At 52.4% G+C, this 72,089-nt stretch overlaps 2 protein-coding genes across 2 annotated transcripts in view; one reads left to right on the forward strand and one right to left on the reverse strand.

Annotated features, from left to right (window-relative positions):
- Positions 1-7,465: 7,465 nt before the first annotated feature.
- WSCD2 (WSC domain containing 2) lies at positions 7,466-58,709 on the reverse strand. Its single transcript, XM_061561865.1, has 10 exons — positions 58,556-58,709; positions 56,228-57,700; positions 54,433-54,720; positions 45,299-45,413; positions 38,005-38,189; positions 22,324-22,445; positions 18,916-19,099; positions 10,165-10,329; positions 9,021-9,221; positions 7,466-8,322 (listed from the first exon to the last, which is right to left on the reverse strand). Exons 2-10 carry the CDS (start codon positions 56,652-56,654, stop codon positions 7,547-7,549), a joined length of 2,463 nt encoding a protein of 820 aa, XP_061417849.1. The 5' UTR covers positions 56,655-57,700; positions 58,556-58,709; the 3' UTR covers positions 7,466-7,546.
- A 6,620-nt stretch (positions 58,710-65,329) lies between these two features.
- Positions 65,330-72,089, forward strand: part of LOC133348719 (antifreeze protein Maxi-like) — a gene marked incomplete at its 5' end in the record, with an annotated part of 11,582 nt that continues 4,822 nt past the window's right edge. Inside the window, one exon of the mRNA XM_061561656.1 lies at positions 65,330-65,830. Coding sequence (XP_061417640.1) covers positions 65,330-65,830 — 501 coding nt within the window. The remainder of the gene's footprint in view (positions 65,831-72,089) is intronic.

Raw genomic sequence — 72,089 nt, forward strand, 5'->3', positions numbered from 1 at the left:
ACTCAGCCTCAAATGAGTACCTGGTGCGGTGTGTAAACATCGCCACTGGGGAGACAAAGGCGGTTGGGCGTGGTGCTGGCCACCTACCCCCTCGTGTACCGTTCCGGCCTTCATAGGTGCTCGCTAACAGCACTTGCTCCTACAGTCTGTCAAGGCTATACGGGGAATATTTTGTCTCTATGTATGCCTCTCGTTGTGCTTATATCTATTGATCTAACTCTCTCTGTCTTTGTTTTTTTCGGTAAAGTCAAGTCGGTAAAAAATAAAATAAATGAAAACAACTCAATTAAATCACGACTACAGTGATTTTGGCTCTAACGGTTCCACCTGAAGACGGAAGCTTGTGTTGCCTCCGAGAAGGTCGTGATTTAATTGAGTTGTTTTCATCTATTTTATTTTTTACCCACGTGACTTTACCGAAAAAAAGCAAAGCGTATGAATCCTTGCAGTCACGAAAGCTTCAAATCTCGAATCTCTCTGTCTTGCTTGAGATGTATCTGCTTCTCTCCATGCCTCTCTGTCACTGCTTCTTTCTCTCTCCACTCTCTTCATATCAATTGCTGCATTTGTTTCTTTACGTCTCACGGGCTCGCTCGATATTTCTAAATCTCTGTCTCTCCATCTTTCTCCATCTCTCTCCAAACTCCAGTCCTCACTACCCCAACCACCTCCACCACGCTCCGTCGTGTCGCGTTTGCTCCTCCCCATTCACATTGACTCGTTCCACGCTGCACGCGACCGATGATTGTTCAACACGCCCTGCCCGTGACGCACTTAACCAGTTACGCTGTCTGCGTAAATAGAGCTGAGATGCATATTACGCTCTCAGTGCGTGCGTGTGTGCGTGTTCCGTGTGTCCGTGTGTGTGCACGTGTTCCGCGCGTGTGTGTGCGTGTTCCGTGCGTGTGTGTGTGCGTGTTCCGTGTGTGTTTGTGTTCACGTGTTCTGTGTGTGCGTGTTCCGTGTGTGTGTGTGTTCACGTGTTCTGTGTGTGTGCGTGTTCCGTGTGTGTGTGTTCACGTGTTCTGTGTGTGTGTTCACGTGTTCCGTGTGTGTGTGTGTGCGTGTTCCGTGTGTGTGTGTGCACGTGTTCCGTGTGTGTGTGTGTTCCGTGTGTCCGTGTGTGGGTACACGTCTGTATGAGGAGCGGTGGCGCAGCGGTTAGCGCGCTGCGATACGAACCCGACGACCCGAGTTCGATTCCCGCTCACTGCCAACACCGGTGACGATTATCTGAACCGGTCATGGGACTCTCCTAGATTCATTCAAATGAGTACCTGGTGCGGTGTGTAAACATCGCCATTGGGGAGACAAAGGCGGCCGGGCGTGGTGCTGGCCACCCGCCCCTTCGTGTGCCGTGCCGGCCTTCATAGGTGCTCACTAACAGCACTTGCCCCAACAGTCTGTTGAGGCTACACGGGGGATCTTTTTTTGTGTCTCTATACGGTGGTGCAATGCTCACTGCACGGTGCTTTCGCGGACCGAGAGAATGACAACATTACCAATGACAGATATAAGAATAATAATCATCATTTATTCAACCGAACTTAAGTTATTTATTTTATTTCTCTCTCTCTCTCAAAGAACCCGTTGAGTCCGATCCATCAATACCCAACGTCCTTGGTAAACAGAAGTGCGTTTCGCAACACTTTGACAAACTATTTGTCAGATATTAATATTAATGGGTCTGTAGCGAGCATTTCCACTTCGGAGTACAACGATAATGTTTGAATCGGCTCGATAGCTGTCCTTTGATCGGATGCATCAGCCGCAGTTCGATGCGATATTGACTTTCCATCCTCTCCCCCCGTGTATATATATCTCTCTGCAACGATATGGAAATGCGGGCTTCAACTGATACATCGATACATGTTTTAAATAATACACACCCTTGCCCTAATCGTTTTTAAAAATATATATACTGCCCGATGAATTATATATATATCTGTCAAATTTGCCGATTGTAGTAGGAGTAACAGTAGCGGTGGTAATGATGAATGTGAATTATTTCGCTCGGCAAAAGCCTCGCGAAGTCTCGCTCGCTCGTCTGCTCGCTCTCTCTCTCTCTGTGTGGTTCTCTCGTGCGACTTCGGGCTCTGAAATCGGCGAGCAAAATGCACACGTGTGTGGCCTTCGCGTGGGGAGGACGATGCCACGGGAAAGCGTGGAGAACGCACACACAGGGGAACGAACCCTCGGCCCCTCTCTCCGGCACTGCGCGGAGATGGAGCGATGGAATCAGCGGATCGTCGCATCGCGGCGAACCCGGCAGGGCCGAGTTCTATTTATTGTCCCGCTCACGGCCACCACCGACACAGAGTAACGATTATTATCTCAGGTAGGATATATGGGCCCTCCCCTAGGTCGACTCGGCCTCAAGTGACTGCCCGGTGTAGGTGCGTCTGTAAACATCGCCACTGGGGGAGACAAAGGCGGTCGGGCGTGGTGCTGGTAGCCACCCAACCACTTAGTGCGCCGTGCCGGCAGCACTTGCCTCAAAAGTCGGTGAAGGCTCTAAAGAGGATATTTGTCTTTGTAACATCACAAGACCGGCTATGCTTTTTTTTTGGGGGGGGGGGGGGTGGTAATGGGGGACCTTATCGAGCAGTAGATAGATTGTAGATGCTGCTGCCGCTGCTGATGATGACGATGATGACTTATGAAACAGCACAAAATGAAAATGCGTGATGTGAAATCATCAAACAAACTGCCTGGACTGCTCCTGGCTCTGTAAGGGAGGGTCTGGGGTGTCCGAGTGGTTGATTACGCAACTGTCAGGATCGTGAATGTCACGGCGCGTCTGTGAAGGCCGCGAGTGGGAGCTGTCACGGTTCAGCACGTGTCGATGCGTTCACGGGACTTGGTATTTGCCTGAAGGGTAGTTTTAACAAGTTGTTTGACGCGATTTCGAGCCTCGAGTGAATTTTTTTTTTGACACCGACTCAGTTGAGAAGCTCAAGATGCCGGGGCAGAATCTCGTTTTGGTTTGCAAGGGGCGAGTGGCCGACGAGTCAGCGGGTGAATGAGTGAAATTAGTGGGTGGGTGAATGAATGAATGAGAGATTGCGCGTGCGTGAGTGAGTTTCACTTTGTAAGCTTATGTTGTGTAACCAGATGAGATCTAAAGAGACCAGAAAAAGCCTCATTTTCAGGTAGCGAGTTCCACGTGGTACCGTGATACACGTGGTTACGAATCCCACGTTTTAGCGAGTTCCACGTGGTACCGTAATCCAGGTGGCAGTGAGTTCCACGTGGTAACGAGTTTTAATTTGACAGCGAGAAACACACGGAGTGTGCGCACTGGATTGTCGACGGTACTTCGTGCGTCCGTGTCTGCGCAACTTTATTCAGAGTTGAAAGTTCTGCGCGTCGAGTGATCCTTGGACATCTCTGAAGTTGTGATCTTTCATCTTGTCAGTGTTAATGTTTCACTAGTTGACGGAAGCGTTCGAAGAGTCCAGTGATTGACAGGTAATGCTTTTGACGTTATTGTTGTCGTTGCATTACTGTCGTTCGGGACGAACACATGTGTAATTTGCTATTGAAATTAAACAAATTAAGTTAATGAATCACCATGACGATGATGATCATCATCCATCAGTCACAGTCATGCTGATTATAGCATCATGATCATCAATTATCATCACCAACATCATCATCACCATGCACCATCAGTCAACGTCAGCTTTCACCATCAATAATAAACATCTAGTTTAACACGTAGGCTTTCGCGACCGATATTATTCATAATAAACGTTTCTGGGTTAGATCGCGTTATTTATAAATGTGCCGTAACCCTCCACCACCCGACACGGCCAATCAGTAAAAAAAGTGTCACGTTGACAAAAGACAAATAGTTCACTACTTGAGTCCACCGGTGTGTTGAAGAGTGAATCCACAACATTATTAAATGTGACGTTATTGTTGTCGTTGCATTACTGTCATTCGGGATGAACAATTTTTTAATGTTGTGGATTCACTCTTCAACACACCGGTGGGCTCAAGTAGTGAACTATTTGTCTTTTGAGAACGTGACACTTTTTTACTGATTGGCCGTGTCGGGTGGTGGAGGGTTACGACACATGTATAAATAACGCGATCTAACCAAAACACGTTTATTATGAATAAACCATTTGATGCTCGATCACCATTACTCTAAGGTCGGTACAATCACACGGATGCCAACGACATCACTAACAACATAATACATTCAGAGAAGAGTTTAAATCCAACCCAGTTTAATATTTTCACCACCACCGCCACCACCCACGGGCATCATGAGAAAGTTCGCCCATCGATCATACCAACCAGCAGTCATCACCAATAATTTTTAGCAGCAAGCAAAAAAAACAATGATCATAACCATCGACCACATCTCCTCTGTTAAAAACCATACCCCCATCAGCAACATAGCACAAAGCGAATTCAGTATTAAAATACAATCCCGGCGTAGTTATTTAACCAACTCACACACACACACACCTGTGCGCATTCGTGATGGACTGGAGTGCGCGAGACCAACTGGTCTCAATGACTCGAACTGACTTACCACCACCACCTCCTCCATCATCACCACCACCACCTCCACCACCACCATTACTTCCACAACCACCTCCACCACCACCACCACCACCACCACCACCACCTCCACCACCTCCACCACCACCATCACTTCCAACATACTCTTAGTTCTTTCGGTAAAGACACGTAGGTAAAAAAAATGAAATTAAAATTAATAAAAATAAAATAATAGTGATTTTATTATTTAATTTTTATTTCATTTTTTTTACCTACATGACTTTACCGAAAGAACTAAGAGTATGAATCCTTGCAGTCAAGAAAGCTTGAAATCTAGAATCACTTCCACAACCAAAGGTAAACATCCTCCGTGTAGCTTTAAATAGTCTGTTGGGGGACAAGTGTTGTTAGCGAGTTTCACAACGACTGGAATGGGGGTGGCCAAAACCACGCACAGCCCCGGCCGCAGCAGGTACTCGCGTTGAAGGCTGAGTGGACCTAGTGGAGGCCCAGAGCCGGTTGAAATATTCGCCACTGTAATTGGCGGTGATCTGGAATAGAACTCGGGTCGCCGAGTTCATAGCGTAGTGCGCTAACTCACAACTTGCACCACCACCACCACCACCGTGATTAACATGATAACAATCATCATCATCAGCATGCATCAGTCACAGTCAGCATGATAATCATTATTATCATGCTTCGATCAAATCATCACCATATAATTACGAGCAGCCATCGAGAGAGAATTGAATCATCAGCATCATCATGATCAGCATCCTCAACCAAATATCTGTAAAAAAACAAACAAACTCGTATCCATCGGCAACATAGGGCAGTCATTTCAGTATTAAAATACAGCCCCAGAGAAATAGAACCTCCCAAAGACAAAGATGCCCCATACAAGCTTGACAGACTGTTGGGGCAAGTGCTGTTTGCGAGTAAGCACATATGAAGGCCCACACGGCGCACGAGGGGGTGGGTGGCCAACGCCACGCCCGGCCGCCTTTGTCTCCCCAGAGGCGATGTTTACACATGGCACAATGCTGAGTTGACATTGGGGAGGCCCAGGGTACCGGGTCAGACATTCGCCATTGGGTACCTTGAGCGGGAATCGAACTTGAGTGGACAAGGTCCATGGCGCAGCACGATGACTGTAACAGTTACCGCTCCCCACTCTGTGACCACTGCCAGTCATCATCATCATCATCCGTGAATCATATCACTACCAAGGATCATGAACGACACAGAGTGATCTTCTGCTCACAGCCCTGCAGAGCCAGTGGTGGAAATTCCACGTTGCTATGGCGAGAGCAAGTCGAGAATATCCATCCGTAGGTCAACCACACACAAGTGTTGTTCGCTCAACAACACAGCACAGTTAATTCCGCATTAAAATCCATCACCTGCACCACCACCACTACGACCTACACCACCACCATCATCACCTGCACCACCACCATCTACACCACTACGACCTGCACCACCACCTGTGCCATCACCACCTGCACCACCACTGATCCACGTCACATCCACAACGTGAATAACCAGACCAGATTCATGTCTGGGGGGTGGGGAGTAGGTTTGCATGTGTGGGTATCGGTATGGGTCTCGGTGTTTGGTTGTTGATGTAGGCGTCGGGGAGAGGGGTGGGGCGAGGGGCGGGGCCGGCGTTAGTGGGGGGCGCTGTGCATCATCACTGCCATGGCCCCCCCCTGCCCCCCACACGCCCTCCGCCCCCCATTCGAGAAGCGCCCAAGCCAGATCTGTGTGTGTGGGTTAGTGTGTGTGTGTTAGTGTGTGTGTTAGTGTGCGTGTGTTAGTGTGTGTGTTAGTGTAGCGCGCTACGAACCCGGCGACCCGAGTTCGATTCCCGCTCACGGCCAACACCGGTGACGATTATCTCAACCGGTCCTGGGCCTCCCCTAGGTCAACTCAGCCTTAAATGGGTACCTGATGCGGTGTGTTAACATCGCCACTGGGGAGACAAAGGCGGCCGGGCGTGGTGCTGGCCACCCACCCCCTCATGTGCCGTGCCGGCCTTCATTAGGTGCTCGCTAACAGCACTTGCCCCAAAACATTCCGTCAAGGCTATACGGGGGGATATGTGTCTTTGTGTAGGTGTTCGCAAACAGCACTTGCCCCAAGGAGCTGTCTATACGGGGGGACCTTTGTCTTTGCGTGGAGCGTCGGCACGGCGCTTGGCGCCCTGCGCCACGAACCCGCGAGCCCGAGGTTCGATATCGGCTCGCGGTGCGGCGAACATTTGAACCGGGTCCTGGGTCCCAAGAGACCACGCGGCGCTGACCGCCAACACGAAGCACCACCACCACGCCGCGTCGCCACGCGCCGTAGCGGCCTTCGCAGGCAATCCTCACTCACAGCACCTTGACCCCCCCCGCCTCTAGCAGTCTCTTAAAAGGCAACACGGGGGAGTGGGGGAGGGTAGTGGGGGGGGGGAATGGGGGGGGGAATGGGGGAGTGTGGGGGGGGGGAGTGGGGGAGAGTGGGGGGGGGGGAGTGGGGGGGGGAGTGGGGGGTGGAAGTGGGGGGGGGGTGGAGGGAGAGTGGGGGGGGGGAGTGGAGGGAGAGTGGGGGGGAGAGTGGGGGGGGGGAGAGTGGTTGGGGGAGAGTGGGGAGGGGGAGAGTGGGGGGGGGGAGAGCGGGGGGGGGGGAGAAGGGGGGGAGAGTGGGGGGGGAGTGGTGGGGAGAGTGTGGGGGGGTGAGAGTGGGGGGGGGGGTGAGAGTGGGGGGGGGGGGGGGTGAGAGTGTGGGGAGGGGAGAGTGGGGGGGGAGTGGTGGGGAGAGTGTGGGGGGGTGAGAGTGGGGGGGGGGTGAGAGTGGGGGGGGGGTGAGAGTGTGGGGGGGTGAGAGTGGGGGGGGGTGAGAGTGGGGGGGGGGTGAGAGTGGGGGGAGGGTGAGAGTGTGGGGGGGTGAGAGTGGGGGGGGAGGACGAAGTGGGGGGGGGGGGAAGTGGGGGGGGTGTGAGAATCTTTGCCTTCCTCTCCGTCCGTTCTCCTGCTTCGCATCATCTGGGGGGGCAGCAATACTCGCTGGGCAGGGGCCCGTGGCCCCCCGAGAGCAGAGCGTCATTGACCACGCGGATGTAGCCGTCGATGGCGGCCCGCATCGGCGCCGTGAAGGGGTCCCAGGCCAACTTGCGGCGTCCCGAGCGCTTGAAGCTGCCGTCCCTGTGCGCCTCCGTGCACAGCAGCCGCTCCTCCAGCAGCGCCGCCGCCGCCGCCGCTGACGACGACTCCGCGGACGAGGGCGTCGATGAGGATGACGAGGATGATGATGGAGGAGGAAGAGGCGACGGCGGCGCTGTTGGTGACGATTGAGACTGGGGTGAAGATGACGACGACGATGATGATGATGACGACGGTGTGGTGGAGTTGGAGTAGACAGCGGGCTGCTGCTGCTCCTGATGCTGCTGGTGCTGCTGGAGCTGCCGCTGCTGCTGATGGTGCTGGAGCTGGTGCTCCTGCTGCTGCTGCTGGAGCTGCTGCTGCTGGTGGTGCTGGTGGTTGAGCTGCTGGTTGTGTCGCTGCTGCCGCTGCTGCTGCCGCTGCTGCTGTTGCTGGCGGCGGTGGTGGTGGTGGTGATGCTGCGGCGTCTGCGGCGGCTGCGTGGCGAGAGGCGGCGCGCCCAGGAAGGCCACCATGCGCCGCATCTCGGCGTGGAGCTCCCCGCGCAGCCGCTCGTAGTGCACCACGAGGAGGCGGCGGCGGGGGCCGTAGCGCAGCCAGTCGAGGGCGTGGGACACCCACCAGGGCGCGTAGCTGTGCACGAAGTCCGGCCACTCTGCGCGCGGGGGGGCGGGGGGGCAGGAGAGGGGGGGGGAGGAGGGGGATAAAGGGGGGGAGGGGGGAGAAGGGGGATAGACGGGGGGGGGGTGACGAGTTGAAGAATTGAAGGGAGGAGGGGATTTGGAAGAGGGAGGAAAGATGTAGGGGGTGATGAGAGTGGGGGGAGGATGAAGAATGATAATGGGGGGGGGGGGGGGGGGCGTGGGGACAGGGGAGGGGGGAGGAGGGAGATAGACGGGGGGGTGACGAGTTGAATTGAAGGGAGGAGAGGATTTGGAAGAGGGAGGAAATATGTAGGGTGGGGGTGATGGGAATAGGGAGAGGATGAAGAATGATAATGGGGGGGGGGGGGCGGGGGGTAATGGGGAGGGGGTGGTGGGGGAGAGGGAGGGATGGTGGAGGCGGGGCAGTGATGAGTCGAAGAATTGAGGGGATGAGGGAATGGGAGAGTGGTTGGTGAGGAATGATGAGGGATGAGGTGAGGGAGTGAGTCACTCCAGGAGTTGATGGGATAGGGTGGAGGAGGGGGCAGGTAAGGGGTGGGTGAGCGGGGTAATGGAAGAGGTGAAAAGACAGGCGAGTGGGGGGAGGGGGTGGGGTGAGTGAAGTGAGGTCAGAATCAACGCCAATCGACAAATCGATGAATCTTCACAGCCCCCCCCCACCTCCACCACCATCTCTTCCACCACCCACCTTTCCCCCTCCACCTCTTCTCGGAGGCGTAGCCCAGGTGTCCCCCGTACTTGCGGTTGAACTCGGCGACGAGGGCTCGGTAGGGGTTGCGCACGAGCAGGATGGCCGAGTCGAACGCCTCGATCTCTCGCCGCCCGCTCTCGTGCGTCTTCACGCAGAGCGTGCGCCCGCTGCGCCAGTGATCCTTCTCTCCCTTGAAGCCTGGGGGGGTGGGTGGGGGGGGTGGGGGGGTGGGGGAGGTGGGGGGGGGCAGGGTAGCGGGGGAGGTGGGGGGGGATGGCGGGGGGAGGTGGGGGGGGTGGGCAGGGTAGCGGGGGAGGTGGGCGGGGGTGGGCAGGGTAGCGGGGGAGGTGGGGGGGGATGGCAGGGGGAGGTGGGGGGGTGGTGGGGCGGGGGAGGTGGGGGTGGGTAATGGGGAGGGGATGTTAGAGTTTAGGTGGCCGTGAGCGGGAATCGAACTCGGCTCTCTGGCGGGTTCGTAGCGCTCCACAGTGGCTCAGAGATGTTGACTACCTCGCCTGGTGTACAGGAGGTCGTGGGTTCGATCTCGACCCTGACGCCTGCTGCTGCTGTAGATTTGGAGATTGCGGTGTCTCTCTCCCCGTGGTCGCGTGGAATTTTTCTCCGGGTCCTCCGGGTTCTTCCCCTTCCCATTTGGAATCAACATCGCGCGTGGCTATGCATGTCCACACATGACGATAAGCCACTGCGTTGAGCTATCATTCGTGAAAGCCCCGTTGCTTGTCAAACAGAGCTAATTGGCAGCTTAGTGGGACCCTTACATGGCAAAATAAAAAAAAAACACTTTCGTTTTATATTCTTATTTTTTTCGGTAAAGTCACGTAGGTAAAACAATGAAATTAAAATTAATAAAAATAATAAAAATCACGACGTTTCGGAGGCAACACAAGTCTCCGTCATCAGGTGGGACCGTCACAGCCAGATTTGCAGCAAATCTGTCTGTGCCTCCGAAACGTCGTGATTTTTATTATTTTTATTAATTTTAATTTCATTGTTTTACCTACGTGACTTTACCGAAAAAACTGAGAGTATGAATCCTCGCAGTCACGAAAGCTTCAAATCTAGAATTTTGTATTATAGTTTTAATCCACGCTCCGGCTCCCCACCACTCGCCCCGACGCACCCTTGTTGTAGAGAGAGCCGTCGAAGTAGAAGCTGCCCGTGTAGTAGCCCGTGGCGAGCTCCAGCAGGTGACGGGTCCACGTGTTGCCGGCTCCGGGGAAGCTGGCGAGGGCCGTGAGTCTGCGGCCTCGCGCAGGCAGGAAGCGCTTCTCCACGCAGCGCTTGTCTGTGTGCGTACAACAGCCACCACCACCATAAACACCCACCACCACCATAAACACCCACCACCACCAACACACACCCACCACCACCACCATAACTACCATAACCACCCAAAACCACCACCACCCACCACCATACACACCCATCACCAACACCACCAACCATCATAAACACCCATCACCAGAAACACCCACCACGACCAATCACGTCACCACCACCCACCACCACGACCACCGTCACTGCCACCCACCACCACCAAACACGCTACCACCACCCACCACCACCAACCACGTAACCACCACCCACCACCACCACCACCACCCACCACCACCAACCATGCCACCACCCACCACCACCACTAACCACTAACCACGTAACCACCACCACCCACACGGACCCGCAGGCCACACGGCAGCAGCGCAGACACGTGGGTTCATCATCATCAACATCATCATCAACATCATCATCAACATCATCATCAACATCATCATCAACATCATCATCAACATCATCATCATCAACATCATCATCAACATCATCATCAACATCATCATCAACATCATCATCAACATCATCATCAACATCATCATCAACATCATCATCAACATCATCATCAACATCATCATCAACATCATCAATCATCATCAATCATCATCATCATCATCAATCATCATCATCAATCATCTTCATCATCGTTATCGTCATCATCATCATCAATCATCATCATCAATCATCATCATCAATCATCATCATCAACATCATCATCAACATCATCATCAACATCATCATCAACATCATCATCAACATCATCATCAACATCATCATCAACATCATCATCATCAACATCATCATCAATCATCATCATCAATCATCTTCATCATCGTTATCGTCATCATCATCATCAATCATCATCATCAATCATCATCATCACCATCATCACGATCATCATCATCATCGTCGTCGTTGTTGTTACTCGCAGCCCGCACGTTCCTTTCAACGTGACCATCCATCCGTGCTTCCCTCCCCACACTCCAGCCAGCCAGACAGCCTGCAACACTTTTATTTTCTCCAATAGATGATCAATAAAGAGCGCACAGCCGGTGCAGCAAGTCCACCTCCACCCACCCAGCAGTTCCGCAAAGGTAGCCCACCAACCCGGAGGAGTGCACTGGATTCTCCTGCCAATTCCTTGCACCAGAGCCAATGACCAATAGACTCACTCTGAGATCCATAGACTCGCATAGCGATCCATAGACTCACACAGAGACGCATAGACTCACACTGAGATCCATAGACTCACACATAGATCCATAGACTCACACAGAGATCCATAGACTCACAATGAGACCCATAGACTCACACTGATATCCATAGACTCACTCTGATATCCATAGACTCACTCTGAGATCCATAGACTCACTCTGAGATCCATAGACTCACTCTGGGATCCACAGACTCACACAGAGACCCATAGACTCACACAGAGACCCATATACTCACTCTGAGATCCATAGACTCACACTGAGATCCACAGACTCACACTGAGATCCATAGACTCACACAGAGATCCACAGACTCACACTGAGATCCACAGACTCACACTGACATCCATATACTGTACTCGCTGTGAGATCCATAGACTCGCGTAGGGATCCATAGAGACTCGCAGAAGCATATATTTATCGACGACATTACATGGAGATCGGTTCATATATAGTATTAGTTTATTGATATTGTTCGTTAGTGGGAATCGAACTTGGGAAGCTGGGTTGGTAGTGCATTGCGCTAACCACTGCACTATCCGTCACACACACACACATCACAATAAAGACAAATACCCTCCCCCCCACAGCTTTCCACAAACTGTCTGGGTAACAATAAAAAAAACAAGACGAAGAACCCCCGTATAGCCTTGATATACGTTTGGGGCAAGTGCGGTTAGCGAGCACCTATGAAGACTGGAACGGCACATGAGGGGGTGGGTGGCCAGCACCACGCCATACCGCTTTTGTCTCCCTGGTGGCGATGTTTACCACACACCGCAACAGGTACTCAATTTGAGGCTGAGTCTACCTAGGGGAGGCACAGGCCCGTTTCAGATAATCGTCGCCGGTGTTGTCCGTGAGCGGGAATAGAACCCGGTTGGCCAGGTTCGTAGCGCAGCGTAGCACTAACCACTACGCTACCGCTCCCCACAGACAAAGACAAAGATCCCCTGTATAGCCTTAACAGACTGTAGGGGCAAGTGCTGTTAGCGAGCACCTATGAAGGCCAGCACGGCACACGAGGGGGTGGGTGGCCAACACCACGCCCGGCCGCCTTTGTCTCCCCAGTGGCGATGTTTGCACATCGCACCAGGTACTCATTTGCGGCTGAGTCGACCTAGGGGAGGCCCAGGACCGGTTTAGATAATCGTCACTGGGTGTTGGCCATGAGCGGGAATCGAACCCGGGTCCCCACAGACACACGCACACAGACGAACACGTGCAGCTGTCCATCGCAATATATATTTGGGGGGGTGAAAAAAACTTCCCTTCACATTTCAAAACATGCGCCCGAATTTGCATACAAATTCAATAGCCCTCCCCCCTCCACCACCATCACCACCACCCCCTCCACAACCCCCCTCCCCAAAACGCCACCCAGTTGCACGAGTTCTGACCGCAAGAAAAACAACACGAGATCACACAGAGAGAGCGAGAATAATTTCTCTCGGTTTAACAGTGGCAAACATTTGCATATTTGCCAAACGGCGACTCCAACCCCGCGGTACATGATGCATATTCTCAGCCGATAAACAATATACAAAACGGCTACTTTTCTATATATTACCGTGACTTTCGTTTACCCAACAAAGACTTTAGTGAGTCTCAAGACTCTTTTCCAGGAGGGTCGAGATGTTTACTCCATCGCCTGGTATGCAGGAGGTCGTGGCTTCGATCCCGACCCTGACACCTGCTGCTGTATATTTGAAGTTTGCGTGTCTCTCTTTCATCATCATCACCACGGTGGCTTGGAGATGTTAACTACCTCGCCTGGTATGCAGGAGGTCGTGGGTTCGATCCCGACCCTGACGCCTGCTGCTGTATATTTGGAGTTTGCGTTTCTCTCTCTCTCATAATAATCATCACGGTGGCTTGGAGATGTTAACTACCTCGCCTGGTATACAGGAGGGCGTGGCTTCGATCCCGACCCTGACGCCTGCTGCTGTATATTTGGAGTTTGCGTGTCTCTCTCTCATCATCATCACGGTGGCTTGGAGATGTTAACTACCTCGCCTGGTATACAGGAGGTCGTGGCTTCTATCCCGACCCTGACGCCTGCTGCTGTATATTTGGAGTTTGTGTGTCTCTCTCACTCTCCCCGTGGACACGTCGAGTTTTCTCCCAGGCCAACCTGTTCCCCCCCCCCCCTCCACATTTAGAGTCAACATCACTCGTATCTGGCTGCTGCTGTACATGTCCACGTGTTGGCGAGCCACTTCTTTGAGCTATTATTTGCGATAGCCAGGTAGATTTCGATTTAAAGCTTTCGTGACTGCAGGGATTCATCTTCGTGGTTCTTTCGGTAAAGTCACGTAGAAGGGAAATAATAAAATAATACAAATAAAACATAATAAAATAATTCTCACGACGTTTCGGCCACAACGCAAGCAGTCGTCTTCAGGTGGAGAACAGGGCTGTCGAGAAGGCAGCCTCTGCTTGCGTTGTGGCCGAAACGTCGTGAGATTTATGTTATTATGTTTTATTTTTATTATTTTATTATTTTCCTTCTACGTGACTTTACCGAAAGAACCAAGAAGAAGGACAGTGCATATTATTATCATTATCAGAGTTGCTTCTTTTTGTTTGCTTTTTTGACTACTTGTGTTGTGGTTATTGCAAACATGATGCCTTGAATAAAGGTGTCAGTCTTGTACCAGTTTAAAAGGGTAAAACCCTACTACTAAACCAAGAAGATGATAGCCAGCTAGCTTCTGAACACGAGCTACATAGCTTCGTGGGGCTCTTACCTGGCAGAATACCAAAACAAATTGCTGCAGTTGAGAGTGGAGGGATGTTCAGCTTCTGTGCGGCTTATCCTAATTGAGTAATTTGCTGCTACTATTGTGTTTGAACACAGGCCACCCGAACTCGATTGCCCGCTCACGGTCAATACGAGTGTTTGAACGGGTTCTGGGCTTCCCCTAGGTCGACTCAGCCTCAACCGAGTACTTTGTGCGGTGTGTAAACATCGCCACTAGGGAGACAAAGGCTGCTGAACGTGGTTGCTGGCCATCCACCCCCTCGTGTGCCGTGCAGGCCTTCATTGGTCGGTCGCTAACAGCACTTGCCCCAACAGTCTGTTAAAGGCTATATGGAGGATCTTTGTCTGTATGTGTATACGTATGTGCGTCTGTCTGTGTGCACGTGTGTGTGTCTGTCTGTGTGCACGAGTGTGTCTGTCTGTGTGCATGTGTGTGTGTGTGTCTGTCTGTGTGCACGTGTGTGTCTGTCTGTGTGCACGTGTGTGTCTGTCTGTGTGCACGAATGTGTCTGTCTGTGTGCACAAGTCTGTCTGTCTGTGTGCACGTGTGTGTGTCTGTTTGTGTGCACGAGTGTGTCTGTCTGTGTGCATGTGCGTGTGTGTGTCTGTCTGTGTGCACGAGTGTGTCTGTCTATGTGCACGAGTCTGTCTGTCTGTGTTCACGTGTGTATATGTCTGTGTGCACGTGTGTGTGTGTCTGTCTGTGTGCACGTGTGTGTGTCTGTCTGTGTGCACGAGTGTGTCTGTCTGTGTGCATGTGTGTGTGTGTGTCTGTCTGTGTGCACGTGTGAGTCTGTCTGTGTGCACGTGTGTGTCTGTCTGTGTGCACGAATGTGTCTGTCTGTGTGCACAAGTCTGTCTGTCTGTGTGCACGTGTGTGTGTCTGTTTGTGTGCACGAGTGTGTCTGTCTGTGTGCATGTGCGTGTGTGTGTCTGTCTGTGTGCACGAGTGTGTCTGTCTATGTGCACGAGTCTGTCTGTCTGTGTTCACGTGTGTATATGTCTGTGTGCACGTGTGTGTGTGTCTGTCTGTGTGCACGTGTGTGTGTCTGTCTGTGTGCACGCGTGGATCTGTCTGTCCGTGTGCACGCGAGTCTCTGTGTCCCTGCGTCTATAAATAGAGGGGAGTATCGGTTAGTGTCGGCTAACGCCGCTGCGCATACAGATCCCTGAGTGTGTGAGAGCTGGGGGTGAATGCAGATCGTGGGGGGCGGTGTGGGGGAGGGAGTTGTGGGGGGCTCACTTCTGGATTAACTCTGGAGGCCACGAAGCATCAGCAGTGTCACAGCGAACGTGTCCCCGGCTAATGCGTGCACACTTCATGTCAACACAAACACGCGTTGCACACACACACACATACACAAGGACAAAGATTCCCCCGTATAGCCTTCCATCGACTGATGGGGCAAGTGCTGCTCCAAAGCGCGCACCTATACGGAGGTCGGCACGGCCACATGAAGGGGTCGGGGTAGCCAGCAGCACGCCCAGTGGCGGCGTCTTGGTTGGAACTCGGGTGACGCACACTCGCACACGCACGCACACACGCACACGCACGCACACACGCGCGCACGCGCACACAATCGCGCACGCAGACACACGCACGCACACGCACGCACATGGACGCACACGCACGCACGCACACGCACGCACGCACACACACACGCACGCACACACGCACGCACATGGACGCACACACGCACACACGCACGCACACACACACACACGCACACACACACACGCACACACACGCCAACATCCTTTCGTGATGGGAAGTTCATAATTTGTTTGATATTTAAATCAATAAATAAGACGAGGAGGCCACTCCCGCAGACGGGTGCGGTGTGTGTGTGCGTGTGTGGTGTGTGTGTGCGTGTGTGGTGTGTGTGTGCGTGTGTGTGCGTGTGTGTGTGTGCGTGTGTGTGCGTGTGTGCGCGTGTGTGCGGTGTGTGTGTGCGTGTGTGTACGCGTGTGTGCGTGCGTGTGTGCGCGTGTGTGTGTGCGTGTGTGCGTGTGTGTGCGTGTGTGCGCGTGTGTGCGTGTGTGGTGTGTGTGTGCGTGTGTGGTGTGTGTGTGCGTGTGTGGTGTGTGGTGTGTGTGTGCGTGTGTGGTGTGTGTGTGCGTGTGTGGTGTGTGTGTGCGTGTGTGTGCGCGTGTGTGCGTGTGTGCGTGCGTGTGTGCGCGTGTGTGTGCGTGTGTGCGTGTGTGCGCGTGTGTGTGCGTGTGTGCGTGTGTGCGTGTGTGCGTGTGTGCGTGTGTGTGTGTGTGCGTGTGTGGTGTGTGTGTGCGTGTGTGGTGTGTGGTGTGTGTGTGCGTGTGTGGTGTGTGTGTGCGTGTGTGGTGTGTGTGTGCGCGTGTGTGCGTGTGTGTGCGTGTGTGCGCGTGTGTGCGGTGTGTGTGTGCGCGCGTGTGTGCGCGTGTGTGTGCGTGTGTGCGCGTGTGTGCGTGTGTGTGCGCGTGTGTGCGCGCGTGTTTTTACGAGCCTGCCGAGCCGAGTTCGATTCCCGCTCACGGCCAACACCAAAAACGATTGTCTGAACCGGTCCTGTGCCTCCCCTAGGTCGACTCAGCCTTAAATGGGTCACCTGATTCGGTGTATAAATGAAGGCGGCTTGGCGTGGTGCTGGCTACCCATCCCCTCGTGTGCCGTGCCGGCCTTCATAGGTTGCTACTCGCTCACAGCACTTGCCCCGAAAAGTCTGTTCAAGGCTACACGGGGGATCTTTGTCTTGGGGAGTGGAGAGCCCTGATTTGTAATCAATCATTTGGTGTCTGTGGGTGGAAACGGCGAGGCCCTGACCCCTTCACACTCACGCACGCGCGAATGTAAACACGCGTGCACGCACGGACACGCGCACGCCATCACTCATGCACAGACAAAGATCCCCCAGCCACCCACCACCCCGCTGTGTAGACTTTAACAAGGCTGTTGACGCTTGGGCTGTTAGCGAGCACCTATGCAGCCACTACACACACACACACAAAGATCCCCCGTATAGCCTTAGCAGACTGTAGGGGCAAGTGCTGTTGGCAAGTAGCAACCTATGAAAGCCGGCACGGCACACGAGGGGATGGGTGGCCAGCACCACGCCCGACCGTCTTTGTCTTCCCAGTGGCGATGTTTACACACCGCACCAGGTACTCATTTGAGGCTGAGTCGAGCTTGGGGAGGCCCAGGACCGGTTCAGATAATCGTCACTGGTGTTGGCCGTAGCGCAGCGTAGCGCTAACCGCTACACTACCGCTTCCCACACACAGATACTCACACACACACAGAGACTCGCACACACACAGCGACTCTCACACACACAACCTCACAGCAACAACAACCGCGATTCGCCACTAAGTTGGCGTTGACGTCACCACGGCGCCTGTGCCAGGCCAGGTGCACTTTGAGGCCACGTTTATTGTCGAAGGTTGCTGGCAGGAGGTCACGGTACAAACCCAGGTGGTGCCATAGGTTGACGGACTGAAATGACTGGCCGATGTACCACCCGTGCCCCCTACTGTGCCAGCTGTTAGCGAGCACATATGATGGTCGGCACGGCACACGAGGGGTTGGGTGGCCAGCACCACGCCCGACCGCTTTTGTCTCCCTAGTGGCGATGTTTACACACCGGACCGGATACTTATTAGAGGCTGAGTCGAACTAGAGGAGGACCAGAACCGGTTCAGGTAATCGTCACCGGTGTTGGTCGTGAGCGGGAATCGAACTCGCGTCGCCGAGTTCGTAGCGCAGCGCGCTTACCACTTACACTACCGCTCCCCCACATACAGATACACACAGAATCACACACACAGACACACACAGACACACACACAGACAAACAAAAACTCACACACAGAGATACATACAGACTAACACACACACACAGACACATACAGACACACACAGACGCACACAGACTCACACACAGACAAACAAAGACTCACACACACAAACACACAAATACTCACACAGACACAAACACACGGACTCACACACACACAGACACACACACAGACTCACACACACAGAGACTCACACACACACAGAGACACACACACACAGACCCCACACAAACTCTCTCTCACACACACACAAAGACACACACAAACTCGCACAAACTCACACACACACAGACACACACAGAGACATACACACTCTCTCACACACACACAGAGACACACACACTCTCACACACACACACAGACCCCACACATACTCTCTCTCACATACGCACACAAAGACACACGCACAGACTCACAGACACGCACAGAGACTCGCACAGACTCACACACACACAGACACACACAGAGACACACACACACAGAGACACACACAGACTCACACACAGACTCTCACACACACAGACCCCCCACACACACAAAGACACACACACAGAGACTCGCACAGACTCACACACACACAGACACACACAGAGACACACACACACGCACACACTCACAGACACACACAGACACACACACACACACTCTCTCACACACACACAGACACACACAGAGGCACACACACACACGCACAAAGACACACACACACACGGCACCGAGACTCACACAGACTCACCGGACACCTGAGTCTGGTAGACGCTCACGTGCGAGTCGCTGCCGCACGCCTCGCTCGGCTCGCCGGGGCAGCGCGACGCGGCGCACAGTCGCTCGGCGCGCGGCTCCCGCAGCGCGAACCGCGGCGTCGCCACTCCGCAGCGGCACAGCAGCGGGCCCGCACCCACCACAGCCAGCACCGACTCCTGGGGGCACGCGGAGGAGGAGCACGGGGAGGGGGGGGGGTTGAGGAGGGGGGGGAGGATGAGGAGGGGGAGGAGGAGGAGGAGGGGGAGGATGAGGAGGATGAGGAGGGGGAGGGGATGAGGAGGAGGAGGAGGGGGAGGAGGAGGAGGAGGAGGAGGGGGAGGAGGAGGAGGGAGAGGGGATGAGGAGGATGAGGAGAAGTAGGAGGTTGAGGAGGAGGAGCACGGGGAGGGAGAGGGGGGTGAGGAGAGGGGGGGGATGAGGGGGAGGAGGAAGTTGAGGAGGAGGGGGAGGATGAGGAGGATGAGGAGGGGGAGGGAGAGGAGGAGGAGGAGGGGGAGGGGGAGGAGGAGGAGGAGGAGGAGGAGCACGGGGAGGGGGGTGAGGAGGGGGAGGAGGGGGAGGAAGAGGAGGATGGGGAGGAGGGGGAGGAGGAGGGGGAGGAGGGGCGGAGGATGAGGGGGAGGAGGTTGAGGATGATGAGTAGGGGGATGAGGAGGGGGAGGAGGTTGAGGATGGGGAGGATGGGGAGGAGGAGAGGGAGGATGAGGAGGGGGAGGATGAGGAGGGGGAGGATGAGGAGGGGGAGGAGGAAGTTGAGGAGGAGGAGGGGGAGGAGGGGGAGGAGGGGGAGGAGGAGGAGGATGATGAGTAGAGGTTGAGGAGAGGGAGGATGAGGAGGATGAGGAGGATGAGGAGGGGGAGGAGGAGGAGGGGGGGAGGAGGAGGGGGAGGAGAATGATGAAGAGTAAGAGGTTGAGGAGAATGAGGATGATGATGAATTGGAGGAGGAGCAGGAGGATGAGTAGGAGGGGGAGGAGGTTGAGGAGGTTGAGGAGGAGAGATGAGGAGGATAAGGAGGATGTTGAGGGGAACAACGACCACAGCGAGCGATGTCTGGCTTCGCCGGGTAGGCCGAGCGAGTTCGTCCCCCACCCCCCCCGGGTTCGAGTCGCGACTCGGGGTGCCGCGGCTGGGTCGTGGGTAGCATTGCACGTCCACTCCCGCACCGCACCCCACCACCTGCTCCAGCACAGGGGTCTGCGCCGTGCGGCTGCTGTCGGGGCTGCCTGTGCCGCGTTGTTTATGATTAAGGACCCAACGTCTCGTGTTCATCGCGCGCAATCACGGCTTTCTTGAAGTAGTGACGGGGTTTTTTTGTTGTTGTTTGACCGAGTTCAACAACAACAAAAATGGCTCTTCTTGTGATGTTGGTTGCCGAGCCCTCTGTTCTACAGGGTGTGTGGTGCATCAGAGTCACTGCACTCTGGTCAAAGGCTACACGGGGGATCTTTGTCTTTGCGTGTCCGGGGAAGCGATAGTGTAGCGGTTAGTGCGCTGCGCTCTGGACCCGGCGTCCCACGCAGGCCAACACCGGTGACGGTTATCATGAACCGGTCCTGGGCCTCGACTCATCCTCAAATTAATATCTGGTGGACATCGCCACTGGGGAGACAAAGGCGACCGGGCGTGGTGCGGTCAACCCCACCCACTCGTGTGCCATGCCGTGCTTCAGAGGTGCCGCTCGCTAACAGCACTTGTCCCACACAGAGTGCAAATGCTACACGGGGGATCTTTGTCTTTGTGTACGTGAATGTGCCGTTTGTACGAATTTTCTCCCCCTGTTCTGCGTAGATTTTCCGCCGGGTTCTCTTGACCCCCCCTCCCAAACCCCATAACAAACATTATAAGTCTGGGTGCTCGAATTATTAATAATGCTGTGGGTGTACATGCATTCACACGTACATATGTACTTCAATATTAAAACGAATCAACGTCATTATTTTACCCGGTGAGGCCCACTGAGCTGTAGAGCTCTTTTAGTCAAAATCGACCTCGCCACAAAATGAAAGTTCAACGAAGTGGCCTGTCATGTGGACATTTATAGCAGCCAAGTAATCTAGAAGCACGCTGAAACTAAACGTGGAAGCAAAGACCGGAGGACCCGGAGCAAAAACCACGCGACCACGGGTAATAATATTAATAGTTCAATTTGTAACGCGTGCAAATTTGCAGACGTAGTGGCCGCAACCCAGAGGCGTGGAGCCAAGCTCAGAGTCGCTCAAAAGCATGATTGTAGAGGTGAGTTTTTAAGTGTCTCTTGAAGGAGGCGATTGAGGTGATGCTGCGAATGTGCAGAGGGATATCGTTCCAGACTGTTGGGGCTGCCACCGAGAAGCGGCGCATAGACACAATGACCATCCTGGATCTTGGTATCAAGAGGAGGTCGTGAGTCGCGCTGCGCAGGCATCTGCCGTGTGCTGAGCTGCAAGTTGTCAATAATGAAGAGAGGTACGGCGGGCAGGCGGATATGAAGGCATTGTTGCAGAGGCAGGCGGTCTTGTGTGTGACCCTACTGGCGATGGGGAGCCAGTTGAGAGCACGGAGACAAGCTAGTGAGTCGAGACGGGGATGAGGGTAGAGAGACACCGCAATCTCTAAATATACAGCAGGCATTGTCAGGATCGGGATCGAACCCACGACCTCCTGCATACCAGACGAGGTAGTTAACATCACGACTCTAGGCGACAACCTCATCAGGCGTTCGTCTGATGAGGCTGGTTGTAATGACCAGGTAAGCTGAGCTGCTACACAGCCCTTTTCCAGAAGCGACTCTGGCTATCGCCAATGATAGCTCAACGAAGTGGTCTTATCATCACGTGGACATTGACAAGCAGCCAAATATTCTAAACGCGTGATGTTGAATCTAAGTGTGGATAGGACAAACCGGAGGACGCGGAGAAAAATCCATAGAGAGAGAGAGAGACATGGAAACTCAAAATATACAGCAGGCTTCGATTTAAAGCTTTCGTGACTGCAGGGATTCATCGTCTTGGTTCTTTCGGTAAAGTCACGTAGAAGGGAAGTAATGAAATAATAAAAATAAAACATAATAAAATAATTCTCACGATGTTTCGGCCACAACGCAAGCAGCCGTCCTCAGGTGAAGACCAGGTCTGTCGTCTTTCAGACGCTGTCTCCCCGACAGACCTGGTCTTCACCTGAGGACGGCTGCTTGCGTTGTGGCCGAAACGTCGTGAGAATTATTTTATTATGTTTTATTTTTATTATTGTATTACTTCCCTTCTATGTGACTTTACCGAAAGAACCAAGAAGATATACAGCAGAAGGCGTCAGTTTCGGGCTCGAACCCACGACCTCCTGTACACCTGGCGAGGTAGTAAACATCTCCTCACCACCGTCGCGTCCTCCGGCTCCTCACCTTCTGAGTGCAGAAGTCCACGCAGGCGCCCACAGTGAGGTTGTGGATGATTGCCACGATGGGAAGAGCCAGCGAGAGATTCTCCGGGGTTTGGAAACAGCCGCGGAAGACTGCACTCCCGTCTGCAACACAATTCAAGTTCAAGTTCATGTATTAGGTATAGAGCCCTGTGAGCCATTCGGCTCTTGAATCGGGTGCAATCGCAACAAACAAAAAACATGAACAAAAAAAACATCTTAAAGTGAATATGTGACAATTACACAATGGATATCTAGATTTGAAGTTTTCGTGACTGCAAGGATGTATGCTCTTTTGGGCTTTGTCGGTAAAGTCACGTAGGTGAAAATAAACATAAAAAAAATTAGTTGTTTGCATTTTTATTTTATTTAGATTTTCACCTACGTGACTTTTTCCAAAAATACCAAGGAGTACAAAGCTTACTCTTAGGTTTTTTCGGTAAAGTCACGTAGGTAAAAAATAAAATTTAAAGTTAATAAAAGTAATAATGGAAATATTTTTTTACCTACGTGACTTTACCAAAAAAACCTAAGAGTATGAATCCTTGCAGTCACGAAAGCTTCAAATCTAGAAGTACAAAGCATATCCCCCCCCCACTACCACGTATAGCCCTTTTAACAGATCGTTCGGGCAAGCGCCGTTAGCGAGCACCTATGAAGGCCGGCACGGCACACGAGGCGGTTGTGTGGTCAACACCACGCCCGGCCGCCTTTGTCTCCCTAGTAGCGATGTTGACAAATCACTTGAGGATGAGTCAACCTATCCGCGTCTGTTCATTTCGCGACCGTTCAACATCCAGGTATGCGAGGTGAACAACATCCCTCCAGGACCCCGCTGTGCTCATTCTCCGCGATGTTCACGGTGGGGTTTTTTTTCGTTTGCCCTCGTTTAGTCGCTACTGCTGGCCGCCGTGTAACATAGCCGTGCAATAGCTGTCTAAACGGCAGAATATTCATCATCATCCGTCTAACAACTACACGTGACACGTAAACAACAAACATGTGATGCTGTTATTCTTAGGTTTTTTCGGTAAAGTCACGTAGGTAAAAAATTAAAATTTATAAAAGTAAAATAAAAAAAAATCACGACGTTTCGGAGGCAACATAAGCTTCCGTCTTCAGGTGGAACCGTCACAGCACGATAGCTGTACCTACGTGACTTTACCGAAAAAAACCCTAAGAATATGAATCCTTGCAGTCACGAAAGCTTCAAATCTAGAATGTGATGCTGTTGTTGGATTAGCAGTAGCTTCTTACGGGACTAAATTCATAGGACCGGTCCTAGGGCCTCGATTCGACTACAAATTCACGTCTCGTGGACACGTGGTGAACACCGCCTCTCTGGGGAGACAAATGGCGTATCGGGCCTGGCACGCCTTCAACGGCACGCACCCGCATCCCCTGTCGAACTCAGGAGTTCAAAACATCGTGGGTGTGCGCACCTCCAGTGCAGGGCTTACTCGACTTCAACCGTTCACGGGCGAGAATGATTAGAGAAAAGGAAATTCGCCAAGACTCCCCCCGTTTTACGCGCGAACAGCTCCACAGAAGAGAGAGAGAGAGCGAGAGAGCGAGGCCGTTGCGACACGAGTGCTTTTCATCAAAAGGGGAGATACAAAAAAATAATAATCCAATGAAGAAAATAATCAAATATATATAGAGAGGAAAAAGGGAAAAAGCCGAGGAAATTGGAGAGATTGCTTAAGAGGGGTGAAAAAAAAAATGGAAAATATATTTATATATAGAGAGAGAGAGACAGGAGCGAGCACGCGAGCAGATTTCCAAATCGAATATTACGACGGCAAATTCATGAGCGCGATGTTCCTCGATGGATTTTTATGGCCAGTCCATTGGCCTTCGTAAAATAGCAGGGACGTGAGATGAGAGGAAAGGCGAGTGGGGGGGGAGGCGGTGGGGGGCGGGTTACCGTAATTTACTATAGCGAGGTGTGGGATGGGATGGGGGAAGAGAGAGGGGGGGAGGATGGGCGGGGGGGGAGCACCCGAAGCTAAGAAATTATATCGGTGATGCTGCTGCTGCTGCTCCTGCTGCTGCGTTGGCGGTGACGCGCAGGTAGAATTCACAGGAATAATTAATAGAACAAATCTCTTCCCACCCACCAAAAAAAAAACTAGTGAATAATAACACTGCATCTTCTTGCTTCTTTCGGTAAAGTCACGTAGAATAAAAATAAACAAATAATAAAAATAAAACATAATAAAATAATTCTCACGACGTTTCGGCCACAACGCAAGCAGCCGTCCTCAGGTGGAGAACAGGTCTGTCGAGAAGACAGACTTATTATTTTATTATGTTTTATTTTTATTATTTCATTATTTCCATTCGACGTGACTTTACCGAAAGAACCAAGAAGATAAATCCCTGCAGTCACGAAAGCTTTAAATCGAAAAAGAAAAATAACACTGCATTTGAGTTCACCTAGCCTGGCACGAGCGCCGTGGTGACGTCACCGCCACCACTCAGTGGTGAACGACGGTTGTTGTTGTTGTTGTGCGATGTTGTGTGTGTTTTGTGATGTTACACGTTTGTATGTGTGTATGTTGAACTTCTTTGGCACCGTACCGAGCCAACCGCACTAATCGGAGGTGCGGGGAAAGGACAACAATATTCTTAGGTTTTTTCGGTAAAGTCACGTAGGTAAAAAATAAAATTTAAATCAATAAAAGTAATAATAGAAATAAAGTAATACATCATTCATTATTAAATGATTTATTCTTTTATTTTATTTAAAATTTTATTTCTATTATTACTTTTATTAATTTTAATTTTATTTTTTACCTATGTGCCTTTACCGAAAAAACCTAAGAGTATGATTCCGTGCAGTCACGAAAGCTTCAAATCTAGAAAGGACAAGAAACTAAACACAAAAGCAGTCCTAAACAAAAATTCGTTTTCAATCGAGATTATTTGAAAGTGAATAGCTCCCAGTGACTTCCTAACATCGGAAGGAAGAGCGTTCCAGACGGCCGCAGGAGCGCATCTGAAAGCGCCCGATGCGGTGACCGCCTTTGTTCGATGGCTACACCGCCTCCTCGTGCCTTAAACAGGTGCTCGCTAACAGCCACGTGCCCCCAACAGTGCGCCCGAAGGCTACACGGGGGATCTTATCGTTGTGTGTGCCGGGTCTATCCCCAGAGGTCGCAACCGGGTGCCCGATACCCGTACCCTACCCGATACCCGGCTACCCGTACCGGGTACGGGTACGGGTACCCGTTTGCGACCCTGGTGCGGCTGGGTACGGGTACGGGTAGGCCGTGACTCACTGGTGACTAACTGTTTGTCACTCATTTCCAACGTCTTGTCTCTTCTCACAATTCAAGTTCCTAGAATAAACCCACCCGCGCCTGCAACATGGCTTCATCCCAGAGGTCGCAATCAGGTACCCGATACCCGTACCGTACCCGGCCGGGTACGGGTAGGGTACGGGTACGGCCGGGTACGGGTACCCGTTTGCGACCCTGGTGCGGCCGGGTACGGGTAAGGAATCAAAACCCGTTTGTGACCTCAGGTCTACCCTCAGCATTCTCACCGCGAGCTGCCCCCCCCCCCACCATCACCCCCCCCCCCCACCTTTTTTTCCGAACGACTAATTTATTCTTCGAGTCTCGGCGCATCAATTACGGTCGCATTAGACACTCCATTAATGATACGTCGAGACTCCGCCGAAAAGCCACGACCGGGTTTCCTCGCGTGATGAATGGGTGCTGATAGAACGGACGCATCGCTAACACAAAGATGAACGTGCCCCCGTATAGCCTCCTAAAAGACTGCTGAGAAGGCTGCAACAGAGCACCTGTTAGGGCCTACACGGCACACGAGAGCATCGGCTGGCCGCTACAGGTACTCAGTTGAGGTTGAGTCGACCTAAGGGGGAGGCCCAGGACCGGTTCAGATGATCCTCACCCGTGTTGGTTGGCCGTGAACGGGAATCGAACTCGGGTGGCCGGCTTCGTTACGCAGTGCGCTCACCACTGCGCCACCGCTCCACCATCACGCACGCGCGCGTTGTTGAACAAGCACAAGGCACCCGATTCGTCATTAAACACTGCCTTTTTTTACATAAATAACGCAACAAAAACTTCAATCGTTGAATACGTAAATACATGTTTTCTGAGAAGAAGGGCCGTTGCCCGAAACGTCGCATGTTGTATTGTTTTTATTTCCTGCTCGGGCCACAGTACTATGGACAAACGTGTTGATATATATCAACAAATTTGTCCATAGCACTATGTAACAAAATTTTAATTCCTGGGTAGTAAGTGTTATTTCGTAATTGCTTATGCCTAAAAAGTGTGGAAAATTGCAATTGTCCTCCCCACAAACGTTGCTTTTGTGACCAGGACAGTGATATTTTGAAGTTTACAATGAGAAAACGGGCGAATTTACGTCTTTTCGTTCACATAAAGTCAGAAAAAACCAACATGAATCAAAATTAACATGTATTTATACTAAATACAAAAATTACTACGAAAGATTTAGAAGCGAGGAGTTTTTCGAGATTTACGATTATACTGTAAATCACTTTCACAAATCAGCCGCCACATGTAGTTTCCCATCATGTTCTCGTTATACTGTCCTTGGTAGTGGCGTTCTAAGTCCACAGAGTACTTTTTCGTTCTTGTCTTGATAAATTGGCCGCAGACAGAGCAAAATGCGTCAGCCGGATGCTTGCAGCCTCTTGATGCCATCTCAGATATGTATCCACTTAGGCAGCTGGAACTAAACTGAACTGGTGGGCTTAAGGCCCCTGTATTTATACTACTATTTATATTACTGGAAAGTTCTAGAATGTTCTAGAAGTTACTCCAAGTTTACTCAGCACTGAATCTAGACTGATCTGAAAAATAGGTAAATTTCAAAATATCAATGTCCTGGTCACAAAAGCAAAGTTTGTGGGGAATAAAAGCTATTTTCTGTACTTTTGAGGCATACGCAATTATGAAATAACACTTACTACCTAGGAATATTTTTTTTGTTACACAGTGTATTTTTTGTTAGGTGTACCTGCATATCAAATCCTGATGCAGCAGCAGCAGCGTGAAATAATTAACAGCAGAAATAGTGTATGCATTCGGAGGTTGTGCTCCATATTTTGAGAATAATTTGAAAAATGTCAGGAAAATCTGAAAATAATCCCGAAAATCGGGGCCTGGATCCGACACGTTCGTAACGTTGCTTACTGTAATTCCGACAAAAACAATGACGTCACACAGAAACTCGACGCCAATTTGAACGTAAACAAAACAAAAAAAATCCGACGTTTCGGGCAACGGCCCTTCTCTTCATAGCACGCGGAGGAGGCTGCCTTTCCGGTCATGACTCAATGACGCTTAGCGAAGAGCGCGCAGTGAATAGCGTATAGTGAATACCGCGTTGTGCGGTGGAGGGGGAGGGGGAGCGGGGTAGGTGCTATTGAATCGCGCGTAACGAAAAAAACAAATAAATAATTTACGCGTGACGTTTAGACACCCCTCAAACTATTACCCCCACAGCCACCCCCTCGTATCCCCCCACCCCAACCCCCACCCCACCGCCGTCAATTCCCACCCTGGCTGTGTGAGATCCCCCTCCAGCCCCCAATCCAATTAACGGTAGCCCCTGGGTGACCCTGGACAACGGAGCCATTGAATCAGGTGATTACATCAATTAAGCGGAAAGTGTGAGGGTGTGGAGGGGGGGGGGGGCAGGGGGTGTGGGGGGACGACAGGTTGGTGGACATGGGGGGTGGGGTGAGGTGGTAGAGGTGGCGATGGTGTGGGGAGGGGTGGTGATGGTAGTGGTGGAGGGGTGGTGATGGTGGTGGGGGAGGGGTGGCGATGGTGGTGGGGGACGATGGCAGGCAGGAGGGAATTCCAGAGTGGAACGGTGCGAGAGAATTGAGGTTACCTGCAATGTGGTGAGTGGATGGGTGGTGAGTGGATGGGTGGGTGAGTGAGCTGGTAAGCGAGTGTGATGTTGTGACCTGTAGTGCGGTGGTTGAGTGGCTGAGTCAGTGAACGCTTGAGGGAGTGATAGAGTGGGTTAGTGAGTGGGTGGTTGAGTGGATGAGATGGTGATTGGTTGAGTGGCTGAGTGAGCGTGTCAGCGAGTGTTTGTAAGTGTGATGTTGTGACCTGCAGTGTGGTAGCTAATTGGACGAGTGAGTGAGTGGTGGAGTGAGTAAGTGAGCGAGTGGGTGGTTGAGTGGGTGAGCGAGTGAGTGGTTGAGTGAATGAGTGAGTGAGTGAGTGGACGAGTGAGTGAGTGGTTGTTGGTGATGGCTGAACGCGGTGTGTAAGACGAGAGATGACACCAGTCCGAGTTCTCAACACGGGTGGAGGAGGCATCAGTGAGAGACAGATCGCTCGGAACAGCGCGGTAGAACATTGTGAGTGATGCAACAGTGCCATGCACAGATGCCTTATCACTATCATCACCGTGTAACTTCTAATTGTGGCCGTTCAAATGTACGACACGCTGATCTGTCGTGAGGCTGGGGATGTGGATGCATTGATTATAGCCGTGGTCGTATATTCCTCTGTCTATACACACACACATGTGAAAATATGAATTCCGCACGCGTGCTGGTCACAGCAGGGCAGACGCACGCACGAGCGCGAGTTGCCGCTCAGCCAATAGGGAGGAGGCAGACGCGGCGCGACGCTTTAGCTGAAGGCCACCGGCTCAATCCCAGCTCCCGGCGTCGCAGCTGAAACAATAATGCACGTTCCTCAACCACCCCCATCTTCCCCCCCCCTCACTTCAACAGCCTCCGTCTGCCCGGCAGAGTATGAATGGGAAGCCTGGAGAAATCCATGGAGACACCCCGTGCGGTACGGGCGGTCGGGGTGGAGAGAACTTACAAACGACACGCAGACAGGACATCGCCCGTGTCAGGAATCGAACCCAGGGGGGGGGGGGGGGGGGGGGGGGCTCGTGCTGGGCTTCTGTGCCACGCGTGGCTTTGTGTCGTGTCGAGTGCGTTGCTGGTCAATGTCTAAGAAGAAATACATTGAGGGGAGTCTCTGGAGCAGCCCCCCCCCTCCGTCCACCACGTCGCCATAAGTTGAACAAATAAACGCAAGTGGGATGAGATCTGCTACTTACAGCCACTATTCACTCTTCTTGGTTCTTTTGGTAAAGTCACGTAGAAGGGAAATAGTAAAATAATAAAAAATAAAACATCATAAAATAATTCTCACGACGTTTCGGCCACAACGCAAGCAGCCGTCCTCAGGTGAAGAACAGGTCTGTCGGGAAGACTGTCTTCCGGTCTGTCGGGAAGACTGTCTTTCTGTCTTCCCGACAGACCCGTTCTTCACCTGAAGACGGCTGCTTGCGTTGTGGCCGAAACGTCGTGATAATTATTTTATAATGTTTTATTTTTATTATTTTATTATTTCCCTTCTACGTGACTTTACCGAAAGAACCAAGAAGATGAATTCCTGCAGTCACGAAAGAAGTTTTAAATCGAAACTATTCACTCTTTCGTGGCTTACTCCGCCTTAGCATACGACGCTCGGATATATATGTAATAAATAAAAGTTTTGCTGGCTGGCTGGCTGACTGGCTGGAGCGAGGGACGTGTGGGCTGATAGTACTGTACACGTGTGCAGTATATATACAGGGTGGCCCAAACGTCAGGGCACACCGGGTTATTATATTATTTTAAGATCGGCATGAATAATTGTAATTGCTGAAATTATTATTAATCAATTTCCATCATCATGATGATAATGACTAGTATTGTCTTCTTCTTTGCGGATGTAAAAATAATTCACGCATCTTTGCGTTCATGTTAATAAACAAAAGTCAGTTTGAACATGCACGAAAATAAATGTCATCGACGAACTTGGGATGGAGCCCGTTTCTATTGCGCCACACCGGGAGATGGACGAATTCGTTCTGTTTTGCAGCTGACCTCGGGGGAAAAAATTTTCGTGGCATTACCTTACGGGTGTCTCTCTTCGTTGACACAGGGTGATGCACTGCTCGCTACGAAAAATATGGCACTCCCCCTCCCCCTATGACGACACAGGTGGAATAAGCTCTCTCTCGAAATCAGCTTAAGCCTCCCGTCAACCACGTGACGTGTGCTTGACCACACCCACTCCGAATCCCTCCCTTGTCCCCGCCCACTTTGAAAGCAGACGCCTGCTCCTCCGTGCAGCTCACTTCTGGCCCACTCGTTCCTTCTCTTTTCCCCCTCTCTTCCCTCCACTCGACATCATCATCATCCTCTCATCATCAACACCCTATCACCATCATCACCACCACCACCACCACCACAATCATAAACCTCTTATCATCATCATTATCACCCTCTCATCATCATCACCCTCTAATCATCATCGTCATCATCATCACCATCTAATCATCCCTGCCATGTTGGCCCGGTCATTCCTTCTCCCCCTCTTCCTCCTCCTCTTTCCCTGCTGCCCTTTTCGGCTACTGATTCTACAGAGCTGTATTCTGACATTTCGTCCAGGTTCAAGTGTCAAGTTTATTTTGGTTTAATCTTCAACCCAAGCGACCAGGATATTTCGCATTTACAAGAGTGAGTGGGTGAGTGAGTGGGTGAGTGTGCGAGTGGGTGAGTGAGTAGGTGAGTGGGTGGGTGAGTGGGCGAGTGAGTGGGTGAGTGAGTGGGTGAGTGGGTGGGTGAGTGAGTGAGTGGGTAAGCGAGCGAGCGAGCGAGTGGGTGAGTAAGTGAGTGAGTGGGTGAGTGAGTGGGTGAGTGAGTGGGTGAGTGAGTGGGTGAGTGAGTGGGTGAGTGGGTGGGTGAGTGGGCGAGTGAGTGGGGGAGTGAGTGGGTGGGTGAGTGAGTGGGTGAGCGAGCGAGCGAGCGAGTGGGTGAGTAAGTGAGTGAGTGGGTGAGTGAGTGGGTGAGTGAGTGGGTGAGTTAGTGGGTGAGTGAGTGGGTGAGTGTGCGAGTGGGTGAGTGAGTAGGTGAGTTAGTGAGTGAGTGGGTGAGTGAGTGAGTGGGTGAGTGAGTGGGTGAGTGAGTGGGTGAGTGGGCAAGTGAGTAGGCGAGTGAGTGGGTGAGTGAGTGGGTGAATGGGTGGGTGAGTGAGTGAGCGAGCGAGCGAGTGGGTGAGTAAGTGAGTGAGTGGGTGAGTGAGTGGGTGAGTGAGTGAGTGGTGAGTGAGTGAGTGGGGTGAGTGGGTGAGTGAGTAGGTGAGTGAGTGTGTGAGTGAGTGGGTGAGTGAGTGGGTGAGTGAGTAGGTGAGTGAGTGGGTGAGTGAGTGCGTGAGTGAGTAGGTGAGTGAGTGTGTGAGTGAGTGGGTGAGTGAGTGGGTGAGTGAGTAGGTGAGTGAGTAGGTGAGTGAGTGAGTGAGTGGGTGAGTGAGTGGGTGAGTGGGTGAGTGAGTGAGTGGGTGGGTGGGTGAGTGGGTGAGTGAGTGGGTGGGTGAGTGGGTGAGTGAGTGGGTGAGCGAGCGAGTGGGTAAGTGGGTGAATGAGTGGGTGAGTGAGTGGGTGAGTGAGTAGGTGAGTGGGTGGGTGAGTGGGTGGGTGAGTGAGTAGGTGAGTGAGTGTGTGAGTGAGTAGGTGAGTGAGTGAGTGGGTGAGTGAGTGGGTGAGTGGGTGGGTGAGTGGGTGAGTGAGTGGGTGGGTGAGTGGGTGAGTGAGTGGGTGAGCGAGCGAGTGGGTAAGTGGGTGAATGAGTGGGTGAGTGAGTGGGTGAGTGGGTGAGTGAGTGGGTGAGTGGGTGAGTGAGTGGGTGAGTGGGTAAGTGGGTGAGCGAGTGGGTGGGTGAGTGGGTGAGTGAGTGGGTGAGCGAGCGAGCGAGTGGGTAAGTGGGCGAGTGAGTGGGTGAGTGAGTGGGTGAGTGGGCAAGTGAGTGGGTGAGTGAGTGGGTGAGTGAGTGGGTGAGTGAGTGGGTCAGTGAGTGGGTGAACAAACGAACGAGTGAGTGGGTGAGTGGATGAGCGAGTGGGTGAGTGGGTGGGTGAGTGGGTGAGTGAGTGGGTGAGCGAGCGAGTGGGTAAGTGGGTGAGTGGGTGGGTGAGTGGGTGAGTGAGTGCTCATCCTGCTGCCCACTGTATGCTGCCCTTATCTTCTCTCTTCCCTCTCCCGTTCAATTCCCTTTTCTCATGCATTACATCCTTGACTCTCTTTCCCGTGGTGGTGGTGGTGGTGGTCATGGTGTATCACGTGTACAACGTTTTATAATTGCAAAAAAAAAAAATCGAGCCAATAAAGAGACTCCGGGCATTATAAAATAATCATTACTATTTCAGTGAATTATTCTGAACGACGCCTCTTCTACTCATCCACTTACTGCCTAATTTATCTCACTCTCTGCTAAAATATTTACTTATCTCTTTATCGAACAGCTCTGCTTCCCCAAGCAATGCCTGACAAAAGCCCTGAACTATTTAAATATCAAAAGAATTAAATATTTAGATATACAGTACTGCATAGAAAACGCTGCGGTTTTTAGCTGAGAACAATATCATTGTTTCCATTGTGTTGGTGACATTTTTGGATGTCACGCGAGAACAATTGAAAGCCAGCCAGGGGGGGGAGACTGCCTCAATTAGTGTCGAGAAAATAGCGCAGCCCCGCAATTCCCTCTTTGAAATCTCTCCGATGCTGAGCGAAAGACCAACAGAAGAACCGGTCCCCCCCAAAAAAATCGCGTCTCACGCTGCCAGCGACGAGACAACAGAAATCCGCCGACAAAGTCGCTCATCGCGAGAAAGAAATCCTTCCCACACAATGCGACCCGCGCCAGCAACATGTAATGATGTTTTGTTTTTACTTTTAGCAAAAATGGGTGGATTTAGTATTTAGAAAGTCAATTATTTTTTAATCCTGAAGGTCACTCAATATGGTTATTAACTAGTCATCAGAAGACAGTCTTAAAATGTAATTCCCATCAGGCCCCGCGGTGTAAGGGAGTGCAGCCTGGCACCGCACACGATGAAGGAGGATGGACAGCACACACGACCCGACCGCCTTTGTATCCCTTAGTTGCGCTGCGAATACATCGCACATGGTACTCATTCGAGGCTGCAATCAAAGCGCATGTGCGCTAGTCACTCTACGCTACTGCTCCCCGTATTTCATGTTTGCAGAGACCCCCTTGATCTGCTTGGGATTCTTACCATTGGCCTTTAGGCCGAGCGCTGTCTAAACTATTTTGTTTTTATTTCACCAGGTAAGGCCCCCACTGAGCTACGGAGCTCGATTTCCAGAAGCGACCTGTCCAGAAACGATAGCTCCACGAAGTGGCTTATCATCGCGTGGAAATGCACAGCGGCCAAATACTCGAAAACGCGTGACGCTGATACTGAATGTGGAGAGAACAAACGGGGGAGCCGGGGAAAAATCGACGCGACCACGGGGGAGAAAGAGAGAGATGAGAGGGAGAGAGACACGCAAACTCAAAATATACAACAGCAGGCGTCAGGGTCGGCATCGAACCCACGAGCCTCCTGCATATCAGGCGAGGGAGTTAACATCTCCTAGCCACCGTGATGATGATGAGAGTGAGACACGCAACCCCCAAATATACAGCAGCAGGCGTCAGGGTCGGGATCGAAGCCACGACCTCCTGTATACCAGGCGAGGGAGTTAACATCTCCTAGCCACCGTGATGATGATGAGAGTTAGACATGCAAACTCCAAATATACAACAGCAAGCGTCAGGGTCGGTATCGAACACACGACCTCCTGCATACCAGGCGAGGGAGTTAACATCTCCTAGCCACCGTGATGATGATGAGAGAGAGACACGCAAACTCCAAATATACGGCAGCAGGCGTCAGGGTCGGTATCGAACACACGACCTCCTGCATATCAGGCGAGGGAGTTAACATCTCCTAGCCACCGTGATGATGATGAGAGTGAGACACGCAAACCCAAATATACAGCAGCAGGCGTCAGGGTCGGGATCGAAGCCACGACCTCCTGTATACCAGGCGAGGGAGTTAACATCTCCTAGCCACCGTGATGATGATGAGAGTTAGACATGCAAACTCCAAATATACAACAGCAAGCGTCAGGGTCGGTATCGAACACACGACCTCCTGCATACCAGGCGAGGGAGTTAACATCTCCTAGCCACCGTGATGATGATGAGAGAGAGACACGCAAACTCCAAATATACGGCAGCAGGCGTCAGGGTCGGTATCGAACACACGACCTCCTGCATATCAGGCGAGGGAGTTAACATCTCCTAGCCACCGTGATGATGATGAGAGAGAGACACGCAAACTCCAAATATACGGCAGCAGGCGTCAGGGTCGGTATCGAACACACGACCTCCTGCATACCAGGCGAGGGAGTTAACATCTCCTAGCCACCGCGGTGTCCAACTATCAACTGCCCCCCCCCCCTCCCACAGCCTCCCCCCCCTCCACCAAACTAAGAAGAAGAAAAAAAATCTCTCATTAAAATAAAATGTTGCCACTTTGGGCAGCCGTAGTCGTCGCCGGCATGCATAATGTATGATCGCCACGGAATAATAAACCAACACTCGCTCGCGCCTATTAAGACGAATCTGTGGCTCCGTGTTAAACCGCCGCTGTGTTTATTCACGCGAGGTTATGGAGCGACTTTTCGTGTTTTGTGCGTCTGTGTCTTTGTGTTTGTTTTTGTGTCTCTCTCTGTGTGTGTGTGTGTGGAGGGGGGGATGCGGTAGTGTAGCGGTTAGTGCGCTGCGCTACGAACCCGCGGACCCGAGTTCGATTCCCGCTCACGGCCAACAACGGTGACGATTTATCTGAACCGGTCATGGGCCTTACCCCCCCTAGGTCGACTCAGCCTGGTGCGGTGTGTAAAGATCGCCACTTGGGAGACAAAGGCGGCCGGGCGTGGTGCTGGCAACCCACTCTCTAACAGCACTTTCCCCAAAAGTCTGTTGAGGCTATCCGGGGATCTTTGCCATTGTCTGCGTGTGCTTGTGTGGGAGCGGGAGTGCAGCGAGCACGGCAGACGAGGGGGCGGGTGGCCAACACCACGCCCGGCCGCCTTTGTCTCCCCATCGACGATATTTACACACCCGTAACCCATTTACGGCCGAGTCGATCTAGGGGGAGGCCCAGGAGCCGGTCAGATAACAACAACAACGAAGCGTCGGTGACGTCACCACGGCGCTCGTGCCATGCTAAGTGCACAAAGGCAGAGGTGGAAATTCCCCGTATAGCGCTGAACAGACCGTTGGGGCAAGTGCTGTGAGCGAGCAGCACCTATGACTTTGAAACCCCCCGCCCACCTACTACGCATTTCACAAGTAGTGACTAATCCCATATCTGCATTTCCCATAAATATGATAAATTCCTCTTGATATGCAAATTATTTTGTCAAGGCGCTCTTCCCCCCTCCAACCCAGCTTAAATATACGCTGCCAAGCTTGGTGGTGTTTCATTCAGACGCTGTCTCCCCAACAGACCTGTTCTTCACCTGAGGACGGCTGCTTGCGTTGTGGCCGAAACGTTGTGAGAATTATTTTATTATGTTTAATTTTTATTATTTTATTATTTCCATTCTACGTGACTTTACCGAAAGAACCAAGAAGACGAGCAGCACCTATGAAGGCCGACACGGCACGCGAGGATGGATGGCCAGTACCACGCCCGGCCGCCTTTGTTTCCCCATTGGCGATGTTTACACACCGCACCAGGTACTCATTTAAGGCTGAGTCGACCTAGGGGAGGCACGGGACCGTTTCAGATAATCGTCACTGGTGTTAGCTGTGAGCGGGAATCGAACCCGGGTCGCCAGGTTCGTAGCTCAGCGCGCTAACCGCTACACCACCGCTCCTCGTACACACGCACACACGCAGACACACACACACCGACCCACTTATCCCAGTGTCCGGTGGGACACCAGTTGAATCGCTCCAAATATAATGATCCTCTCTCTCTCTCTCGCGCATGATTTATCAATGCCTTATAAATGTCCGTGGACAATTTTATGACGCCGACCTTGACCCCCTCATTGCCTAAGTAATGTATGGATTATACGTACGCGCGTAATTGGATAATCTAGTGCTGACAGACCGCTCTAATCATGCATTACCGTCGCTCAGTGTCTCTGCAGTGCCGCGGCAAGTCGCAGATTTGGCGACGGTAGTTTTTGTAGTTTTTGGTGGGTTGTCGAGTGATGGCGATGGTTCAGATTTTCAGATCCGGCAAGGGACCCCCCCCCCACCTCCCCCAGCGACACTTTGGTAAGTCCCCGCTTAACGCGTGGGTGTTCGCACAGCGCGTTTTCGCTACTCCGTTTTACCATTCGGGAACACTTCTTCGCGCACCGTCGAAACGCGAAGAACGCGCCGCCCGTTATAACGCGGCTATTTATTTATATACTTATTTTTTGAGCGGTCTCAGACGAACTACTTCCTCGAGCTGCGCGGCCGAGTGGAGTGATACGGCGCGCGGAAGGACGCAGTAACGCGGCGGCGGCGGTGCATCTTCGGCTACGTGTCGAGGCGTCCCACTGCGTCGTAGCGCATCGCCTCTCGGCAGGCCAGAGGTCACAAACGGGTTTTGATTCCTTACCCGTACCCAGCCGGGTACGGGTACCCGTTCCCTACCCGTACCCTACCCGAAATGAGTGACAAACGGTGACTCACCAGTGACTCACGACCTACCCGTACCCGTACCCGGCCGCACCAGGGTCGCAAACGGCTACCCGTACCCGTACCTGGCCCGTACCCGTACCTGGCCGGGTACGGGTAGCCGGGTATCGGGTAGGGTACGGGTATCGGGTACCCGATTGCGACCTCTGCGACAAGCTCCGATCGTCGCCCACGTCACTTCCGGGCGAAATCGTTTTCGCTTTTGAGGAACGCGTCTCAAACGAGGACCACCACCGCCGCCGCCACCACCACCGCCACCGCCGTCATCACCACCGCCACCGCCGTCAATACCACTGCCACCACCGTCAATACCACCACCACCGCCGTCACCACCACCACCACCACCGCCGTCACCACCACCACCACCACCGCCGTCACCACCACCACCACCGCCACCGCCGTCACCACCACCACCACCGCCGTCACCACCACCACCGCCGCCGTCACCACCACCGTCACCGTCACCGTCAATACCACCGCCACCGCCGTCACCACCACCACCACCACCACCGCCACCACCACTGACACCACCACCGCCGCCGTCACCACCACCACCACCACCGCCGTCACCACCACCACCACCACCACCGCCGTCACCACCACCACCACCGCCGTCACCACCACCACCACCGCCGTCACCGTCACCACCGCCGCCGTCACCACCACCACCGCCGCCGTCACCACCACCACCACCGCCGCCACCACCACCACCACCGCCGTCACCACCACCACCACCGCCGTCACCACCACCACCACCGCCACCGCCGTCACCACCACCGCCGTCACCACCACCACCACCACCACCGCCGTCACCACCACCACCACCACCGCCGTCACCACCACCACCACCACCGCCGTCACCACCACCACCACCGCCGTCACCACCACCGCCACCGCCGTCACCACCACCACCACCGCCGTCACCACCACCACCACCGCCACCGCCGTCACCACCACCACCGCCGCCGTCACCACCACCGCCACCGCCGTCAATACCACTGCCACCACCGTCAATACCACTGCCACCACCGTCAATACCACTGCCACCGCCGCCACCACCGTTACCGCGCTCACATCTCAGGCCCACGTCGTGCGCGAGCTCCAGGCGGTAGATGGAGAGGCGGTTGGCGCCCCCGCACACCGAGCTGCGCTCCCCCTTGCACTCCATCTTGCACTCCTCCTCGCTCACATTGCGGCCCTGCACGCGGTGCCCGCAGTAGCACTCCGCCCCGAACTCCAGCCCCGCGTAGCGGTAGCCCCTGCGGAGGGGGGTGGAGGGGTGAGGGATGGGGTATTGGGGGTGCGAGACCGTGGGTCACGGTTTAGAGCAGTGTTGTTCATTGCAAGATGTATGTAGAACTTCTTTCGCACCGTACGTAGCCAAACGTGCTAATCGAAGGTGTAGCCTTAGCAGACTGATGGGGCAAGTGCTGGTAGCGGACAGGTCCTATGCGCAGTGTTCTTCCGTAATAGAGGTTTTTTTAGGTTAGATCGCGTAAATATATAAATGTGTCGATAAATTCGCCACCACCCGACACGGCCAACTGGCGAGGGTTGGCACGTAAACAGAACGTGGCCAATTCGTCACGAGTACAGCACGCCGGTGTGTTGGAGAGCCAAGCCACAACATTTACAATCTGAGTACGACGTTTCGCCGGTAATTACAACCAGCTTCATCAGGCGACAGCCAGATTTGTGGAGAAGTCCACATGATGCATGCCCATTATGCGAGTCCTTTGCTCTTGTCCTTCCTGTCCATGGCACGTTCTGTTTACGAGACAACCCTTACTCATATTCTTAGGTTTTTTCGGTAAAGTCACGTAGGTAAAAAAATCAAAATTAATAAAAGTAAAATAAAAATCACGTTTCGGAGGCAACACAAGCTTTCGTCTTCAGGTGGAACCGTCACAGCGCGCTTGCTGTAATCAAGTAAATGAGAAATTCCAAGGGATACTATCCCGTATATATATATTGGTTTAGGGGAGGGGGATGGGCCAGGACCGGCCCTCTTTTATTATTATGGTAAGGTGCGGCTTGAGACTATGGCTAGTCTACATAACAAAAGACTGAGCCTTTATTACCAGTGGCAAAATATAGTAGTAAGTTTTTACCCTTTAAACTGGTACAAAACTGACACCTTTATACAAGGCATCATGTTTGCAATAACCACAACACAAGCAGTCAAAATGCAAACAAAAAGAAACAACTCTGATAATGGTAATAATATGCACTGTTCTTGAAGTTGATTGGTCCACACCCGAGACAGCTTTCCTTAGAGCCTAGTCTCCATTGGTGTTGGACCAGATGACGCCAAAAGGCGTACAACTCAAAGTATTGAGAGCTGGGGGTAAGCATTTACACTATGAGACCTCCTTTACCAGTGGCAAAATATAGTAGTAGGTTTTTACCCTTTAAACTGGTACAAAACTGGCACCTCACTAGTTGGCTGTGTCGGGTGTTGGCGGGGTTTTAACGACACATTTATATATTTTTACGCGATCTAACCCCCCAAAAAAACCTCTATTATGGATGATATTGGTTACGAAATCCTACCACGAGGTAAACCGCAGTGTTCTTTACTGCAAGGCCCGCGCGGGCCACTGGTGACCCCTGGTGACCCCTGGTGACCCCTGGTGACCCCTGGTGACCTCTAGTGCGGCCCCTGGCGTGCGTCCCCCCCCCGCCCCAACAACACACGAATGGTTAAAGCAGACCCCATCATCGTCATCGTGCCGCTGTTACATCCGGCAATGGTTTCAGATGTGTTGTGGCCCTCACACTGACGGCGTCCTCTCGGCGAAACTGAGTGAAAAACTCTGATTCAGACAGGTCGGCACACAACGTATAAAACACAGACAATTAAAACACAGACAAGTAAAACACAAACAATTAAAACACTACAAATAAAACACAACATATAAAACACAATAAATAAAACACAACAAATAAAATAACAATTACAACACAGACAAGTAAAACACAAACAATTAAAACACTAACAAATAAATCACAACATATAAAACACAAACAATTAAAACAACAATTAAAACATAACAATTAAAACACTAAGAATAAAAATACAACAAATAAAATAACAATTACAACACAAACAAAGAAAACACAAAAATTAAAACACAGACAAAGGTCTTCCCTGTGTAACCAGGGCTTTAGCACCCAAGCACTCAACGCTAGAATCAGTATCTTCATGTATACTCTTTGGTTCTTTCGGTAAAGTCACGTAGATGAAAAATTATAATGAAAATAATAATTTTAAATGAAAATAACTAAATTAAATCACGACGTTTCGGAGGCAACACAAGCTTCCGTCATCAGGTGGAACAGCCACAGCAAAATTGAATTGAGTTATTTTCATTTTATTATTTTTATTATTAATTTTATTTTTCATCTACGTGACTTTACCGAAAGAACCAAAGCGTATGGATCCTTGCAGTCACGAAAACTTCAAGTCTAGAATCTTCATGTATACCGGAGGAATCAGATGAGCTATGAAGCGCTTTTCCACAGTTGTCCAGTAGGGCGGGTCAGAACGTCACAACAACAAACGATACAAGTAACACGATTGGAGTGCGAACTGTAGCGAAAAAATCCGTACAAATGCAAATACTTCTTTTAATTATCTTACCAGGCAAAGCCCACGTAGACATTAGCTTTTTTTGAGAAGCGTCCTCGCCAGGTCAACGAAGTGGCTTACCACGTGCACATTTATAGCAGCAAAATAAGAAAAATAATCTAAAAGCATGGTAAAGATATGTATATTCTTTAGGTTTTTTCGGTAAAGTCACATAGGTAAAAAATAAAAATAAAAATTAATAAAAGTAAAATAAAAATAAAATAATTTAAATTTAAATTTTTAACCTACGTGACTGTACCGAAAAACTAAGAATATGAATCCTTGCAGTCACGAAAGCTTCAAATCTAGAAAATAAATGTATATTTTACACACAAAGACAACGATCCCCCCTGCATAGCCTTAACAGACTGTCTCTCTGCCTCCCTAAATAAACCAAAAACCCCGCGACAGCACAGGCTGTGCAAACGTTGCATTGTGTTGAATCTTCAGGCTGATGGGGTTCTCACCCAGTCATAACGATGTGTGTGTGTGTGTGTTCATGTGTGTCTGTGTCTAGTGGGGAAGTGACGGGGTAGTTGTCAACGCGCTGCGCCACAAATCCGGCGACCCGAGTTCGATTCCCGCTCACGGCCAACTACCGCTGAATTATTACGATGAATTATTACGGTGAATTATTACGATGAATTATTACGGTGAATGATTACGGTGAATGATTACGGTGAATGATTACGATGAATGATTACGATGAATTATTACGGTGAATGATTATGATGAATGATTACGGTGAATTATTACGGTGAATGATTACGATGAATTATTACGGTGAATGATAACGATGAATTATTACGGTGAATGATAACGATGAATTATTACGGTGAATGATAACGATCAATGATTACGATGAATTATTACGGTGAATGATTACGATGAATGATAACGATGAATTATTACGGTGAATGATTACGATGAATTATTACGGTGAATGATAACGATGAATTATTACGATGAATTATTACGATGAATTATTACGGTGAATTATTACAGTGAATTATTACGCTGAATTATTACGATGAATTATCTGAACCGTTTGGGACCTCCCGCTGGTTCCACATCTTTGCTTTGTGCGGTGTGTAAACATCGCCGAAGACGAAGGCGGCCGGGTGTGCTGCTCGCTACCAGCACTGGCTCCAACAGTCTGTAAAAATTACTTTATGGGGGGGGGGGGGTTGTCTTTGTCTGTGTGTCCTTTCGTCTGGTGCTCGACACAGAAAAGCGGCGCGCGGTGTCGCTGATTCAGTATCACGGGGGCGTCATTGCGCGAGGCAGGAGGAGTTGCTGCGGTTGGGGGCGAGCGGGTTTGTGAGCGATAATTTTCTCGCGATGCAATGGGAATGGCGTGGCCTTTCAGCAAGCATCGCACTGCGCAGCGCGCGGAAGAGACGCACAAAGACAAAGGATTTATCCACCTCTGAGTTCAATTGCTCTTTTGCAGGAGGGTCCCTGCCACCACCACGACCACCACCATCATCGCGATGAGTGGTGGTAGTGGTGTTGGTGGTGTTGGGGAAGCTCTCATCTAGCAGTTGATAGGCCATGGCTCGAGATGATGATGATTGATGGAGGCGGTACTATGGGGAGGTATTTATCTAACAGTCGATAGAGCATGGATGTTGATGATGATGATGATGAAGGTGCTGGCGTGGGAAGGTCGCCGCACTTAAGGGTAACGATGATGACGGTGGTCGTGATGTTGGCGTGGGGAGAGTTTCATTCAGCAGTTGAAAGACCACGGCTCGTGATGACGATGGTGCTGGTGGTGATGTTTGCGTGGGGAGAGTTCCATCCAGCAGTTGATAGAGCACGGCTCGTGATGACGATGGTGGTGCTGGTGGTGATGTTTGCGTGGAGAGAATTCCATCCAGCAGTTGATAGAACACGGCCCGTGATGACGATGGTGCTGGTGGTGATGTTTGCGTGGGGAGAGTTTCATTCAACAGTTGATCGACCACGGCTCGTGATGACGATGGTGGTACTGGTGGTGATGTTTGCGTGGGGAGAGTTTCATCCAGCAGTTGATAGACCACAGCTCGTGATGACGATGGTGCTGGTGGTGATGTTTGCGTGGGGAGAGTTCCATTCAGCAGATGAAAGACCACGGCTCGTGATGACGATGGTGGTGCTGGTGATGTTTGCGTGGGGAGAGTTCCATTCAGCAGTTGATAAGAGCACGGCTCGTGATGACGATGGTGCTGGTGGTGATGTTTGCGTGGGGAGAGTTTCATTCAGCAGATGAAAGACCACGGCTCGTGATGACGATGGTGCTGGTGGTGATGTTGGCGTGGGGAGAGTTTCATTCAGCAGTTGAAAGACCACGGCTCGTGATGACGATGGTGGTGCTGGTGGTGATGTTTGCGTGGGGAGAGTTTCATCCAGCAGTTGATAGACCACAGCTCGTGATGACGATGGTGGTGCTGGTGGTGATGTTTGCGTGGGGAGAGTTCCATCCAGCAGTTGATAGAACACGGCTCGTGATGACGATGGTGGTGCTGGTGGTGATGTTTGCGTGGGGAAAGTTCCATTCAGCAGTTGATAGACCACAGCTCGTGATGACGGTGGTGGTGCTGGTGGTGATGTTTGCGTGGGGAGAGTTCCATTCAGCAGTTGATAGAGCACGGCTCGTGATGACGATGGTGGTGCTGGTGGTGATGTTTGCGTGGAGAGAGTTTCATCCAGCAGTTGATAGACCACGACTCGTGATGACGATGGTGCTGGTGGTGATGTTTGCGTGGGGATAGTTCCATCCAGCAGTTGAAAGACCACGGCGAGTGATGATCATGGTGGTGCTGGTGGTGATGTTGGCGTGGGGAGAGTTTCATTCAGCAGTTGAAAGACCACGGCTCGTGATGACGGTGGTGGTGCTGGTGGTGATGTTTGCGTGGGGAGAGTTCCATCCAGCAGTTGATAGAACACGGCTCGTGATGACGATGGTGGTGCTGGTGGTGATGTTTGCGTGGGGAAAGTTCCATTCAGCAGTTGATAGACCACAGCTCGTGATGACGGTGGTGCTGGTGGTGATGTTTGCGTGGGGAGAGTTCCATTCAGCAGTTGATAGACCACGGCGAGTGATGACGATGGTGCTGGTGGTGATGTTTGCGTGGGGAGAGTTCGATCCAGCAGTTGAAAGACCACGGCGAGTGATGACGGTGGTGCTGGTGGTGATGTTTGCGTGGGGAGAGTTCCATTCAGCAGTTGATAGAGCACGGCTCGTGATGACGATGGTGGTGCTGGTGGTGATGTTTGCGTGGGGAGAGTTCCATTCAGCAGTTGATAGAGCACGGCTCGTGATGACGATGGTGGTGCTGGTGGTGATGTTTGCGTGGGGAGAGTTTCATTCAGCAGTTGATAGACCACGGCGAGTGATGACGATGGTGCTGGTGGTGATGTTTGCTTGGGGAGAGTTCGATCCAGCAGTTGAAAGACCACGGCGAGTGATGACGATGGTGGTGCTGGTGGTGATGTTTGCGTGGGGAGAGTTCCATCCAGCAGTTGATAGAACACGGCGAGTGATGACGATGGTGGTGCTGGTGGTGATGTTTGCGTTTGGAAAGTTCCATTCAGCAGTTGATAGACCACAGCTCGTGATGACGGTGGTGGTGCTGGTGGTGATGTTTGCGTGGGGAGAGTTCCATTCAGCAGTTGATAGAGCACGGCTCGTGATGACGATGGTGGTGCTGGTGGTGATGTTTGCGTGGGGAAAGTTCCATTCAGCAGTTGATAGAGCACGGCTCGTGATGACGGTGGTGGTGCTGGTGGTGATGTTTGCGTGGGGAGAGTTCCATCCAGCAGTTGATAGACCACGGCGAGTGATGACGATGGTGCTGGTGGTGATGTTTGCGTGGGGAGAGTTTCATTCAGCAGTTGATAGACCACGGCGAGTGATGACGGTGGTGGTGCTGGTGGTTATGTTTGCGTGGGGAGAGTTCCATCCAGCAGTTGATAGACCACGACTCGTGATGACGATGGTGGTGCTGGTGGTGATGTAAGCGTGGGGAGAGTTCAATCCAGCAGTTGAAAGACTACGGCGAGTGATGATCATGGTGCTGGTGGTGAGGTTTGCGTGGGGAGAGTTTCATCCAACAGTTGAAAGACCACGGCGAGTGATGATCATGGTGGTGCTGGTGGTGATGTTTGCGTGGGGAGAGTTTCATTCAGCAGTTGAAAGACCACGGCTCGTGATGACGGTGGTGGTGCTGGTGGTGATGTTTACGTGGGGAGAGTTCCACCCAGCAGTTGATAGAGCACGGCTCGTGATGACGATGGTGGTGCTGGTGGTGATGTTTACGTGGGGAGAGTTCCATCCAGCAGTTGATAGAGCACGGCTCGTGATGACGATGGTGGTGCTGGTGGTGATGTTTACGTGGGGAGAGTTCCATCCAGCAGTTGATAGAGCACGGCTCGTGATGACGATGGTGATACTGGTGGTGATGTTTGCGTGGGGAGAGTTCCATCCAGCAGTTGATAGACCACGGCTCGTGATGACGATGGTGGTGCTGGTGATGTTTGCGTGGGGAGAGTTCCATCCAGCAGTTGAAAGACCACGGCTCGTGATGATCATGGTGGTGATGTTGGCATGGGGAGGTCTTCACCGCCTCAATGCGAAGGGAAGAAGCCACGCACACCCCCCCCCCCCCGTCGCAGCCCCCCCCCCAAACTCACCCACCCCCAAACTCACCCCCCCCTCACCTCCCCCACCTCACCCCCCCCTCCCAAGCTCACCGATCGGCGCAGTTGTCATGACATCGGAAGAGGGTCATCTTCCGGTAGTCGTAGAGCACGAGTCCTTGCAGAGTCCTCTGCTTGGGATCATCAGCGAAGCAGCCCACGTAACGAGCTGGGGGCGGGGGGGGGGGGACAGGGGGGGGGGGGGGGACAGGAGGGGGGGGGGGCAGCTGTGAAAAGAGCTTCATAGCTCATCGGATTCCTCCAGTGTCCATAATTATTCTCATTCTGGACGAGATGAGACGGAATGCGAGGATAGGAGGAGAATTAGAGAATATGAATTAAATCTGTGGTCCGAGTAAATAAATCCCTCCCTTCCATCTTTCTCTCCACGTGAGAAATCGTCATTAAAGCCATTAAAGCATATATTTATACTAACTGTTAATAAACAATTTTTATTTTTTATTTGACCAGGTAAGGCCCACTGACTTATGTAGCTTTTTTTCAGAAGCGACCTGGCTGCCACAAATGACAGCTCAACGAAGCGGGCTCATCATCACGTGGAGAATTATAGCAGCAGCAGAAATACTCTAAACGCGCGTCCATTATAAACGTGCAGGGACCCGGAGAAAATCCACGCGACCACGGGGAGAGAGACACACAACCTCCAAACACATTCCTGCGGAGGCAGCTGGTAGGAACGTCGGGTTGCTCGGTCAATGGCCAGGGTCAACGGCGGCGTGGTGTATTCCGCAAATATGCCCGACTGTGAGGGCGGGCACAAGCCGGCGTGGGTAGGTTAAACGTTGAGTTTTATAAGGGCACCACGGGGTGACCAGCCCTTCCCCACCCAGCCCAACCAATCTAATTGAACCGTTTGTAACTTTGCGTGTGATTGTAGCATGTTGCCATCGTGAAATATACTGCTTTGAAATTGTGCCCATAGTTTTAAAACAACCGGTAGTTTGTTGTGATGACTTTTTGTTGTCGTTCGCGTCTTTACGTTTTGTTTTGCGCAGCGCGCTAACCACTGCTCCCACACCCTTAATTCGATGCAGGCCCTTAACTAAATGTGTCGAGAACGCAACTACGGTATATGTATTAGCCGCCTCTGTAATTGGAGGTGTTTTTTTCTCCCTCTTTCGACCCTAATAGTGGTCATTGGCCGCAAGGTTGTTTACACGAGGTGAGAAAAATCATTAAAGGATCGATTACAACCTCGCAGCTTAATGTTGCTATACAACGGCAAGCGCGTGTGTTTTGGGTGTCTATGTATGACGTGTCTGTGTGTGTGTCTGTGTGCCTGTGTGTGTGTCTGTGTGTGGGGAGCGGTAGTGTAGCGGTTAGCGCGCTGCGCTATGAACCTGGCGACCTGGGTTTGATTCCCGCTCACGGCCAACACCAGTGACGATTATTTGAACCGGTCCTGGGCCTCTCTTAGGTCGACTCAGCCTCAAATGAGTACCTGGTGCGGTGTGTAAACATTGCCACTGGGGAGAGAAAGGCGGGCGGTCGGGCGTGGTGCTGGCCACCCATCCTCTCGTGTACCGTTCTGGCCTTCATAGGTGCTCGCTAATAGCACTTGCCCCTACAGTTTGTGAAGGCTATACGGGGGTTCTTTGTCTTTTTGTCTGTTTGGATGTGGGGAGCGGTAGTGTCACGGTTAGCGATACGCTGCGCTACAAAGCCGGCAACCCGGGGTTCGATTCCCGCTCACGGCCAACACCGGTGACGATTATCTGAACCGGTCCTGGGGCTCCTCTCGGTCGACTCAGCCTCAAATGAGTACCCGGCGCGGTATGTAAACATCGCCACTGGGGAGACAAAGGCGGTCGATATAAACAACTTCAACATTTCAAGAGGCGCATTGCGCTGTGGTGGTGACTACGAAACGGTGGCGCTCCGTTACCATTGGCGCTCACGAAGCGCGGTCCTTGATGACCTGCAGGTTGCCGAGTCCTGAACACAGTAAACTGGACTGCCATGGTCCCATGGTGAACTGTCTGTGTGTGTGTCTGTCTGTCTGTCTCTGTCTGTCTGTGTCTCTGTGTATGTGTGTCTGTCTGTTTCTGTGTGTCTGTCTGTTTCGGTGTGTCTCTGTGTATGTGTGTCTCTGTGTATGTGTGTGTCTGTTTCTGTGTGTCAGTCTGTCTCTGTGTGTCTCTGTCTCTGTGTGTCTGTCTATGTGTGTGTCTGTCTCTGTGTGTGTCTGTCTCTGTGTGTCTCTGTCTCTGTGTCTCTGTGTATGTGTGTGTCTGTGTATGTGTGTGTCTGTCTCTGTGTGTCTCTGTGTATGTGTGTCTCTGTGTATGTGTGTGTCTGTCTCTGTGTGTCTCTGTGTATGTGTGTCTCTGTGTATGTGTGTCTCTGTGTATGTGTGTCTCTGTGTGTGTATCTGTGTATGTGTGTGTCTGTTTCTGTGTGTCCGTCTGTCTCTGTCTCTGTGTGTGTGTCTGTCTCTGTGTGTGTGTCTGTCTCTGTGTGTCTCTGTGTATGTGTGTCTCTCTGCGTGTGTGTGTGTCTCCGCGTGCCCGTGTCTCTCTGCGTGTCCGTGTTTCAATGTTCGCGTCTCCGCGCGCAGTAAGTCCACGGCCCCCACTCACCACCGGTGAGCCCCCCCCCCCCCCCCCGGTATGCAAGAGAAGAACCCTCGATGTTCGCGCATCAGCGCCCTTGAAAGCTAAATCCATTTAGACTCCGCAGTGCAACATCCCCAGAGGGAGGTGAGGCAGGGGCGGCGGCGGGGGTTGGGTAGTGAGTGCCGTGTGACTTCAGATAAATAAACAGAAAGAAAGAGGGATAAAAAACGTGCTGACGAGACACCGGACGCCGAGTGGCGTAAGTAGGTGAGTGAGTGGGTGGGTGAGTGAGTGGGTGAGTGAGTGGGAGGGTGAGTGGGTGAGTAGGTGAGTGAGTGGGTGAGTGAGTGGGAGGGTGGGTGAGTGGGTGAGTGAGTGAGTGGGTGGGTGGGTGAGTGAGTGAGTGAGTGGGTGAGTGAGTGGGTGAGTGAGTGGGTGAATGAGTGGTGAGTGAGTGGTGGGTGAGTGAGTGGGTGAGTTGGTGAGTGAGTAGGTGAGTGGGTGAGTGGGTGAGTAGGTGAATGAGTGAATGGGTGGGTGAGTGAGTAGGTGAGTGGGTGAGTGAGTTGGTGAATGGGTGGGTGAGTGAGTGAGTGAGTGGTGAGTGAGTGGGTGGGTGAGTGGGTGGGTGGGTGAGTGAATGAATGGGTGAGTGAATGGGTGGGTGAGTGAGTAGGTGAGTGAGTGGGTGGGTGAGTGAATGGGTGGGTGAGTGAGTAAGTGAGTGGGTAAGTGGGGGTGGGTGAGTAAGTGAGTGGGTGGTTGAGTGCGTGGGTGGGTGAGTGCGTGGGTGAGCGAGTAAATGGGTGAGTGGTTGAGTAAGTGAGTGGGTGAGTGAGCGTGTGGGTGAGTCCACCGTATGATCGACTACCCGACGCACCGGCCCATAACAGACGCGACCAGGCCGCAGGACCGACACGGCGCGTGTCCCCGCGGCCACTAATCCCTTTGTAATTAGCGCCCGGCGCTGCGAGCCTTGATGATTGACACGAGGACACATGCAGGGCGAATTTACAGGGCCGGAGGGGAGGGGGTGCTGGAGGGGAGTGGTGGAGGGGGTAGGGGAGACGGAGGATGGGGGTGGGAGGGAATGGGGAGTAGGAGGAGGAGAAGGGGGGAGGGGTGACCAGCCCAGTCCTTCGTTTGACATTTGAATTGTATCTCCATCTGTCACTCGAGCGGCCCTACGATGCTGTTGATAATCGCCGCCGTTCCTTCCTCGGCATCCCCAGGGTGCAGCGGCGGAGAGAGACTGACCCGCCTGACATTGCGAGCTACAAGAGACTGTCATGTAGAGATCCGACCTCTCCCCCTACACCCCCCCCCCCCCCAGTGCCCACACACAAACAATAACAATTCACAGCAACAACAAACAGTCTGATGATGGACTGAGTGGGGTCGTGTTTGTTGCTGTTCATATTTTAATCGCGCAGAACCAACTGAGTCAGTTTTACATACAGTATATGTTCGGTGTGTATATATATATACTGTATATGCCTTTAATTAAATCAAGGAGATGGAACCATCCAATCCAAATTCCCCCAGGATAAAAAAAAATAGATATTCTGATTCTGGATTGTTAAGCCGCTGGCTCGCAGGGAGGGCCCTTGAGAAAGAGAGGCCTTCATCCAGCAGTGGAGAAACCGTGACTGCTGCTGCTGATGATGATGATTGCTGATGACGACGGTGGTGACAGACGATGAATTAACGGAACGAGGAGGACGAGGAGAATGATTCTTCTTCCGAGGAGTCGTCCCTTCACCGGTGGGACTGCCCCCCCCCCACCCCCCGTCTCAACCACGTGCGCATTTAATCATCTGCCGCCATTCTTCTTTGACGCGAGTTCTACCTTGGTGCTCGCCCGATTAGACTCGAGGTTTGGGGAAATGACGTAGTCGGTATATGCAAGCCCCTCCCCTCCACCCCTCCCCTCCATCACCCCTCCCCTCCAACTCCTCCACCACCCCGCCCCTCTACCACCCCTCCCCTCCACCCCCTCCCCTCCAACCCCTCCCCTCCAACCCCTCCCCTCCACCCCCTCCCCTCCAACCCCTCCCCTCCACCCCCTCCCCTCCAACACCCCGCCCCTCCACCACCCCTCCCCTCTACCCACTCTTCTCCATCACCCCTCCATTCCCCTCTACCCTCCCCTCCACCCCCTCCCCTCCAGCCCCTCCCCTCCACCCCCTCCCCTCCAGCCCCTCCCTTCCACCTCTCCCCTCCACCCCCTCCCCTCCACCACCCCTCCCCTCCACCCCCTCCCCTCCAGCCCCTCCCCTCCACCCCCTCCTCTCCACCACTGCTCTCCTCCACCCCCTCCACCACCCCGCCCTTCCACCCCCTTCCCCTCCACCCTCTCCCCTCCACCCCCTTGTCCTCCACCCCCTCCCCTCCACCCCTCCCCTCCACCCCTCCACACCCTCCTCTCCAGCCCCTCCCCTCCACCCCCACCACCCCTCCCCCCGGTCAGGCTGTGAGGATGGTTGCCACCTGCTCCGGGTTTTCCCAGGATCGTCTTCTCTCTCTCGATGTGTGTCCCGCACGATGTGTCCACGTCGCTTTTGTTTTTGGAACCTCAGAAGGTGGCAGCCGTGTGGGATGGCACACGTTTGACGATACTTTATCATCATCATCAACAGCATCATCATCATCAGCAGCAGCATCGGAGAGTAGTGTTCGATTCACTGCTGGATGAACGTGGTTCTGAAACGGGATTATTTTTACACTTCAACGGGCATTATTTTAACGCTCTGGCTAAATTCGTGTCGTCGATAGCCTCCGCCACCCGACGAGGCGGTTAACGATGAGCCAGTTTGTTTGGTTTGTCATCAATATTGTCCTTCAACAATCAACAATTTGAAGATAACATTTCTCAACAAACCCAGATGCATCGATTAGATTCACTAAAAAAAAATACATCAACGTTTCAGGCTCTAAATGGTGTAAAGTAAAAAGGTTGTGCCGCTACCACGTGTTGATTGGTTTCCAGGGCAACATCGACTGTGTCCGGTCCGCGAGGACTGACGTGGACCACCACCGAACAGCTGACATTTATATAAAGGATTAGTAACCATGGTAACCGCTTATAATATTGAGCTAAGGCTCTGTGACCCCGCCCCCCCCCAACCCCGTTTCCCCCCACCACTACCTCGCCCCTCCGTCCCCCACTTCGCCCCCCTTGCCCCCCCTTTCCATGCCTCTCCAACCCACCTCCCTGGCCCTCCAACACCCCCACTACCCCGCCCCTCCACCCCCTACCCCACCCCGCCCCCCCCTTCCCCGCCCCTCAACCCCCCCCACTACCCCGCCCCCCACCCCCCAGCCCCCCAATATTCTCCACCCCCCCCCCAATACAATGTTTATGTGTCCAGATAAGCCCTGCACGGTATCCATGACCAATACCACGGTTGTTCAACCGTTGGCGCGTGAGTGGAAGAGTAGGCCAAGTATACCGTCCACTACATGGGGGCCGGGGGGAGGGGGAGTTGGAGGGGGGGCGTCTAGAGCCCCCTGCAGGGGAAGCCTCTTCCGCCAGCGGAGGCGTGAGCGAGCCATTGCAGGGGCTGCGCTTTTACCTTTAATGGAACATCAATTCGATTCGAATGATATGAGACAAATTATAATAATCGTTTGTTTTTGAGTCCTATGCCCATCCTGATGACGGAGACTTGTGTTGCCTCCGAAACGTCGTGATTTTTATTGTTTTATTTTTATTAATTTTATTTTCATTTTTTACCTACATGGTGACTTTACCGAAAGAACTAAGAGTATGAATCCTTGCAGTCACGAAAGCTTCAAATCTAGAATAAATACATGGCGATGTTATTTTAGATGCACCAGCAGCGAAAGCGTCAAAATCCACAACACATCGGTAAGCAGCAACACTGGGGCGTGACTTTAAAAAACGATCAAGAAATACATCAGAGGGAGACGTTTCGGGCAATGACCCTTCTGCTACAGCAGAATGCCAGCCGCACCCCCTCGTGTGCCATCCCGGCCTTCACAGGTGCTCGCCAACAGCACTTGCCCCAACAGCCGGTTGAGGCTAGCCGGAGGAGCTTTGGCTATGCAAGGCTGTGAGTAATGCTGTGTGTGTGTGTGTAGCTGTTAGCAACGCTGTGTGTGTGTGTGAGGCTGTTAGCAAGGCTGTGTGTGTGTGTAGCTGTTAGCAACGCTGTGTGTGTGTGTCTGAGGCTGTTAGCAAGGCTGTGTGTGTGTGTGTGTAGCTGTTAGCAACGCTGTGTGTGTGTGTGAGGCTGTTAGCAAGGCTGTGTGTGTGTGTGTGTAGCTATTAGCAACGCTGTTTGTGTAGCTGTGTGTGTGTGAGGCTGTTAGCAACGCTGTGTGTGTAGCTGTTAGCAACGCTGTTTGTGTGTGTCTGAGGCTGTTAGCAACGCTGTGTGTGTGTAGCTGTTAGCAACGCTGTTGGTGTAGCTGTGTGTGTGAGGCTGTGTGTGTAGCTGTGTGTGAGGCTGTGTCTGTAGCTGTGTGTGAGGCTGTTAGCAGTACTGTGTGTGTAGATGTGTGTTTTAGGCTGTTACCAGTGCTGTGTGTAGCTGTGTGTGTAGCTGTGTGTGTAGCTGTGTGTGTGGCTGTGTGTGAGGCTGTTAGCAATGCTCTGTGTAGCTGTGTGTGTGTGTAGCTGTGTGTTTTAGGCTGTTAGCAGTGCTGTGTTTAGCTGTGTGTGTAGCTATGTGTAGCTGTGTGTGTAGCAGTGCTGTGTGTAGCTGTGTGTGTGGCTGTGTGTGTGGCTGTGTGTGTAGCTGTGTGTGTAGCTGTGTTTGTGTAGCTGTGTCTGTAGCTGTGTGTGTAGCTGTGTGTAGCTGTCTGTAGCTGTGTGTGAGGCTGTTAGCAATGCTCTGTGTGTAGCTGTGTGTGTGTAGCTGTGTGTTTTAGGCTGTTAGCAGTGCTGTGTGTAGCTGTGTGCGAGGCTGTTAGCGGTGCTGTGTATGGGCGGCCAGTGGCAGCTGGTCGCCTATCTTCGTACCGAGATAATTATAAACAAATTCTACCGTAAAACCCTCGCGTAGTACTTATCCCAGTCGTGTGTGTGTGTGTGTCGTGAATTTAAATGCCCCGTGTAATTGACAGATTCTAAATTGGAGGTTGGGTAGTTGGGGGTGGAGGGGCGGGGTGCAGGAGGGGGGAGAGGGATGAGTGTTGAGCGTGGCTATCCGTATGCGGAGCGGTGGTGCAGCGGTTAGCGCTCCGCTGCGGTGACGATTATATGAACCGGTCCTGAGCCTCCCCTAGGTCGACTCAGCCTCAAATAAGTACCTGGTGTGGTGTGTGAGCATCGTCACTTGGGAGGCAAAGGCGGCCGGGCGTGGTGCTGGCCACCCAACCCCCTCGTGTGCCGTGCCGGCCTTCATAGGCGCCACTCGCTAACAGCACTTGCCCTAACCGTCTGTTCCGGCTATACGGGGGATCTGTATCTTTGTATGTATGCAAACATATCCTTAATCCACCTTGGGCCTTGACACCTTTACTCGCCGCCTCCTCCACCCATCGCCCCCCCCCTTTCCCCCGCCTCCCCCCCCATCGCCCCCCCTTTCCCCCGCCTCCCCCCACTCCCCCCCCACCCCCTCTCCAATCAGAGATAACCGAGCACGTGTCACTAATTGCTGACGCACGCCAATCACATCCCTGTCAATCACATCCCTGTGAATCACATCCCTGTCAATCACATCCCTGTCAATCACATCCCTGCCAATCACATCCCTGTCAATCACATCCCTGTCAATCACATCCCCGTCAATCACATCCCCGTCAATCACATCCCTGTCAATCACATCCCTGTCAATAACATCCATGTCAATCACACCCCTGGTGTTAGATGCAGTGCTGGGGATCAGCGGGGTGTACGCACTCTCCAATCCCGATGATGACGATGATGAGTGGAAATAACTGGCGCACTTTTTCGATTTAAAGCGTTCGTGACTGCAGGGATTCATCTTCTTGGTTCTTTCGGTACAGTCACGTAGAAGGGAAGTAATACAATAATAAAAATTAACCATGATAAAATAACTCGCGCACTCACAGCAAGATGCCCCGAGGTTCGATTCCCGACTCGTGCGTTCTGCCGAGTGTGAGTGAGGGTGTGAGTGAGTGTGAGTGGAGTTTGTATTAATGATGATAGTGGTGGTGATGATGGTAATGCTGGTGATGATGGTGGTGATGGTGATTATGATTGTGGTGAAAATGATGGTGGTGATGATGATGATGGTGAAGGTGACGGTGAAGATGATGGTGGTGGTGATGATGATGATTGTGGTGAAATTGATGATGATGGTGGTGATAGTGATGGTTATTGTGATGAAAATTATGATGATGATGGTGGTGATGAAGATGGTGAAGATGATGATGGTGAAAATGATGATGATGATGATTGTGATGAAAATGGTGATGGTGGTGATGGTAATGAAGGTGAAGATGATAGTGGTGAAGATGATGATGGTGGTGATGGTGATGATGATGGTGATAGTGCTGATGATGATGATGGTGATGATGGTGATGATGGTGGTGATGAGAAGGTGATGATGGTGATGATGGTGATGATGATGATGGTGATGAAGATGATGATGGTGATGATGATGGTGAACTCGTCTTCACCTTTCCCGGACTCGTCCTGCTCGCTTGCAGCTCTCGCACCGCCACCGCCACCGCTGCCCCCCATGACTCCGGGCAGGGGGGGCTGCACTGCCCCCCCGTATCCTCCCTGAGGACGCTCGCTGCCCTCGGCTCGCTGACGCATCCAGGGGGGCCGGTACTTGATGATGCGAGCCCCCCCAGAGAAGGGTTCGTCCGGACCAACTCCACCACCACCACCACCTCCACCACCAACACCTCCACCACCTCCACCACCGCGGGGTAGCCCTGGAAAGGCGGCGGGGGGCGAAGCTGCGGGTGGAGGGGGGAGTGCGGTTAAGAGGGGAAGGGGGGAGTTGACGGATGGAGATTCAGGGAGATGCGGCCGTAGTGATGGTGGTGGTGATTCTGGTAATTGTGGTCGTGATTGAGGTGGTGGTGATTGGCGTGGTGGTGATGGTGGTAATTGTGGTGGTAATTGCAGTGGTGGTGGTAATTGTGGTGGTGATTGTGTTGATGGTGGTGATGATGGCAATTGTGGTGGTGATAGTGGTGATTGTGGTGGTGGTGATTGGCGTGGTGGTGATGATGGTAATTGTGGTGGTGATTGTGTTGGTGGTGGTGGTGATGGACGTGGTGGTGATTATGGTAATTGTGGTAGTGATTGTGGTGGTGGTGATTAGCGTGGTGGTGATGATGGCAATTGTGGTGGTGATTGTGGTGGTGGTGATGATGACGGTAATTGTGGTGGTGATATTGATGGTGATGGTCTTCGTGATGACAGTAGTTGTGGTGGTGGTGGTGATAGTGGTGGCGGTAACTGTGGTGGTGATGATGGTCCTGGTGATAGTGGTGGTGGTGGTGGCGGTAGCTGTGGTAGTGGTGGTGATGGTTGTGGTGCTGGTTATGACGGTAATTGTGGTGGTGATGGTCGTGGTGGTGATAACGGTGGTTGTGGTGGTATTACTGTTGTGGTTGGACGTCCTGAATGATTATTGTGACAATTAACTTCACTTGTCTCATAATTATCAATATTATCGTCAGCAGCATCGAGTTAAAAATTGTAAATCAAAGGTAATCATCATCAAATTTAACATATCGTAAACATCATCATCATTGTTATCATCATCTTAATCTTAAATAACAAACATCATCATCATCAACCTCACCAACTCTACACGCCATTGCTACCAGACTCACCAAAGACAAAGATCCCCCGTGTAGTCTTACCAGACTTTTGGGGCAAGTGCTGTTAGCGAGCAGCTATGAAGGCCGGCACGGCACATGAGGGGGGTGGGTGGCCAGCACCGCGCCCGGCCGCCTTTATCTCCCCATCGACGATATTTACACACCGCACCCGTAACCCATTTACGGCCGAGTCGATCTAGGGGGAGGCCCAGGAGCGGTTCAGATAATCGTCACCGGTGTTGGTCGTTATACGACCGCACAATTACCCACAACACCACCACCACCACACAACCACCCACAACACCACCTCCGCACAATCACCCACACCACCACCACCTTACAATCACCCACAACACCACCACCACCTTACAATCACCCACAACACCACTACCTTACAATCACCCACAACACCACCACCACCTTACAATCAACCACAACACCACTACCACACAATCACCCACAACACCACCACCACCTTACAATCAACCACAACACCACTACCACACAATCACCCACAACACCACCACTACCACACAATCACCCACAACACCACCACCACCTTACAATCACCCACAACACCACCACGACCACCACCACCTTACAATCACCCACAACACCACCAGCACCTCACCATCTCTGTGAGTCCCTTCCGACACGGACCCCCTTGAGGTCCACATGCCGACGCCCAACGCAGCCCCCTGCTGCTGCTGCAGCTGCTGCTGCTGCAGCAGGGTCCCCTCCAAGGGAGCTCCTGAAGGCTCCTCCAAGACGGCTGTCGAGACCACCACGTGACCCCCACCACCACCAACACCACCAACACCACCACCACCAACACCACCACCACCACCACCACTCCCGGCAGCGACCCCAGCCCTGGCGGCGAGACGGGCGACGAGGGGTGCCGAGTGGGAGAGCAGAAGACTCCCGACGGACAGGTAGAGAGCCAAAAGGGCCAGGAATCTGAGAGGCCGGACGGGGCGAGGCCTCAGCAAGAGGAGGCATCGCCTCTGCGCGGCCGCGGTGGCGTGCATGGACCAGGGCGCCGAGGGGGCCGGCATCGCGCGCGAGTTGGAGTCAGTTCGCCGGCTCTTGGTGGGGCTGGCTAGCCGCCAGATTCGTTTGAATCCGCGCCGCGGCCGCAGTGGGCAGCGTACGTGCGGTTCATCCGAGCGCTGATGACTTGGAAGTGATTTTTTTTGGGGGGGGGATTGTTTGTGCGGTGGGTGGTGGCGGTGGTGGTGGTGGTGGTGTTGGAAGAGTTTGAGTCTTCACGGCAAAATATTGAAAAAATAGGTTTTCAACTCGGGTCCGATAATGAACACTTTCAGAGTTAAATTTCGATTTGAAGCTTCCCGACAGCCCTGTTCTTCACCTGAGGACGGCTGCTTGCGTTGTGGCCGAAACGTCGTGAGAATTGTATTTGATTATGTTTTATTATTATTATTTTATTAATTCCCTTCTACGTGACTTTACCGAAAGAACCAAGAATACTTTCAGAGTTGTTGATATTGTGTTGTTTGTTGCTGTTGTTGTTGAGTTGTTGTTCAGGTCACGGTTTTGATTAGAGCAGATGCCAACGGCGAAGTTGGTTTGCAAATATATCTCAATTCATAATCAGCACAAGCTTAACGAGGTCCATGCAATCAATCGTAATTGTTACCGTCGTTTATTTGATATTGTTTGTCGCTACTGTTGCCGTTCTTGTTGATGTGTGTCAGCACGCGGTTTGTTTTAATTAATCTCGGTGTTTCTTTCATTTGCAAAAACTTTGACAGAAATTCACGCGCTCGATCAAAACGAACGTTCTTAATCCTCTCTTTATCTTGTTACTATTGCTGCTGTTGTTGATATGGTTGTTGATGTTGTTGTTGATATTGTTGTTGATGTTGTTGTTGATATTGTTGTTGATCTGGTTGTTGATATTGTTGTTGATATAGTGGACGATGCTTATCTTGCTAAATCACCGCACGTAATCTTCTCGGCATCGCAATCAAAACAAAGAAACAAAAATAATCCCACCACCGTCCTCATTAACACGGCCTTCGTAAAACAACAGCCGCTCCAAATGTCAATGAGGGCGACGTTTCGGGCTACGACCCTTTGTCTTCATGCAGCCCAATGGGGGGGGGGGGGGTGGGGGAAAGACGTTTGATACACACTTAGTCGGTAAAGTCAGAGAGTCTCAAGCAACTGTTTTTTTTCCAAAATTAACACAACGGGAGAAATTCGAACTAAATTTCGATTTAAAGCTTTCGTGACTGCAGGGATTCATCTTCTTGGTTCTTTCGGTAAAGTCACGTAGAAGGGAAGTAATAAAATAATAAAAATAAAACATGATAAAATAATTCTCACGACGTTTCGGCCACAACGCAAGCAGCCGTCCTCAGGTGAAGACCAGGTCTGTCGAGTAGACTCTGTCTGAGGACGGCTGCTTGCGTTGTGACCGAAACGTCGTGAGAATTATTTAATTATGTTTTATTTTTATTATTTTATTATTTCCATTCTACGTGACTTTACCGTAAGAACCAAGAAGAAAAATGCGAACTGTTCATCGAACAAACGAACATTTAGATTCGCTGTTGTTGTTGTTGTTTTAACGAAGCGGTACGTGTACACATGGCAATCCTCTATAAGCGCGCAGAGTAGGAAAATAATAAACATGATACGTTTATTTAAAGTAAATAAACCTTAACAAAGATAAACCTTCCCTTAGTTTATATTCCAGCCGCAACGCCAGTGATTGACAACGCACACACACACACATATAAGCAAACACTAACAATTCATCAAAATAAGTTGCGATTCAATTAACTTTAACCGCGTTATTCTATTATTATGTTTTACTACTACTACTACTACCGTTATCATCAAAATTAATATTTATATTCCGCTGGATATTCCACCCCAGCGAGGGATAATTCAAAGCCAGGCAAACCGTGTCACGGCCGGAGTGACTCACCGATGAATTGCCACCGTGGAATGTTCGAGGAGGTTCGTTCGCCAGCGCGAGCCGCGTGATCCCTCACTTTAGTCCCGAACAACTGGAACAAACAAACGAAAAAAAGCACGAAAAAGTGATTTTGAACAAGTCAAGATATGTTGTCATCCATCCACCCAACCACGCACCCACCCACCCAACCACCCAACCACCCACCCACCCACCCAACCACCCAACCACCCACCCACCCAACCACCCACCCAACCACCCAACCAACCAACCACCCACCCAACCACCCACCCACCCAACCACCCACCCAACCACCCAACCACCCAACCACCCACCCACCCAACCACCCAACCACCCACCCAACCACCCAACCAACCAACCACCCACCCACCCACCCAACCACCCAACCACCCGCCCACCCAACCACGCGCCCACCCAACCACCCAACCACCAACCACCCACCCACCCAACCAACCACCCACCCACCCACCCAACCAACCACCCAACCAACCAACCAACCACCCACCCAACCACGCACCCACCCACCCCTACACAGAGCTAAGTATTTATCTATTCACTTAAGACATACGTATTACATGTCGGATGTGCTCGGCCCCCGGCATGAGAACGAGCGTGTACACAAACCGACAAAGATCCCGCGTATAGCCTGAACAGACTGTTGGGGCAAGTGCTGTTTGCGAGCACCTATGAAGGCCGGCACGGCACACGAGGTGGTTGGTGGCCAACACCACGCCCGGCCGCTTTTGTCTCTCCAGTAGCGATGTTTACACACCGACTACCGCGTGTACACACAGACACACAGACACACACACAGACACACACACAGACACACACAGACACACACACACTCACGCGCGCGTGCCAACCAGCCTCAGCGTGGAGGCTACGATGCAGGAAGTGAGATTTTCTTTTTTTTTAAGAAAGCAACATTTTGCATGTTAAGCAACGGGCAATTAACTGTCAGTTTAGGTAGTTAATTTTAATTTGCGTGGTAACTCGTAAGAGGAGGGGGATATATTTTCGTCGTCTCTCAAGCAAAAAAAAGTGCGTTTGCTAATTCTGCGATGAACCGTGGATCTTTTAAACTGTTTCCGAACGGAATCTCTCACAATTATCTCACCCATCAGCGATGTCTTTTGATCCAAATCCAGGATCCCAGATGGCACAGTGTGTCCATTAAATTATTAATAAGTATAATTATTATTCAATGTTATTTTTTTTTTTTACTTATATATGAGATCTCTAACATTGTAGGGAGGGCAGAATCACGGACTTCAACGCATTCGCATCTAACGGCCGTAACTAATGCGTAGCATTTGTAACATAGCACTAATTTTAAATGTTCTTAATCTCCTAAATTCACGTGGCGTTCAATTATACACAGACCCGTTCGGTTATTATGACTTTTATAATTACGTCTGTACGTGTGTGTGTATATATATATATAAATGTGTGTGTGTGTGTGCTCTCGAATAGCACTTGTCCCAAAAGTATCTAATGCTATACGTGGGATCTTTGTCTCTGTTGTATCTCTGTGTGTGTGTGCGTATATGTTATAGGGTAGGGAGCGGTGGTGCAGTGGTTAGCGCGCTGCACTACGAACCTGGCGACCCGGGTTCGATTCTCGCTCACGGCAAACACTGCTAGTGACGATTATCTGAATCGGTCCTGGGCCTCCCCTAGGTCGACTCAGCGTCAAATGAGTACCTGGTGCGTGTGTAAACATCGCCGCTGGGGAGACAAAGGCGGCCGGGAGGGGTGTTGGCCACCCACCCCCTAGAGACGCAGTGACGTCATCATCAGTGACAGTCACGCAGTGATATCCGAAATGGTTTATCTACATAATGGGACCTCCTTTTGCCGGTACCAAAATATGATAATAGGTTTTCCCCTTTTTCTGGCAACAAAACAGGTGTTAAGATGTTAAAACACCTAACTGAAACCTTTTTACGAGGAATCGTGTCTGCATTAACCACAATACTTGTTGTCAGAATGCAAACAAGAAAAAAACGTACTCCGATAATCTACGCATTGCCTTTGAAACTGATTGGTCCGCACCAGAGACAGCTTTCTTTTGAGCCTCGTCTCAAAACGGCGCCACGCTCGCACAACATCGAGACGAGCCCCGTTGCGGCTAAAGCAGAGCGGTCTGGCACAGTGGTGGTGATGGTGGTGATGGTGGTGATGGTGGTGGTGGTGATGGTGATGATGGTGGTGGTGGTGATGGTGGTGGTGATGGTGATGGTGGTGATGGTGGTGATGGTGGTGGTGGTGATGGTGATGATGGTCGTGGTGGTGATGGTGGTGGTGATGGTGGTGATGGTGGTGGTGGTGGTGATGGTGGTGATGGTGATGGTGGTGATGGTGGTGATGGTGGTGGTGGTGATGATGGTGGTGGTGATGGTGGTGGTGGTGATGATGGTGGTGGTGATGGTGGTGGTGGTGATGGTGGTGGTGATAGTGGTGGTGGTGATGGTGGTGATGGTGATGATGGTGGTGGTGGTGATGGTGGTGGTGATGGTGGTGGTGGTGATGGTGGTGGTGATGATGGTGGTGATGGTGGTGGTGATGGTGGTGGAGGGGTGGATCGGAGCACACGAGGGTTGGCTGCATCTGCCGGTCATCTCAGTCAGGTCTCCACGTGCTCCTAGCCGTGGTACTTGAGGCGCTGCCTGCGGTGACTTCACCCTCACTGAGTGACGGTTGTTGTTGTTGCTGTTTTGTTGTTGCAAGTCATCTGTCGATCGACCTTCGAGGCGGGGGGAGGGGGGATGGGGGGGGGGTTATGCGGGTGTCTGGGGCCCCCACGACCCACTCAGAGGGTGCTTCTAGCGAGTGGCTCCTCAATTAAGGAGCCCCGTCAATCAATCAGCAAGCTCCTTGAAGGCATCTCCAGCTCCTCCTTCTCCTACCCTCTCATCTCTCTCTCTCTCTGCGCCACAGCGCGTGGATTCAGAGCGAGTATTCGTTTGCTGGTGACTGTATTTCATGTTGAAATCGCCTCCAGTGCATTTGCTGCTGGCGGCAATAAAAGCTGTTTAAAAGTCAAAAGTCTCTTTATCATCTCTCTCGCTTTTTCTCTCCACGGACCTCTCCATCTTGTCTCTCTTCCACCAGCTCTGTCTCCTTTTCCACTGTCTCTCTCGCCGTCTCTCGCTCACGTCTCTCTGCCCACTGACCTCTCAATGTATCCCTCTATGCTACCCTCTCTCTCTGTCCTCTCACTCAACCGATCTATCAATATCTCTCACGTCCACTTACTCTCTCCCCACTCTCTCTCTCTCTCACGTCGCTCTTTCTTTCCACGGACATGTCGATATCTCGACTCTTAGCAGCGAGGATTAAACATCTGCCTCTTGAACCGCGTGCGTCTATCCGGCCCTGTCACCCGACCACCACCCACACATCTCACCACTCGCCCTCCCGCGCCTCCAAAAATATCTCAAATCAAATGATCTCTCTCTGTCTCTGTGTCTCTCTCTGTCTTTGCCTCGTGTCTCTGCGTCTCTGTCTGGGCTCCCGATGTGCGCGAGGAATGAGCGAGTGGGTGGGGGTGGACTCACTAAATCGCTCGCTCCTCTGCTCGATCCGTCAAGAGATGCGCTCTCGCCTGAGCGTCGCAATTCTCCCCTTACTCACCCCCCCTCAGCCCCCCCGAGCTCCTCCTCGCACCACCCCCACTACTGCACCCCCCCCCCAATAAAAAAAAAACAAAATAAATTCCTCCTCCCCCCTCGCTCCCCAAACTCCGCCACCGAGGTCACCGCGTTAGCCGTGAAACGGTTATGGAGCAATCGTTCACTCGTGATGTTGATGTCCTCTCTTCTCACTCCTCCTCCTCTTCGCCCCCCCCCCTCTCGCCGGATGACCTCTCGCAAGGTTGTGGCAGGGAATGGGGGGGGGGTAGAGGTTGTAGCGCGGGTCCGGGTGGAGAGGCGAGGCTGTTGGTGGGAGACGATCGTCACAACCTCGTCTCTCCCTCCTCCTCCTCCCTCAGTCCTCCACCGCTCGCCGTGTCCCCACCCTGAACCCCCCCCCCCCTCTCACTCCACCCCCTCACCGCCACTTCAGATGGACTCTTCCAATTCGCCCTAAGTGCCCCCTAAGCGCACGTACGCACGCACGCGGGCGGGCGGGCGGGCGAACACAAACCAACGTGATACTCCGTTAATTGAGATGTTGGGTGTCGCTCCGCGAGGTGAATTCAGAACGCGGTTCTCGCCGTCTGCATGCCGCTATTTCGTTGCTGACAACAGAACTCTTCTTGGTTCTTTCGGTAAAGTCACGTAGAAGGGAAGTAATAAAATAATAAAAATATAACGTAATAAAATAATTCTCACGACGTTTCGGCCACAACGCAAGCAGCCGTCCTCAGGTGAGACCTGTTCTTCACGTCACGCGATTTTGGACGATTTTTGACCCCCCCCCTCGTCACACGGCGTCACAAAAAGTCAGACCCCCCCCCCCCTCAAATATAATGTCACAAAGCTCTGCCCCCCCCCAAAAAAAAATATTTCCATTTTTTAAACATAACATGTTTGAAATCGCTTTAAACTATTGTCATTGTAGTGCGTATTTAATGTGGTGCTGCACTCTGATGTTGTAGGAGTGTTGTTATAATAATTAGTGTTGTTATAACAATTCTATATTTATTTAAAGTTGCGCATTTTTACGTGACGTCACATTTCTCAACCCCCCCCCCCCCTCGTCACACATCAAGGTGCGTGACGTCATTTATGGACGGGCCCCTAATATGTAATTATACACACAAACACGGAATGTAATTACGTATTTTAGAACAATTAGCACGTCTGCCAAGGAGAGCCGTGCGTGCTGGGGTCGCAGCTTGGTTCATCGTACGGCGGGATCGTGGAAGAGGTGGCCACGGGCCTTCGGGGAGGTCATTCATCCAGCAGTGGACCATAGCAAGATAACGATGTTGATGATGATCATGTTGTTTTTTTCTTCTTGGTTCTTTCGGTAAAGTCACGTAGAAGGAAAATAATAAAATAATAAAAATAAAACATAATAAAATAATTCTCACGACGTTTCGGCCACAACGCAAGCATCCGTCTTCAGGTGAAGAACGGGTCTGTCAAGGAGACAGAGTCTGAATGGAACGCCCCAGGCTTGGAGCGACTATTTATGTTGGAATGGAGGGGCGAAGAGCGTCTTGACAAAAAGATCATCTTGTTGTTGACGGTGCCGATGTCCTTCATTCATAGCAAGGCACGAGCCCGGTGGGGATCCCTAGTCCCCGGTGCTAAAGGGGACCCGGGTTCGTCCCGCTGAGACGTGTGGACAGAGGTCATTAATTCGTTACGCCCAAAGTGCTCGCCGCAAATCAACCGCGACACCTTTCGCCGGTCTCGCCAAGGAGCACGAAGCGTCGTGACGCCAACTCCGCTCGTCATCCTCGCAGCAGCAGTAGCAGAAGCGGCGGCAGCGGCAGCAGCGGCAGTAGCAGCAGTAGCAGTAGCGGCAGCGGCAGCAGCGGCAGCAGCGGCAGTAGCAGCAGTAGCAGTAGCGGCAGCGGCGGCAGCAGCAGCAGTGGCAGCAGCAGCGGCGGCAGCGGCGGCAGCGGCAGCAGCGGCAGCAGCAGCGGCAGCGGCAGTAGCAGCAGCGGCAGCGGCGGCAGTAGCAGCAGTAGCAGTAGCGGCAGCAGCAGCAGTGGCAGCAGCAGCGGCGGCAGTAGCAGCAGCGGCAGCGGCGGCAGTAGCAGCAGTAGCAGTAGCGGCAGCAGCAGCGGCAGCAGCAGCGGCAGCGGCAGTAGCAGCAGCGGCAGCGGCGGCAGTAGCAGCAGTAGCAGCAGTAGCAGCAGTAGCGGCAGCAGCAGTGGCAGCAGCAGCGGCGGCAGTAGCAGCAGCAGTAGCAGCAGCAGCAGCAGCAGTGGCGGCAGTAGCAGCAGCAGCAGCAGTGGCAGCAGCAGCGGCGGCAGTAGCAGCAGCAGCAGCGGCAGTAGCAGCAGCAGCAGCAGTAGCAGCAGCAGCAGCAGCGGCAGTAGCAGCAGCAGCAGTAGCAGCAGCAGCAGCGGCAGCAGCAGCAGCAGTAGCAGCAGCAGCAGCGGCAGCAGCGGCAGCAGCGGCAGTAGTAGCAGCAGCAGTAGCAGCAGCAGTAGCAGCAGCAGCAGTAGCAGCAGCAGCAGTAGCAGCAGCAGCAGCAGTGGCAGCAGCAGCGGCAGCAGCAGCAGCGGTAGCAGCAGCAGTAGCAGCAGCAGCGGCAGCAGCAGCAGCAGTAGCAGCAGCAGCAGTAGCAGCAGCAGTAGCAGCAGCAGCGGCAGCGGCAGTAGCAGCAGCAGCAGTGGCGGCAGTAGCAGCAGCAGCAGCAGTGGCAGCAGCAGCGGCGGCAGTAGCAGCAGCAGCAGCGGCAGTAGCAGCAGCAGCAGCAGCGGCAGTAGCAGCAGCAGTAGCAGCAGTAGCAGTAGCAGCAGCAGCAGCAGTAGTAGCAGTAGCAGCAGCAGCAGCAGTAGTAGTAGCAGCAGTAGCAGCGGCAGTAGCAGTAGCAGCGGCAGCAGCAGCAGTAGCAGCAGCAGCAGCAGCGGCAGTAGCAGCAGCAGCAGCAGCAGCGGCAGTAGCAGCAGCAGCAGCAGCAGCAGCGGCAGTAGCAGTAGCAGCAGCAGCAGCAACAGCAGCGGCAGCAGCGGCAGTAGTAGCAGCAGCAGTAGCAGCAGCAGCAGCAGTAGCAGCAGCAGCAGTAGCAGCAGCAGCAGTAGCAGCAGCAGCAGCAGTGGCAGCAGCAGCGGCAGCAGCAGCAGCAGTAGCAGCAGCAGTAGCAGCAGCAGCAGCAGCGGCAGCAGCAGCAGCAGTAGCAGCAGCAGCAGTAGCAGCAGCAGTAGCAGCAGCAGCGGCAGTAGCAGCAGCAGCAGCAGTGGCGGCAGTAGCAGCAGCAGCAGCAGCAGCGGCGGCAGTAGCAGCAGCAGCAGCGGCAGTAGCAGCAGCAGCAGCGGCAGCAGCAGCAGCAGTAGCAGCAGTAGCAGTAGCAGCAGCAGCAGCAGTAGTAGCAGTAGCAGCAGCAGCAGCAGTAGTAGCAGTAGCAGCAGCAGCAGCAGCGGCAGCAGCAGTAGCAGCAGCAGCAGCAGCAGCGGCCGCGGCGGCGGCGGCGGCGGCGGCGGCGGCGGCGGCGGCGGCGGCGGCGGCGGCGGCGGCGGCGGCGGCGGCGGCGGCGGCGGCGGCGGCGGCGGCGGCGGCGGCGGCGGCGGCGGCGGCGGCGGCGGCGGCGGCGGCGGCGGCGGCGGCGGCGGCGGCGGCGGCGGCGGCGGCGGCGGCGGCGGCGGCGGCGGCGGCGGCGGCGGCGGCGGCGGCGGCGGCGGCGGCGGCGGCGGCGGCGGCGGCGGCGGCGGCGGCGGCGGCGGCGGCGGCGGCGGCTTTTGGCTGCTCGCCATCGGACAAAGGCCGCATCGGGCGCGTTCAGGTGCAGGGCCGTCTGGAACGCTCTTCCTCCCGACATTAAGGAGCTATGCACTTTTACATCATCCAGATTCAAGACGATTGTTTTAGAATTGCTTTTTGTGTTCAGTTGATTGTCCTTTCAACCCCCGCTCCCCCCCGGCACCTCCGATAAGCATGGTTGGCTACGTACGGTGCGAAATAAGTTCAACGCACGAACATACATACAACCAATTCCCCAAATAGATCCCCCACGATCGTGCAAGGAGGATCGGCTGGTTGAGAGAGAGAGAGAAAGGCTCGTAAGCTGAAGGAGTGCGAGTTCGACTCCTGGTCCGGCTGGCGGGACTGGGGGTTTGGGGGGCGAGGGGTTGACTCAGCATCATCTCTTCGGGGTGGGGTCTATAAAATAAGTATCACTTAGTGGTTTAAAGCTTTCGTGACTGCAGGGATTCATCTTGTTGGTTATTTCGGTAAAGTCACGTAGAATGGAAATAATAAAGTAATAAAAATAAATAATTTTATTATATTATATTAATTTATTATGTTTTATGTTTATTACTTTATTATTTCCATTCTACGTGACTTTACCGAAAGAACCAAGAATTCATCACTTAGTGGTACAGTTTACGGTGGTTGCGCTATGAATAGATTAGCCCCTCTCGACACAGCCCCGCCAAAGGAATGTGGAATGTCCACCACTGGCTCTGCAGGGCTGCACACAGGAGACGGTCACCTAACGCCTCGTGAAAGTGAATCGAAGGCTCGTTGATATTTGTCCTTGTCGCACAAAGACAAAGATCCCCGTATAGCCTCTAACAGACTGTTGGGGCAAAGACAATAGCCATCGCTTGTGCCAGGCTAGGTGCGCCGTGGCAGTGAGATGGTAACCACCTCGCATTGGTCTACAGGAGGTCGTGGTTTCGATCGCGAGCTTTTTTTAAAATCCTTTATATTAAGTTCGCTTGCTTGCGTGCTTGCGTGCTTGCTTGCTTGGTTACGACCGTGCAAACCTCTCGGTCGTTTTTTAACCCACTTCCCGTGATCCAATCGAGCTAACATTTGGCACACAGACTCGTTGTGCGAGACAATTAATGTTCGTGAAATTTTTTTCCCCAAAATTTGACACTGTTTAGGGAAAACAAATTAAATATTTAATTACCAATTGTTTAATACTGCGGACAATCATCTGACCCATAGGTGGCAGCCATCTCAAGCCAGAGAACGAGAGGACTCTAGCCGCCACGCATATTAAGGATTTAGAGTGAAAAACTTTGTTTTTACGGGTTATACTTATTTCTCCTGGTCCTCCGGTTTTTCCCTGCACGTTTAAAATTGTGAACGACAGGCGCTTGAGAGTATTTGGATGCTGTTATCAAATGTCCACGTGACTATCCTCTTCGTTGAGCTATCTGAAAAAGAGCAATATAGCCCAGTAGGCCTTACCTGGTTAAATAAAAAAACAAGTTTAGTTTTTAGTTAGGTTCACCTTGAGGCTACGTGAAAGTGAATCAAAGGCTCGTTGATATTTGTCTTTGTCGCACAAAGACAAAGATCCCCGTATAGCCTTTAATAGACTGTTGGGGCAAGTGCCGTTTGCTAGCACGGCAGACGTGGGGGTTGTGTGGCCAGTAGCACCCCCAGCCGCCTAATTTAAGGCTGAGTCGACCTAGGGAAAGGCCCAGGACCGGTAACGGTTATTAGTCGCTGATATTGGGCTGTGAGCCGCAGGGAGTCACTTTGACTCTGTTGGCTAGAGATGCTCACCTACTGCAGATCACACCGATTCACACCACTTCATTGTGCGTCTTGCACTGTATATATATCTAAAACACGTGTAGCCTTAATGCAATGTATAATAAGCGACGTTTCGGGGAATGACCCTTCTTCACAGTACACAGAGAGGCCAGAGAGATAGAAAGCCACACGCACCATCTCGATATGTTCTACGAAGAAGGCCCAGTGCCCGAAACGTTACCGATTGAACTTTAGCAATCGAGGAACCGGGGAACAAATGATCGATTTGACAATCGATTTCAAATTGGGAATCGCGGAGCGAGCGAGTCGCGATGTTGATTCATCGCGCGCATCCGCGTGGCAACCCGGCCGTGACCTTGGCGGCTCACGTGACACGAGGGGAGGGGAGGAGGGAGGGAGGGGTAGGAGCAGGGGGAGGGGTGGAGAGGAGAAAGAGGGAGGGGTGGAGGGAGGGTGGGTGAGAGAGGGAGGGGTAAAGGAGGGGGAGGGGTGGGGAGAAGGAGGGGTGGGGGGGAGAAGGAGGGAGGGGTGGAGGGAGGGTGGGTGAGAGAGGGAGGGGTAAAGGAGGGGGAGGGGTGGGGAGAAGGAGGGGTGGGGGGGAGAAGGAGGGAGGGGTGGAGGGAGGGTGGGTGAGAGAGGGAGGGGTAAAGGAGGGGGAGGGGTGGGGAGAAGGAGGGGGTGGGTGGAGGAGGGAGGGTGGAGGAGGAAGGGGGGGGGGAGAGGGATACGCAGAGAGGGTTGGAGGGAAGGTGGGAGCAAGTGGAGGCAGCAGGGAGAGATGCAGGAGGGAAAGACGAGGACGAGGAGGAGGAGGAGCAGGGAGGAGAGAGAGGAGAATATCCGTGGAGGGGGGTTCGGGGTGGTGGACTGTGGGGGCTCAGGACCTCTGCCAGGAGTCAAACTCTAACGTCTGACACTGCGGGGCCCAGACAGACCGGGAGGATGCGGAACACGGAACCATGTCATGTCTGGATTCTCCCGCGAGACTTTCCTTCCCCTTGTGGAGGTAACCACGAGGGTGTTGGGGGGGGGGGGGTGGTGGTTGTGTGTTCCTGCAACAAGAACTCCTGCGGTCCCAATGTCTCGACCTCATTCACACTGTGTTCAATCACCACACTCATCGACACATTCACCTACTAACCCACTCACTCACTCACCCACTCACCCACTCACCTCGGCATTCACCTACTAACCCACCCACTCACCTCGGCATTCACCTACTAACACACCTACTCACTCACCCACTCACCTCGGCATTCACCTACTAACTCACCCACTCACCTAGGCATTCACTTACTAACACACCCACTCACTCACCCACTCACCTCGGCATTCACCTACTAACCCACCCGCTCACTCACCCATTCACCTAGGCGTTCACCTACGAACACACCCACTCACCCACTCACCTTGGCATTCACCTACAAACCCACCCACCCACTCACTCACCCACTCAATTAGGTATTCACCTACTAACCCACTCACCCACTCACCTAGGCATTCACCTACTAACTCACTCACTTACCCACCCACCTCGGCATTCACCTACTAACCCACCCACTCACTCACCCACTCACCTCGGCATTCACCTACTAACCCACCCGCTCACTCGCCCATTCACCTAGGCATTCACCTACTAACACACCCACTCACCCACTCACCTTGGCATTCACCTACAAACCCACCAACCCACTCACTCACCCACTCAACTAGGTATTCACCTACTAACCCACTCACCCACTCACCTAGGCATTCACCTACTAACCCACTCACTTACCCACCCACCTCGGCATTCACCTACTAACCCACCCACTCACTCACCCACTCACCTAGGCATTCACCTACTAACACACCCACTCACTCACTCACTCGCCTAGGCATTCATCTACTAACCCACTCACTCACCCACCCACCCACCTCGGCATTCACCTACTAACCCACCCACTCACTCACCCACTCACCTAGGCATTCACCTACTAACCCACTCACTCACCCACTTACCTAGGCATTCACCTACTAACCCACTCACTCACCCACTCACCTAGGCATTCACTTACTAACCCACCCACTCACTCACCCACTCACCTAGGCATTCACCTACTAAACCACTCACTCACTCACCCACTCAACTAGGTATTCACCTACTAACCCACTCACTCACCCACTCACCTAGGCATTCACCTACTAACCCACCCACTCACTCACCCACTCACCTAGGCATTCACCTACTAACTCACCCACTCACTCAGCCACTCACCTCGGCATTCACCTACTAACCCACCCACTCACTCACCCACTCACCTAGGCATTCACCTACTAACCCACCCACTCACTCACCCACCCACCTCGGCATTCACCTACTAACCCACTCACTCACCCACTCACCTCGGCATTCACCCATTAACTCACCCACCCATTCAATAGTTTACACTGTTCAGCCATCACACTGCAGGTCACAACAGTGTTTGTGCGACAATGAGTGGGTGAGTGCGTGGGCGAGTTGGCGAGTGTTGGCGTAGCGGTTTGCGCGCTGCTCAGGGCCAACACCAGTGACGAATATCTGAACCGATCCTGGGCCTTCCCTAGGTAGACTTAGCCTCAAATTAGTACCTGGTGCGGTGTGCAAACATCGCCACTGACTGCGGCGACAAAGGCGGCCGGGCGTGGTGCTGGCCACCCACCTCATCGTGTGCCGTGCCGGCCTTCATAGGTGCTCGCTAACAGCCCTTGTCAAAACAAGGGCTGTTAGTGGCTATAGCGGATATCTGTGTCTTCGTGAATGCCGGGTTGTGCAAGGTGTGTTTGTGTTTGAGATTGTCAATGTAATCTTGTGTTTTCGTGTGTGTTTAGTCGGGAGCGGTGGTGCAGTGGTTAGCGCCCTGCGCTACGAACCATCCGCCAACCCGAGTTCGATTCGCGCTCACAGCCCAATATCAGCGACTAATAACCGTTACCGTTCATAATTTTAAATGTGGAGGGAAAAACCGGAGGACCCGGAGAAAAAGGCTCGCGATCGAACCCACGACCTCCTGTATACTAAGGCGAGGTGGTTAACATCTCACCACCACGGCGCACCTAGCCTGGCACAAGCGCTGTGGTGACATCACGGCCACGCAGCGAGGATTGGCTAGTGTCTTTTGCCGCGTGTTAGTGTGTGTGTGTGTGATTTGATCATTGGCTTGTCCCTTACGCTGTGCATTATGTAATTACAAAACGTCCATCTCTCACGTCCGATCTGGGAAGCGAAGCAGATTTTTTTACGTGCCTGGCTTGCCTCGCGAGATGTACGCGGGGAATCACTGCAGCGATGCAAACGCCAAATTTCGCGACCGTTGTGGGAGAATCCAATTAACTTGGACGAAAAAAAAACGTCGCCATTCGCTTTCCACTACAACCGAGAGCAGCCGTCCGTGTGTGTAGGTTATGCGGATGAAATATCGGCAATGAGAAAATTTAAAAACGTCAAATTAAAAAAGAACGAAGGCTCAGCCCCACTGATTTCCTGCCCGAGCCGCCTGCTAGCAGAAGGAAGTTTCCTGTACTTCTCTAGAGGTTTTTGTAAAATATCTTTTTGAGAATCAGAAAATGTATTTTTAGTGGAGGAATCTGATGAGCTCTGAAGTTAGGAGGCGGCTGTAGACGGGAGTGGTGCAGCATTTAAGAAAAGTGCCCATGGGTGCAGCTGCCGCGCCAGGAGATCGAGTTGCAACCGAAGGGAACGGGGGGTGGTGAGAGGGTGGTGCTGGTGGTGGTGGTGAGTATATCAGGAACTTGCCCAATGTTTAAAAACAGAAATGGCAGGAAATATGTAAACCACACGGGGAGACGGATGCATACTGTTTAGGAACGAAACACGTACACAGATCGCCCGTACAGTCTTCAACAGATTGCTGGGGGAAGCCGCTGTTAGCGAGCGCCTATTAAGACCGGCGCGACGCACTCGTGATTAGTGTCGTTAGCACCAAGCGCGACCACCTTTGTCTCCCTAATGCACCAGGTGCTCATTTAAAATTCAACACATATACGTGTATATATTTTTATTTTTAACTCCACATTTGTCATTGCCCATACCAGGCACCGGAATGAAACCCCACTCGGACACACTTTGACCTGCCACTCAGCACCCCACGGATGACCTTTGACCTCCAACCAAATGAATTTATCCAGAGACGCCGCGGTGGCGAGATGTTATCTCTCTCGCCTGGCATTGCAGGAGCACGTGGGTTGGATTCCGACCCTGATGTCTGTTGTGTATATGGTCTCTCCCCTTGCCGTGGTCGCGTGGATTTTTCTCCAGGTCCTCTGATGTTTTCCCTCCACATTCAGAATCAACAAAACGCGTTCATAGTATGTGGCTGCTGGGAACATTTGCATATTTGTCA

This window comes from Lethenteron reissneri, chromosome 28 (genome assembly GCF_015708825.2).
Source record: "Lethenteron reissneri isolate LAM-NWPU_2019-01 chromosome 28, ASM1570882v1, whole genome shotgun sequence".
In the NCBI taxonomy this organism is placed as follows: Eukaryota; Metazoa; Chordata; class Hyperoartia; order Petromyzontiformes; family Petromyzontidae; genus Lethenteron; species Lethenteron reissneri.

Excerpts from the sequence above, each read along its gene's own strand:
- WSCD2 (XM_061561865.1), bottom strand. The coding sequence starts at position 56,654 with ATGCCGGCCCCCTCGGCGCCCTGGTCCATGCACGCCACCGCGGCCGCG. Across the intron at positions 54,721-56,227 it reads GGAAGGGACTCACAGAGATG|CTTCGCCCCCCGCCGCCTTT; the intron begins GTGAGGTGCTGG and ends CTCCACCCGCAG. Across the intron at positions 22,446-38,004 it reads GCACGACGTGGGCCTGAGAT|ACGGGAGTGCAGTCTTCCGC; the intron begins GTGAGCGCGGTA and ends ATTGTGTTGCAG.